The sequence below is a fragment of the Pan paniscus genome, chromosome 17, assembly GCF_029289425.2.
Source record: "Pan paniscus chromosome 17, NHGRI_mPanPan1-v2.0_pri, whole genome shotgun sequence".
In the NCBI taxonomy this organism is placed as follows: Eukaryota; Metazoa; Chordata; class Mammalia; order Primates; family Hominidae; genus Pan; species Pan paniscus.
Window position 1 is genome coordinate 93,692,266 of NC_073266.2, and position 67,676 is coordinate 93,759,941.

Consider the following 67,676-nt stretch of genomic DNA (forward strand, 5'->3'; position numbering starts at 1 on the left):
GTGAGTTCTTTACCTGGTAATTTAATGGCAATTTTCTATCCCCTAGAGAAGCCTGGCTGTGGATGGAGGCACAAGTCTGTACCTAGCCCATGGCCAACCTGACTTGAGAGAAAATAGGCACTTCTGGTCACCTGCTGTCATCACCTTCTAGTCCACTGACTGTGTTGACTTCCCCCGGCCCCTGTGCCAGCTCACCTGTGTCCCCTGGAATTCCTAATGCTGAAATTCACCACAGCCCTGTCCTTAGTGCTCTGGTGTCTACTCTACCCTCTTGGCCTTCTAATCCCATTTCAATGGGTTTAAATGCCATCTAAAGGCCAGTGACTTCCAAATCTCTCTCTCTAGCCCAGACATTTCTCCTGAATTCTAGGTTAATTTAGCCCATTGCCTACCCTCCATGGCCATTGGAATATCTAATTGATTTGCAAACTGAAGGTGTCCAACCTGAACCTGCTCCTCACACAGACTTTCCTAAGTTGAAAGAAATTCAATTATTTAAGTTGCACAGGGAAAAAAATAATAACCTGTGCATAATCTTTGGCTCCTGTCTTTCTCTTGCCCTTCCTTAAATCCACAAACAAATCAGGTTGACTCTGTTTCAATGTGTATCCAAGGATCCAATCCCATCTCACCATCTACCCTTCCAACACCCTGGGTGCATCTCCAGCCCTCTCTCTGGGCTTGCTGCTGTTGCCTTCTCACTGCCTTCCCTGCTTGCATGTTCATCCCCATCTCCAGTCTAGATTCAGCATAATAGGTGGTTAAAGGGACCCTTTTAATATCTATTTCACTCCACAGCTCTACTCCACTCAAAACCTTCCAATGGCTTCCCATTTCATTCAGGAAAAAAACAAAAACAAAAAATCCAAAATCTTCACAATGACAAAAAAAAAAAGAAAAGACAAAGAAAAACCCTGCTTGCTATGAACTCCCATCACTTTCTAGGCCATCTTCCGTACCTCTGCCCTCTCTCCCCAAGCTCCCTCCACACCAGGATCCTTGGGTCCTAGGACACATCAAGGACACTCCTGCTGGGGCGTCTGGGCTGGCTCTTCCTGCTGCCTGGAAGGCCCCTCCTTTCTCTATCCCCAGCTAGATACTCATGTGCTCACCTCTCTTTCCTCTGTCAAGTTTCTCTGCCTCAGTTAGCACCTCACAGAGACCTCTACGACCATCCTACTGTCAACGTGCTGTCACACTCCTCAGCCCCTTTCCTGACTCAATTTCCTATCTCCATTGACCCAACACCTTCTGACACTCTACAGCATATGTATTTATGGCCTTTATTATTCACCAACTGTCTCCCTCAGCGAGAATCCAAGTGCCCCATGTCCTTCTCATGTGGGATACATCCCAAGCACCCAGAAGATGTGATACCAAGTGGGTGGTTATCAGAGGTTTGTTAACTGAGTTAACATTTTTCATTCTTTTTTCACTTGTAAGTTCAGGTAAACTTGTGTTCTAGGGGTTTGTTGCACAGATTATTTGGTCACCCAGATGTTAAGCCTAGAACCCATTCATTACTTTCCTAATTTCTTAATTTCTTGCTTATGCCTACCACACTGCTAAAAATGAACTCGATGGTTTGTGTCCAAAGCCTCACTTCAATATTTTCAAAAGTATGACTTCTGTTGTTTATTTTGTAACAAGAGGATGGGAGGCAGTTTATTCGTGTCAGAGAGGATAGGCCCCAGTGTGTGTTGTTCCCCTCTTTGTGTCCATGTGTTTTCACCATTGAGTTCCCACTTATAGGTAAGAACATGCAGTATTTGGTTTTCTGTTCCTGCAGTAGTTTGCTAAGGATAATAGCTTCTAGCTCCATTCATGTCCCTGCAAAGGACATGATCTCGTTCTTTTTTATGGCTGCATAGTATTCCATGGTGTATATATACCACATTTTATTTATCATTCTTTACATGTTCACTTCTCCTTCCACCTTGGTCTGTGAGCCCTGTGAGGAAAGAAAGGGGTCTTAAACTGTGTCTCTGCCTTTAGTAAAGGGTGTAGTTCAGAGCAGGCAGTCAGAGTTTGATAAACAAGTGAACGAATAAACAAAGAAACTAACATGCACATGCTATCTCCAGCACTGACATCATCCTCTTCTTCTCTTACATACAGAAACTATTCTGCCCCTCATCCTCTCATTTCAAAAGAACAACAGAAGTCATACATTTTTCAAATATTGAACTGTTTTGGACACAAACATTGAATCCGTTTTTAGTACGGTGATAAGTACGAGCAGGGAATGAAAAATAGACCACTACACTGGAGTTCTACAATAGGGTCTTACTTTTTGGTGGTTTGCTATTTTGCAATGTGTTATGTGTTTTGGGCTGAACTGTGTCTCCCTCAAAATTCATATGTTGACGTCCTAATTCCTGCTACCTCAGAACACAATTGTATTCGGAGATAGGGCCTTCAAAGATATAAGTTAAAATGGGCCCACTTCAAGAGAAACCAACACTACTGACGCCTTGACCTCAGACTTCCAGCCTCTTAAACTGAGAGAGAATAAATTTCTGTTGTATAGGCCACCTAGTCTATGGTATTTGGTTATGACAGCCCTGGCAAATGATACACAGTGGTGATCCCAGCAGAGCATGAGATTTCAAAAATCACACCTTCAATTATTGATTGTTCAGAAATCAGAAGGGTTCCCTTTTGCCTTTCTGGTGATACTGTCACGAAGAAGACAGATTCATGCTAATAAAGGACATCCCATCATGCCAAACCCTGGTAAAAGTTCCAAACACGGAGGCTATTTCCATTCTAAAGCAGATCATTTGTTTCAGTCATCATTTCTACCATAAAATAGTTTTATCATAAATGGCCATTTCTCCTCATAATTAATCAATCATTAGATAATATTTTGTACTGTACTGAGTTCTAAATTTTATTTATTTATTCTTTCATTCATTACTTATTTACTTTTCATAGAGAAGCCTAGCACACTTTTTGAGTTAAATTCCTGACCTTTATATGACCCTTGCCAACTATTGAAACACAAGAGGCAATTTAAAAAAATTGTTATGAATCAATTTAACAGAAATCCAAAAATTCTCTTCTTTTTTCATCCTAGCCACTGAAGAAATACCAGAATGACATATATAAATTGAAAATCATTTCCCACTTGCAAGCATATCTTAAATTGATATGGCCAAGAATATGCCTTGTAATTGTTAAATTAGTTTAGATATTCTCGATGTATTGTTCTTTGCGCGAAAATCACTCATCGTTCTTCTTTGGCTATTTGCCTTTTGTGCAGGAAGAGAGAAAGTTCCACAGGACACTCCAAAGAACGTCTTCAGCAGATGGGGTCTAAAGCATCTCACCACTTTCTGGCTGGTCTCACAACTCAGGTTTCCTCTTACTGCAGCAAACACTTCACACCCAAAGCACAACATTAAGATTTGCTACTGGAGTCTTAAAGTACCGGAGAGAGAATGAATTTTCCTTAAAGGAAAATCAAGATCAATAATTATGCTTTTTGTGGGTAGACCTCCTACATAACCTCCTCAAAGGCCCAATATCTGCAGCTTCCCCCACGGGCAGGCATGCAGGTATAGGAAGCAGTGTTGACTAAATGTCAAGGCAACCCGCAAACGTTGTAAAAACCTAATAAATCATCTCCTGATTAATTTTAGCTGAGAGCACTGAATCATATTAGGCTCAGCTTAAATGTTAGAAGGCAACTAGAATGATTCGAAAGAAACCCAGCTCTACAGATTGTTTCCCATTTAAAAACTATGTTATCAAAGACTGTATTCTAAATACCTTTTTTCATGGCTGCATCAGTTCAATAAATGCTAACCAATCTCAAGTGGTCTGCTGCCGTACTCCGTGACATAAGGGTTAAAACAGAAAAGTCACATTTCCAAAATTCTCTGTTTGTTAAGCTTATCTAAAGAGTATCTATTATTTTTTGAAATAGGCCATGGGTTTATATTTTTTAAGCAATTTGATTCTGAGAGATTTTTATTTATTGAATTAAATGAAGTTTACATCAAATGTTTCATGCAAGTCATAATTAAATTTGTTTCCTCTTTTGTACTCCAAAGCACTTTTGCATGAGCTATTAGTATCTTAGTCATGTATCTTTATGGGGGATGTTTGGTTATCGAACCCCAGTGGGACCAGAGCAGTGGTTTACAAGCCAGCAATGCCTCTGATTGGCACCTCTACCACACCATTGTCAAATGTTTAGAATTTCATCCCTGTATATACACACACAATACATATAATATAATTACTTCTTTCTTACAAGGAATTTTATTTATTGAATTGCAATTTCATTGTCTACCTCAAAGAGCATATTTGTGTTTGTTGGATTCATTTACTCATAGAACTAGACTTCTCATGGATGGTCTGGCAGCCAGCAGTAGTTTTCTGGCTACAATGCTAGACATGTCACATCTCCAGATGAGGGGTATAAGAATTATGCCAAAGGGTACCATCTCCACACTCTGTACTGAGATAGATTATGCTCTAGGCCATTAGGTAATGGTATGGCAGAGTTCTTTTGTGAACTGGGAACCCTAGTGAAAGCAGAGTTATCAAGTATATCAAATTAAAAAGTAGTATTTTTACTTCAAACCAGGTGAGTTTGGGCAGAAAGGCCTTGATAGCAAGTGGACCAAGCTTCATTATGGAATTAAAGATGAGCAAAGAATCTACGATGTTTTCACATCCTCTTGGCCTTCTAACACTCAAGAGTAATTTAACCAAAGGAGTTTCCAAATCCTGAGGGATATTCTTGCAATTAAGGAGGTAGGGGAGGAATGGACACCTAATTTTGACATCTAATTACTTGGGGCATGAGGACATACTGTGAAACCCATACTGTATGCCTCTGGGGAAAGGGGGTTATTTCACTGTAAATAATAAGTTTATGGTTTCCTGCAAAGCAACCCTGAAAGTGCCAACTAACTAAATTTTCATGCTTACTTCAAAAACTAATGCTGCCCCATTTCTTTTCTTTTTCGTAGACTTTTTTCTATTACCCTGATTCTCCATAATATAATATAAATATGGATATATAGTTACATGTAGTTCAAGAAGAATTGTAAACATCCTTTGTATTAATTACATATTTAATGGTATTCTTAGAGTCTGTGAATCCCTGCCTAGATTCTTAAATAGTTTTTTTTAATTGGATTTCACTGGCAATCTACCCGTTCTTTAATTCAAATCCCATCTATTCTCCACACCCAACCACATAGGCTCTAGCATTATCGTGTAAATATTAGACATTTTTCTTAAGCACAGTTCTAAAGGGCTTCAGTAGAATCACACTGCCCAGATTGCATAGTTCTGGTAAGCAATGTTCACCTTCAAACAGGAAGAAGTCCCCGAAGTTTAAAGTTTATCAAGTCAGGGTAGAAGTTATTGCTTCATAAAAGCAGAATAGAACTGTCATTATCAATGGAGCATTTCACTCAGGTTTAATTATAGAGCAATAATTCAAATGTTTATTTGAAGAAAAAGATGGATAATAGTAAACCTTATAATCCACTAGCTGTTAAAATCTAATTGTCATTTGACTGTCTTGCCTTATAGTACCTATTGTGATGGAATTTTTATGAATATTGCTAAAATAGTTCAAAATAAAATGTAGAACTCCATTAGATTATCCAAGTGATCTTTTATTGGAAATTGTGAGCAGAGCAAAAGTGACTTGTTATTATAGTGTTTATGAAAGAGGAAAAATAGTTATTAACAATTGATGTTCATTCAGCCCTTATACTGTGCCTAGCACTGTTCTAAAACACTTGAAATTTATTATTTCGTTAAACCCTCTTAAGAATCATATAAGGTGGATGTTCTTTTTATTCCCTTTTCATAGTTAATGAGAAAAGGAACAGAACAGATATAACTTGCCCAAGCTCACATAGCAGGAAAGTGATGGGAAAATGACTTAGACTCAGGCTGTTTAATCCCATATCCTGCATTCCAACCACTGCATGACATTTCATCAGAAACCACCTGAGCACAGGAGGCACTGCCTGTGAGCCTGTGCTGAGATCTGGAAGCCAGCAATCCTCGTTTTCCTTTCTCTGACTCCAAATCAGGTACTTTAGGATAGGTTCTTCCAACCAGTAGTGGAAGGGAGAAAAAAACTTTCTCCTTGGTAAAACAATATATAATATGTTTTATCTCTCAAAAATATTGCTCTCTAACAGCAAAGTAGATTCAAAAATAAGAGTTTGCATAAGTAGTATATAAAACAATGAGGATTCTACATCATGTCATTTCTTTTTATTAATTTATTAATTATATGTTTTGTTTTTATGAGAATGTTTTAATGAGAACTCTGGACATGGTAGAAACAGAGGCTACTTTTTTGAGTAGCAGTGACTTGATCAATTAGTTTATGATATTGACAAAGAAATAAGATGATATTATTAAATATACGTTGGCCAATGAAAGTGTAGTCATAATATAGAAATTGGGGGAGCAAGGCTTTAACCATACAATTTATAGGAGCACCTTGATAGCATTGATCTTTTATACTTATACTGAATTAATATTATTCTAGTCTCAGACAATAATCCAGAGTGCTCAAAGTTTCTCAGAACAGTTTAGAAGCATGCTTTAGTTAACCTGCATTGGCCATTGGTTATGGTTATCAGCAAATGGACAGAGAATGACTAAGTCATAGATTGCCTTTCGAAGAGTCAAATCTGCGAGTTCCACCCTAAATCAGCACCAAGGGATGCCAGAACAAAAGCATTAATAACGATACTTTGTGCCCACAAACATCAAGTATTCATTGACGATACACACTGCATGCCAATAACCTCTACAAGTATTTACTGATTTAATGTTCACATCAGTCCTGCAAGGAAGATACCACTACCCCCGACTGTGCAGATTTATACATGCCTTTATTCAACAACTTTTCCTTCCTTCACAAGCGTCATGCAGTTATGTCACTTGTGCAGGGTCACACAGTTCTGTAGGCAGCATACTTCTTTAAACCCAGTCATTGTGACTCTCCAACTAGCACTATTTCTGGTACATGTGTGGTTTCTAGATTTTGCATAGCCCAGACCCCATGGTCTCAGTTACAGAAACAAAGAACTTCCTTCTATTGGATCCTTAACTCCAATAGAAGGAGGTGTATTTGTTCATTCCCATACTACTATAAAGAACTACCTGAGACTGGGTAATTTATTAAGAAAAGAGGTTTAATGGACTCACAGTTCAGCAGGCTGTACAGGAAACATGGCTGGGAGGCCTCAGGAAACTTACAATCATGGCAGAAGGATGAATAGGAATAAGTCACCTTCTTCACATGGTGGCAGGAGAGAGAAAGAGAGCAAAAGTAGAGGTGCCACACTCTTTTAAACAACCAGATCTCATGAGAACTCACCTGCTATAACCCGAACAGCAAGAAAGAAATCCATCCCCATGATCTGATCACCTCCCACTAGATCCCTCCTCAACATTGGGGATTACAATACAACATGAAATGTGGGGGGGACACAGAGCCAAACCATGTCAGTAGGCATAGATGAATAATTAGCAGACAGGAAGTGTGTACAATGTCCTTCAGCACACAAGCCATGACACAGTAGGATGGCTTGTCCATACTTCTCCATCCGTAACTTCTAGGTGTCCCTTGGTGACTTCCCTGCATTCACCTGCTCCTTGCTTGAAGGAAGTACCCCAGGCTCACGGACAGAAGTGCATCACACTCAGGGAGGGTCCAGCAGACCACTGAGAGCAAGGGTGCTGAGCAGCCACTCACTCTTTCATTGAACAGATTTCACTGAGTCCTGTATGGGTTGGGATGAGCAAGACTCTGCTGTCAAAACTAAGCCCTTACAAACCTTCAGGGGTTTAAATAAAGTGGAGGTTTGTTTTTTGCTTGTGTCACAGTCCAGCACGACTCAGGCAGCTCCCACTGCAATCTCCTTCCATCCTCTCCACTTGCGGTGCTGCCGCCTCACCTACCTGGCCTCCGTGATCACAGTGGAAAGGTGGACAGAGGAGGAGAGTGGAGCAGAGGTTTCTCTGGCCAAGCTAGAAGTAGTGTGTGTAACTTCTACCCACACTCCATTGACTAAAGCTGATAACCTAGTCCCAACCTAACTACAAATGCAGCGAGAAAATGTATTCCTCCTATGTTCTCTAAATGGGAAATCTATTTGATGAGCGTGTGGTCCGTCCCTGTGATACATGTCTACCACCTGACTGCAGTGTAACTGGGAATATTATAGCCCCTACATCCAGGCCCCTATAGCCTACAGGGAAGTCAAGCAGTGACAGGCAGTGACAGCTCAGTACAATAAATGCTCTTATGAGAAAGGTGTTTTAGGGGCAACTCCACCAGACCTTGAGGGTCCAGGAAGGCTTTCTGGAGGAAGAGCTATCTTCCTCCAGATATCTGGTATCTAGAGACCCAAAACATAAAGAGGAGTTAGCAAGGCCAGAGAGAAGGAAAGATTTTCCAAGGAGAAGAAAGTGCCTGTAGCCAAGGTCGGAAATGAGAACACCTGGGTGGTGCTCACAACCAAGAAAATGTCAGTGTGGCTTGAGCACAGCCCCGGGGAGAGTTTTACAAGACACTGGCAGAGCCGTGATTGATGTGAGATGCTAGTGGAAGCATTTAAAATTATTTACATGGGCCTGAAAAGTGTTAGTCTTCAGTACCAGAACTGTAGACACTGCATATGTACAATTGGATCAAGGGTCCTTTGTTTAATGAGATCTGAAGCTCCTCATATATTTTTCCTTTGAATAAAAGTCCATTTTTAGCTTCAAGTGCAATGGTTCCTTCCATGCAATTTCAAACTTCCTCATAAAATACTTTGGAAAAATGTGTTGACAATTTCCCCTTCTGATGATATGACCGTCTGGGACTCTGATCTCAAGTGTGACAAATCGGCCCATTCTGATGAGACTTGAGCATGGTTTCCTGATGGTTATGGATGAAGGAGCTGTAGCTCACACACAAAGCAGTTTCCAGCCACAGCTCTGCACTTTGTTCTCTGAAGGAACAAAGGATCGCCCCAACAGCTTTGGATCAACTCTGCAAAGCTACTGGTGAAGGCTTCAGCAATGTAATAATTTTACTTGTGAAATCAATATATATGAATATTTGATTTGCTTTGCTTCTGCAAATGTACCATCAAGAACTTCATGTTCTCCAGTTGGGTGGGCCACAGTGAAGCACGTCTTTGAGCCCCACAATCAGTCAGTGGCTCAATGTATTTGTCAATGCCCTCAATGTTGTTTCTCTCAAGATATGGCAAAGCCCCTGAGCACACATCCATCAGGAAACAGGTTGACCAACATCAAATTCTTCAATATAACCCCAATAGCCAAGTTAAACGTAGCATTTACTCCCACTCCTAAGTGAAGCTGCCTTTACATGGGTACCAGAAGCATCTGAAGGCGGGGCTTCACTGCTCACTGGCTGCTGTTTTCTGAGTGAAAGGACCCATCCTCACCAATAAAAGTGAGCTGGCAATGAGCACAATTTCAAACTGGCCTTAATTGTCCCTGTATTCACTTCTATGAGGGTCAGTGGAAACCCCAAGACAAGCTGGAAAGGGCCCGTCACAGAGGGTTACCTGCTTCCAGAGGCACACACCTCCTGGGATGTTTCTAAGCTGATCATTTCTTCCTAAGCCATGTCATCCTAGGGTCAAATATGGGCACTTAGTAGGACTAAGAGGAAAGAATTCCTCAAGGTTTCTCATAATTCATCTATGGGAGGATCCCAGGCTGTGCTCAAGAACAAATGTTTTCTACATTTTAAAATAAAGACTGTAATTGGATTGTCTGTAACTCAGAGGATAAATGCTGGAGGGGATAGATACCCCACTATCCATGATGCGCTTATTTCACTTTGCATGCCTGTATCAAAACATCTCATGTACTGGCCAGGCACAATGGCTCACACCTGTAATCCCAGCACTTTGGGAGGCTGAGGCAGGCAGATTACTTGAGGTCAGGAGTTCAAGACCAGCCTGGCCAACATGGTGAAACCCCAACTCTACTAAAAATACATAAATTAGCCAGGTGTGGTGGCCAGTGCCTGTAATCTCAGCTACTCGGGAGGCTGAGGCAGGAGAATCGCTTGAACCCCAGAGGTGGAGGTTGCAGTGAGCCGACATGGCATTCCAGCCTGGGTGACAGAGGGACACTTGGTTTAAAAAAAAAAAAAAAAAGACAAGAAAAAGAAAAACAAACACCAAAAAAATCTCGTGTACCCCATAAATATATACACATACTATGTATGCACAGAAATTTTAAAAATAATAATAATAAATAATAACTGTTTTCAAGATTCATCCATTTCCAAGAGTTCTGCAGCTTTGAAATCTGTGGAGGTGTCTTGCAGTGCTCTCAATAGCCACCGTGAACCTGTCTTCCTCTGGGCATCATAATTTCCCCCAGGACTCAGCCCTGCCCTCCTCAGCTCTGTGTCACGGAGGCCCACTGCTGGTGGCTGGGCTGTCACCACAGGAGCCGTGGGGAAGGCTCATCCCTTGTCCCTTGGATCTAAGTGGCTAAGAAACACTGGTTCCCTGACTCTCAATGGGTTGGAGCCATGCTGTGTTCCATGTGGGAGCTGGGAGAATACCTCTGCCTCATTTATAACATGGTGTGATATGATGAGGCTGTGTCCCCACCTAAATCTCATCTTGAATTGTAGCTCCCATCACGCCCACATGTCATGGGAGGGACTTGGTGGGAGGTAATTGAATCATGGGGGGCGGGTCTTTCCCATGTTGTTCTCGTGATAGTGAATAAGTCTTATGAGATCTGATGGTCTTATAAAGAGCAGTTCCCCTGCACGCGCTCTCTTGCCTGCCGCCCTGTAAGACACGCCTTTGCTTCTCCTTCACCTTCTGCCGTGATTGTAAGGCCTCCTCAGCCATGTGCAGCTGTGAGTCCATTAAACCTCTTTTTTCCTTATAAATTACCCAGTCTTGGGTATGTCTTTATTAGCAGTGTGAGAATAGACTAATACATGGTGTCAAAAAATTCTTCCCCTCAGGTAAATTATTACATCTTACACATTCTTGCACTTAAAAGCATTTTAATGTAAGTAACTTTCTTGAATTTTATTAGAAGGATCCTACCCTACTTCAAGCTCAGAAACAAGTGCATGGAAGATGGCAGATAAACCCGAGTCACAGACACACATCTGTGTTCAAATGCTATCTTGCGTCTGATGACACCAATCCAATGTATGTACCTGACTCCTCCTTCGGAAAGCGTTGGGATGGACCATAAGCCAGCCATCCTGCTGTGTAGTTATATTGAAATCCAACGTGGAAAACTGCGCAGATTCCCTCACATAAAAACATGTCAGTTTCCTGAATCTTAGGTCTACACTGGCACTCTATCTCCTTAGGCAATCGGAACCTTAGGACTGAAGCTGGATTTCTCAGATCCAGCTTTAAAGCATATTCCACCATCTAGAAAGGGTAATTACTTCACAGCAGTCGATGGTAACACCATAAAAGCAAAAGGAAAATGCAGAAAGCAAACTCAGTATCCAGCTTCACTGATAAGTCTTATGGGAAAGAGTCTCCCAGACTGAAGATGATAGCTCATATGCAAGTTATCGCAAGGTACAACTCTTCGCAGCAATTAGCAGGACAGTGGGTGACTCCAAGTGCAGCCTCTCTTGGCCAGAGCCCACAGAGGAAGTCTGTGTTTCAGCATCTGTTTCCTTTGCCTTTTTCCCCCTCTTCATCTGAGCCTCCTTCCTTCCCCACAGATGTCCACCCTCAGTAGGAATCAGCGAACAACCTGTAGTAGGTATTTGTCTCTAAGGGTGCTGACACTTTTTGCTGAATTCAATTTTACATTAATTTACTGCCTTAACTTAATGTGTATTTTAATTTTTTCTTTTTATTTCTGTGGAATGAAACAAATTTCTTTTTCTGCTATCGGTAAAAGAAATGCTAGGAATCTGTAAATAAGTAGATAAATATTTGTTGGGAAACGAATTCCTGCAGTAAGTTTGGATTTCTTTTGAGGGAAGCTAATGGTCTTGCATTTCAGGACCAGCAGACATGGGTTCAGGTCTCAGTTCTCATTAGCTGTGTGCCCTAAGCCTCTTGCGTCTGTCCCCCTACATAGAACACTATGGCTCACACTGAAATTAAGTGATTGTTGAGACAATGCAATGAGATAATGTGTTTGATGCTTACAAAGTACTTAAATGTTATTTGCCTCTCTGGAGGACTCAAAAGGACACCAGTCCTGAAGTGAATATTTGAAAGCGATTTTGGGGGAAGTTGTAAAATGAACCAGCTCTGCACAACCTCACCCCAGGTCAGATGAGCAGGAAGAAGGCTACGTCCAGGGCTCCAGGAAGGCGACGTCCAGGGCTTGCTGAGGGTGGCAGAATTGATGAGCTTCTCATTGGCTTTTCTCCAGTTTCAACAGTGTGCTCCTGTCTAAGCACAGCTCCAGGGCAGGACAGTTCCAGTGACGGCCTCTCTGTGACCCCTCTCCATACCTGAGCACAGGTTAGAGCTTCCAGCCACAGGCGCCTTCCCATGCACACATCTGGACCTGACAGCAGGCTGGCCCTCTGTTAGTGGTTTCCTCATGAGTTTTCAAGTCTCTGTCCTTGGCTCCAACCCTTAATTGATAGGTTTGACTGTGTCTCTCTGTTTTCTATGTTATTTTTACTTCTGTAATAACGACTTCAAAAAAGTCATGACTCATTAGAATGCGGTGGTTTCATTAAAAGAAGCATTGCTATATTTTCAATGTACATTTACACCAACTGATCTAAATGGAGTTTAGTGTTAGATGAAAGGGAGGAAGCCATGGCTGGAAAACAACCAAAGAGGAAAAATGACTGCCAGATTGGGTTTCTTTCACTAGCGAGGGAGGAGAGTTGCACATGACTGGAGTTGCCTTTTACATTTCTTTTCTTAGATTTATATGGTGCTTCTACTTCAAAGAGCTCCATTCAAGTGCCCACGTCCTAAACATCTTTTAAAACAGAACAGACATAAATGAGCTGAGGTGTAGCCCTGCGGAAAGGAAAGAAAATGGTCTAAATTGGCTGTGCAAGTTGGCCTGGGTCTGTGTGCCTGCTTCTAAGGGAAGCCATCAGCAGATGCAGGAGACGAACCTTCCAGAGTATTTGTTTAAGTTTCTTTACCTTATCTATTTGGGGAGTGGAAAAAGAAGCCATGTTTGAGGCCGGGGAGAACGGCAGTTTGACCAACGAGCTGATAAACAGTTGAGAGCTGTTTAAACACGGCCGACTGCCCCAAAGTGCTGTGGAGCCCAGGACCGTCGCAAGGACTGCCTGCTCTTCTCTGCTGTGACTTTTGCGACAAGCAAAGATATGAACTCACTAAGAAAAACTTGACTGAAGGCCAAGTATGACCCAGGAACTAGAATAAGAGACATGCAAGTGGCAAAGATTCTCTTTCAAGAAGTCAAATGGGAAAGTCCCTCTTTAAAAATCAAGCAGCTTAGTGCCTCCCCCACACCCTACTCCAAACCCCTCAGCGGAATGCAAGTAAAACCCCTAAGAATGGGGTGTGGTGTGAATGTGTAACATCACAGCATTAGACCCATCTCAGCGAATCTGAGTGTGACAAGGTAAACAGTAAATGTTTATTCATTTGACAAACACTTATTAGTTGTCACCTTCTATGTACCAGGAATTTAAAAAAGGTCCCTTCCCTGAAAACAAAACAAAACAAAAAACAGCCAACCAACAAACCAAAGCAGCCAAACAGCAATAACAACTCACAGTTTCTGGCCTTAGTCGCAGCAAATTAGAACCCATTATGATGGGTGCCACGCTGGTTTTCTGCACGAGCGGCAACAGGAAAAGTGGAGAGACGAACAGGCAGCGCATCTTTCCTGTGGACATCGTGCTGGGGAGGCGAGCAGGGGCCCGTCCATCAGAGTCAGATGCACTGGGACGTATGTACCATGACGGATTTATTCTAGGGCTGCGACCTTATGCGGTTGTGAGCACTGCTTATGCTGTGTATGAAGCTGTGGCTCCTCATGCGCCCGAGGTCACAGGAAAGACAGCCAGAGGTGGGAGAGCAAGGACAAGGTGGGGCCGCAGGGACGGGAGAACCTGCAACAGTGGACTGGGGCCTTCGCGGTCTTTCATGCCTCCTGGCCCCTGACCACATGGGATATGTGATCTGAAGGGGATCTTGGCCTCCTTTCCCCCACGCATGCACCTAGCTGAGCAGTGGGATCCGAAGGGGACGCTGGCCTCCTTTCCCCCAAGCATGCACCTAGCTAAGCAGCAGGAAAAGCTGCAGAGGAGAGTGTCAGGGAAGAGGGACTGGGACGCCTGCTGCCGACACAGGAGCATGGTGAGCAGCAGGTCTGCTGTACCGCAGACACAGCAACCGCGCCACTGCCACTCTCCAAACACCGCACACACGCCTCTTTGGGCCCTGCTTTCTTGGAAAGATGCAGCCAAGGGGATTCCAGGAAGAGTCCTCCCAGCTTATCTGAGGTGACCCAGTCCAAATGGACCACATCAAGCACAAGGGCCCAATATGCTGACCTGCTCACAGCACAGGGTGTGGGATCCCCAGGTGGGTGGGACCAGGTCCAGCCTCCTGCTGGCACAAAGCCTGCACTCCGGAGCTGTGCTGCATGTGCCCAGGTGGAGGGAGGCCTGTTTCCAGGGCACTCACAGGCCCTTCAGGGGCTAAATGCATGCTACGGGCAGAGATGACTACCCTGAAGAATTTGTGGGATCATTGCTTCAAAGCAGAGGGAGCACGTGCTGGAAGACACCCCTTCAGGGTAAGGCCAATGAAAAAGGAAGTCCTTCGGACACTGGCCAGTAGGCGTCGCTAGTTTGCGCACACCTGCATTATAGAAAAGTGACTTTAAAATGTTTCTGTAACTTGGTTTCGTTTATTTCCACAAGATTTTTAATACCTAACTGCCCTAAAATCAATTGCAGAAACACTCTTCCAGATATCCAGTGGGCAATTTATATGAGCAGAAATAATTTACATTAAAAAAAACCATTTCTGTTTTCAGAAAATGAGACTGGATACTTTTCAAAGACAGGGCACTGCAATTACAAGCTCCTTAAAGGCAGGACTCTGTTTTTGACACTAGGATTTCTCCTGCTTATTAGAATCACCTGAGGAGACCAATTAAAGCAGAATATCTGGGGGTGGAGGGAGGGGTGGAGCCTCTGGGGTGGAGCCTGGGCATCTGCATTTTCTAAGGTCTTCCTGCTGATTCCAAAGTGCAGCCACCAGACAGCACATTTTAGTTGAATCAAATCGAGGCGTCAGAATGTCTTAGACAAACTGAAAATGCCAACTCAAGATTTAGTTATTGCACAGTTTTGCCCTTTTGTTCCAGCACTACTAGCCTACAGTTCTGCCAGTCAAAGGTACAGATCATAAAGATTTACTTACAAAGGGTAATCATAACAGTAATAAAAACAACACGGTAAGGCCAGGTATGGTGGCTCACACCTGTAACGTCGGCACTTTAGGAAGTCAAGGTGGGAGGATCGCTTGAGGCCAGGAGTTCAAGACCAACCTGGGCAGCATAGCTAGATCCTAAAAAAAAAAATTAAAAATAAAAAAAAAGAAAAATTAAGGCAAGTCGGATTAAGCCCTGTTTAAACCCACATGACCTCAGTGTTTCAAAGTAATCAGAAGTATGTAATTTACTCCCTCTCATCTGTGCCCTTCAACCTTACCTGTTAAATTCCTGCCTCCTAAAGAGATAGTCAAGGACCACAAGGGACTGCAGGAAATCTCACTGTAGGTGAACGAAGTCTATTTCCTTCATCCTTCACTGCGCACCTCTCACTCTTAAAACCAACAAAATGCCTAGGCTCTGAGGAGACCAGCTTCAGTACAAGTGAAGAACAAAAGCTATGAATTTCAAATCCTAGCTTCTTCAATAACTTAACTCAGCCAATAAGCATCATGTAAAATTGATTCCTAATAAGGAAATGAATAAACACTACTTATTAGCTTTGGTACATATATAGATGTGGAGAAATTATGGCCTAATCATGACTTCTGTGCCTTCTCCTCCGTATTCTTCGCTGCAGAGAACGCTACCCACATGGCAGTTGAACAGCCTGCCTCTAACAGAGCCCACCAGTGACCCGCCTCTGCCTCCTCTCCCACAGCAGCAAAGGGACAGCTCCACTAGGCACCAGCTCTGTGATCTTTACAGATAGGTTTCCATGTCCTGTCTGTAAAATGGGACTAAAACTAGTGCTTCCATCACTGTATTGTGAAGATTAAATGAGATCATCCCTGTTGAGTCCTAACACACAGCATTAAAATGGCAGCTGACACTTTTATATGCAATGTTGTCTATGAATTTCATGTTGCTCCAGCACACCCTTGCAGGCAGACGCTATTTCACACTTCTTATTTTTTGCATCCTCCCTGCAGCTACCAAAGAGCTGTTCGGTAAATCTTCATTGCACTGAATTGGCACTGAATTTTTAACTAACTAGAGATTATTGTTTTAAATAATATATCATTTTATTTTCTAAGGGATTCAAACATTCTCCTTTCAAATAGTTTAATCAAGTGTCATAATTTTTTGTTATTTTTATAAGTTACTTTGTAAAATTATTAATAATACAGTACAGAAAGAATTAGTACATATCATCCCTGTTGCTTAACCTTCAGTTAAAACATTTTTGGTTTAATAAAGACTGGGAATAGTAAAGAAAGCCTGCAGTTTAATGGGGATTCTGGTCTAATGAGAGTCCTGAGCATGCATCTGTTGACCTCAGTGCTCAGACACAGCAGAAAATGGATGAATCCCCAAAATCAAGATGTTAAGGCAAAGTCGGGAAGAGTAAAGAGAAAAGAGAGAGAGGTTTCTACTGCTTATGGAAATAAACAATGCCTAAAAAGTGAATTAAAGCTTGTTGTCAATGGCTTCTTCTCCCCAGGGATGGATATGTGTATAGTAAAGATTTCCAGAAACATCAACCCATATGGCTTGGTAAGCATGTTCTGAATAGGCTACTTTAAATTCTAGTAGGAATAGACAAAAGTGATTTAAACTTTTACGCTCCTGTTGTAAATGGGTGTTTCATTTTCTGTGTAAGGTCATATGATTTTTCTAGATTTACAGGTGTATCAAAAGGCAACAGTAAAAATTTATTAGTAAGATGTCTGGGCTGAGGTTTAAAATGTTAAGAAAGTTAAAAATGTTGAAGTGTCAGCCTTCTGCCTTTGCCTGAATATAGTCATTTCTCTTACAACATACGCTTTCATCAGGCAAATTGGATATAATTGATCTAATAATTAGGGAACACAATTTGAATTATTGCAGCCCTTTATCGATTATGAAGAACCCGTACCTAGCGCCCAGATGAGGGAAAAGACATTCCAGGCTGACGGAAGCTTTGTTGGAATGGCCAGTGCTTTGTTTGAGGCAGGCAAAAAGCTGTGAAAAGCACTGGGTTCACGAGAGTTAGGAAAAGCCTCAGGTCTTGAGTTATGAACTAAAATGAGAGCTGGGAAAAAGATGTAAAAAGCATTGTTCCTAAGAGTTAGGGGGGAAAAAGTACATTCATTGTGTGCAATGATTTTATTTAAAATCTACTCTAAATATTCAGAGATACTTATGTTTTACAGAGTAACACTTATAGCTTTCGAAGGGACAAAAAAACCTTTTTTATTGAAATTCCTGTAGAATAAACCAATTCGTTGTATAGAGTTTGAAATTCATTGTGGCAAAACCTCTTTCCAATAGGAATACATTTCATGTAGGAATTGTACAGGGTTTTCCAAAGAAAGGCAACTAACCAGCTACAAAAGCAAAATTTTTTGAAATAACAGATTTTACTGTTCTTTACTGAGTTTGATTCAACAGGCCAAACATTTCCCACAGAAACAGGAGTTTGTGGTTTTTCAAAGCATTTGGCCTTAGCATCTATTTCCTTGACTTGGCCAATATCGGGCAAAAATCTTAAACTGCAGAATGTAATGCCCCAGACCCTCCAAAAACTAGCCATTTTGTCTCATAGACAACCGAGTTTAAACATCCTTCTGAGTTTAAACATCAAGACACGCGCATGAGTCGGAAGGAGACAAGGATCGCCCCTTCATGTGCCTGGTGTGCACCAGCTTCTCTGGGTGACCACAGTATCCAATCCACACACAGAAGAGAACGAGCAGTGATAGGAAAGGCCTCGTCGGAGGCTAGGAGGCAACTTCCTGAGAGAACAACCTCTTCCTCCTATGCTTCCCCCGCCTGGAGATGTCACGATTGCGTCTCCGATTTGTCATTCTGGAAATGTGCCCACCATTTTTCCTGCCACTGACAGTTCATCTGTCCTTCTGAGGGTCCCTTCCTCTGCACGAGCTCCAGCAGCCACTGCGTCTTCTTCCATGGACTTCAGACCTCCCCTCAACACAAGGACGTCCCCGCAGAATGGTGTGGTCATGTGAGCAGTTCAAAAGTGTGTCCTCTTTTTTTACTTCTAGGTAAGGAGTGAATTCTAGAGAGATTTTAGCCAAAAAAAAAAAAAAAAGTGTATCTCTAGTTGGCCAATGACCACTTAAGCTCCATGGCATAAATTAATACAGAATATCATATTTGATTATCTTCAAGAGGAATGATGCAATGAAACCACTTTGGTAAATAGGACAACTTAGTGCAATCCAGAGACATTATAAAATCTCAGTAACTTTTGTCTCCGTTGCCTGAATTTGGTTATTTTCTGTAATTGCAAGAGGTAGACGTAAACTATTTGAAATACGATGAGTTTGGAACTTACCATGCCTTTACCCAGATTTCTTTTGAGGAAACGTGTTGGCCGTCACTTCTTCAAAGTACTTGCAGCATATAAAAAATCAAAATGAATGATTAAGAGCTAAGGCTTAAAATCGTACAGACCTGGCCTTTCTGTTGCTTATTCTTCCTTCAGAAATAATGATTGAATTATTGAATAGCGATTGAACATGCCACCTATCCCAGTTCTGACACTCAGTAGATCTTTGATTTGGGGAAAGCCATTTAACATTTTTGAACTTCACCTTTATCGATTACAAAACTGAGAAAATAACACGATCTCCCTAGATTGTGGTAAGGATGCAGTGAGATAATGAATGTAAGCATTTGCCATAGAGCAGCACTCAATACGTAGTAACTATTGTTATAGCTGTGACTAATGAGCGTTTCATGAAGAAAATATATTCTGTGCTCACATTGGCCTAAGTGTGACTTCCTAGTAAATGTTCTAAGAACTTGATCAGCCACCCTCCTCTCTAAGCCCTGTGTCTTGCAGGCTTAAATAAATCACTCATACATCCAGACTGAGCTGACAGATAGACTTTAAATTCAAGCCAAAGAATTGAGTGCATAATTTTACAAAACTGTTCCTCTGTGGTCTGGGTTTGGTGTTAGAAACATTTGCAAATGCATGTTTGGCCTTTTTGTAGTATCCTTGGAGAAGGAATGGACAAATGAAGGGGTGTTGGCAGTGGCTTAAGTCATTAGCTCTGTAGTGTACTCTGGTGCAAACGCATGGGGTGACGATGGGAAATCCAGGCAGAGAGAGCATGATTTTATCCCACACATCAGCTTATCAGATTACAGGGGATGGGGGCAGCAAAAAAAAGGCAGTGGGAAATAATTTAACATTTTTCCTCTTATCCTGTCTTGTATACAGAAAGATACAATATTATAAGCTAAACTGGTTGGCTAAAGTGTTTCTGAAACTGCTGACATAAAATTGGAAGTTTTTGAAGGCCAAGGATTGCATTTCCTTCAGTCTATGTTAATCCATGCCGCATTACACACACAATAATAAACTCACTGATGAGGAGAATGGCATGAATTTCACACACCGTTTCACAGACCCACAGATGTGGAGTTGCAAGGGTGTTACATGCCATCAGCCCAGCACACCCTCCTTCCCTCTACCCTCCATCCCTCTACCCTCCACTATTCTACTGGACCTCCTCACAATAGAAGAACAATTATTGCTCCTGAGAACGTGCATTGAATCCCACTGGATGCCAGGCACTGTCTGATCTGTCTTCAGGGATGAACTTATCTATTCCTCCCAAACTCTTATAAGGTGGCTACTCTGACCCCCTTTTTAGATATGAGTAAACCAAAGCAATAGGAAGTAATTTATCTCAGGTCATTCAGCCTCTACAGAGCAGACAGGTACTCTGCACCCTGGCAGCCAGGCTCTGGAGCCTGTGCTACAGTTGCTATTTGAGGCTGTGATACCGCCATGAAGGACCCGGTCAATCAATTATTAGAGCATTTCCTTCAAAACTTAGTGAAGATCGTTCTATGAGTCAGAGGCTCTTCAGTGTCCAACAAATGGGTGCAAACTGGCCCTTTTCCTCTGAGTCACTACTTTTCCAGGCAAAGTTTCTGTAGTTGCTTCCATTGGTCTATATTCACGCCCACACCCAGACTCCCCTAAGCTCATTTGTAAGCTGATAAAGTCAGTTTCAGGATCCTCATCTAAACAGCCACTTTTCCCTGTGAGTGTTTAATGATGAAAAAGAGAATGGGTAGTGGTGTTTCACTGTGACCAGTCATCTGGGAAAGATATCTGGAGGTTCCATTAAAAAGGATGAAGGTATTAAAACTGAGGAAGAAACTGAAGTGAAAACAGATTTTGAGAAAGAATCTGAAGTGAAAACAGATGGAACATATAAATTTTCTGCAGATGATGTGTTAATAGTGCTGAGGAAAAAAAGGGGGCTCTGATCTAAGGGGAGTAGTCACATATGCACTGCCCAGGACCAAGCACATAGCTCAGCATGTGCTGGAAATCACAACTGGTGTGGGAGGTACAACAAGAAAATTAGGGCTTAGCAATTAATGCACCTCCACCTTCGCTCAGATTGAAAAGTAGTTTTGCATAATGAGAAGACTGGGGACTTGAGGCAAACAGACCTCAGTTTGAATCCCTGGTGTAGCACCTCATAGCTGTGTGGTCACCAGCAAAGGCCTTTCTTCCCGAGTTTCAGGTCCTCCTCTGCACATTACAGAGCTGGTGTGATGTCTTCCGGGCAACATCTCCTAGTTACCATGAGCTCCATTAAGAAGAGACCAAGTCAGTCTTGTTCCCTCATTAACCATCCATTGGCACGGTCCCACATCCTGCGCTCAAATATGTGCAGCTGAAGGATGTTAAGGCTCCTAGAATAGAGCCCAGGGTTAGGGCTCCGTGAATAGTAGCTGTTACCATCATAAGAATAGTGGGTTTTATTCAAACTCCTTTCGTGTGTGCATGGCATAGTTTTCTGCATCTATTATAAGAAGTAGTACGGATCGGGATTGAAAATTAAAGTCAAATCCTTCTTATAACACAGGCTGCTTCTTTTTTCAAAAGATCTTGTCATCTGAATTAATGTGCTTGTGCATGCATACATGCACATATGTGTGCATGGGACACCGTGCATGTGTGTTTCCATGATGTGTGTCTGTGTGTGTGCATGTGTGCATTCATGTGTGTGTATGCATGTGTATGTCTCTGTGCGTGCATGTATGTAATACTGTCAATCTAAATAACAATAGACAAAGGATCTCTAAAAATCCACATTTACTTGAAATTAGGGCATTGTAATGGAAATACAAGTGCCATAGTAAGCTGTGTGTATATTCAGGGAGGTAAAGGAAGACAAAGGTTTCTAAAGGAAAAATGAGGAGGATTATATGTGTTGAGATAATTATCCTCAGCTATGAGGATCAATAGCAAGGACAGAACCTTTCTGGGATTGGACAGGAAGCTGCTGGGCCAATGTCCTCACAGAAGTATTTTTTGTATGATTTTGGGGACGGCCTTTGAGCAAGGATGTGGTTTTTGCAGAGTCTTTGGTGATAGTTTTGTTATCAGGCATTTATGCATGAGAATTCTCCCTTCATGGCCTTCCCCAGCTCCACTGGTCAGGGATTTTTTCAACACAAGTGATCTCTTTCAATTCTGGCAACTTTCACATTTCCTCCTTTCGATCATGATCTCTCTCCAGAAGCACCGATGATCAATCAGTGATACGCTTTGAATGTCCCTTGTCCTGGTTGCTGGTCTGGTCTTGTGTTGGGAGTAAGTGGTGGCTAAGAGTCAGTGTCAAAGCTGTTTGAGCTGCATGCAAGCAACAAAGGATCTTTAAAGGGAAGGGCACTCGGGACAAGTCTACCTGGAATCCATTATTAGTTCACTTTTGTCTATTCTGTAGTCTTTTGCTATCATCTCAAAGTACCAGGTCAGCATTATTCTGTTAGGAGTTGTACTTCTACAAAAAATAAAAATGTAACAAGTAACAGATACAAAGTTTAAAAGGGGAAAACACAAAATACAATTAACAGTAATATGATAATTCCAGTTTGCCTAATGGTTTTGAGCCATTGAACCTAGTCTTAAAGGCAAACAATTGAACAAATCAGAAAACCATTATTCTTTCCAGTGAAAAGAGTAGAAATTAAGAGGGGTGAGTACCTTATTATGATTTGGAACCTTGTTCTGACATCTTGGAAAGTGTATGAAAGCATCAACTTCTTGTGCTGGCTTGCAGTTCGGATGCCTATGGCAATGGCTTTGGGTGGTTTGGTGAACTTTCTGTGCAGCTCATACATCAGGCACTTGCTCATAAAAACTTCATCTAGTTTCAGCTTATAGTGCTTTAGGAACACAGAAGTTCCTTTTTTTAGTAATTCCATGGAAGGAAGTTGGAGGAATCTAGAACTCAGAGATCTAAGTTAGTCTGTAAGTAGATAACCAGAACTCAAAAACAGTGCACAGAGCTACAATCTGATAATGGGTGTACTAGAGCATTTTTTTAGAAATGTAACTTTTTCTTTCCACATTAATCACATAGGAGTCTCAGATTTTAAGACCTGGTGAAGCCAAATCGAGGCAGACTTTAGATTTCATCTACAGTTTTAAGATTTCTGGTGCTGCCGAGAATTGACAATTTTACTCACCACTCTAAGACTGGGAGAACTTGAAACCAGGCATTCTATGCACATTCTCAAATATGTCATTCCAGTCAAAGCATTGATAATATAATCAATGTTTTTAATTGTATCCTGCTATAAATAGAGGACTTTTTATAGAACTTATGCAAATAACTATAGTGTTATAAAAAATACAAATAGTTTTTGAATTTTGAGAAATGATGTAGGGAGAAATAGCAAATGCTTTCACCTTTGTTAACAAAAGTATTTTTTACCAAATTATTGTTAGCTATAGATTAGCTTAAGAGAAAACATTTTCTTACATCTGAAAAATAAAACATTTAAGTAAAGAACCAATAATGCATCAAATAAAATTCATAAAAACAATAATCTTCATCAGTTATTTAATCTCATATGATACATTTTTGTTCCACTTGATTTTCATTAGCAGTTTTATGAATTTATTAGTTTATTCATTAGCATATTTAAAATGTTTAATTTAGCCCATTGATCTTTAAATTATTAGAGACTTGTATTTAAAAGTGCTTGTTGGTGTCTTTTCCATGAAACCGATCGCAGATGCCTTTAGAGAAAATCAAAACTGTGGAAGACACAGTCTTACAGTAACCATGGTTAGGAATCTGATGGAAGTTCATTATCATCACCAATTAACAATAAAATATGGTTATTTTGTGGCATATAAGATAATCAGAATTATGACTGATGATATATGAGATTTATATGAATTATATACAATTTCATTCATATCAATAACATATGATAAATGTAACTGAAAGAAGACATAGTATCACTTATCATTTGACAATATTTTTCTATACAATTTACCAGATAAGCCTTATCATTTCATATCTCTATAAGATGAGAGCTACATTCTTTGAGACCACCCAGGGATCCAGTAGGAAAACCTCAAAGTTAATTTTAGGTCACAAAGACTTAATTTAGAATTTTGATATTGGAGAAGCCTGTCAAAGATGAAAAAAGGTTAAAACACTTGATCAAAATAGGATCACAAATCACTGTGAAATCACAGTCATTCATTTAGCCAGAGTGATAAGAGACTTCAAAAAGTAATACAGAAGGTTACATGGATGTAAAAACCTTAGCCTTTTAAAGCTCAATGTTCCTAAGTAATCGAATACCTAATAAAAACAACACAGAAAATTATCTTACTAAAACATAAAATATTTGTTTCTTAGGCCAGTTTCCAAAAAGGGAGAGAGAAGCCTTCATAATGTGATTGCTTTTCCGTATGGGAAGCCTGTTTCAATAAGCTGAAAGTTGAACCTGATGAAAACACTACTTGGATTTAATCAGACACAGGAAGAGTGCATCCAAGGTTATGAGTGTGCCCCATTCTAGAGGAAAACTAGTACTCTGAGCAGGAGAATGCATGGCTTTTAGTAACAGCATGGGACGTTTCCCGGTTACATGGAACAATTCAGACACAATGAGAAAAGCCAAGTACACACCCAAGTTATACTGGATAAAAAGGTTGCTTTTCTAGGCCTTCAGTGTAAACATTTTAGCATCAGGCCATCACAGCAGATTTAGAAGAGAAAAAAGTTAAAGGAGAGAGTTATCATTCCAGTCCTTCTCAAGAGGAAATACAGGAAGAGCAGAAGGCAATGATGTTCTATTAGTCAGAGTTCTCTAAAGGAACAGAACTAATAGGATGTATGTACATAGGACAGAGAGTTTATTAGGAGAATTGACTCACATGATCACTAGGTGAAGTCCCACAATAGGCCATCTGCAAGCTGAGGAGCAAGGATCCCAGTCTGAGTCCCCAAACCTCAAAAGTAGAAAAGCCAATAGTGCAGCCTTCAGTCTGTGGCCCAAGGTCTGAGAGCCCCTGGCAAATCACCGGTGTAAGTCCAAGTGTCCAAAAGCTGAAGAACTTGGAGTCTCATGTTTGAGGGCAGGAAGCATCCAGCACAGGAGAAAGATGAAGGCCAGAACACTCAGCAAGTCTCCTCATTCCACACTGCCAGCTGATTAGATGGGGCCCACCCAGATTGAGAGTGGGTCCACCTCTCTCAGCCCACTTACTCAAATGCTAATCTTTGGCAACGCCATCAACACCATACAGACACACCCAGGAACAATACCTTGCATCCTTCAATCCAATCAAGTAGACACTCATTATTAACCATTACAGTTGTATAACCTGCAAATTACAAGTGATGAGATACAGCAAACATTGAACTTCTGAAATACGAATCTGAGAAGTTTTAAGAGGAAAACTCTACCTTGAGAAACAAAATTACAAGTTTAAATGAAAAAGACAGCATTTCTAATCTGAAACTAAGGAAATTAGTGATTATAAAACGGAAACACAGCTGCAGAGAATTAAAAATCAAAACCTCTTTAGACTAAAGAACTTTTGACTTTTAATTGTACTGAAACCAATATTTTAAGAAAATCTTGTTGTTCTTATAGAGGGAGCCAAATTTTTAGTTTTGTGTTACTATATTTTCAATATCAAAGATCAATGTTTAGAAAGATTTATAAATAATTCCCTTCTAAATATAGCAACTTGAGGACATAACATTTTTTTATCAATTCATCCTTCACAAACCTTTTGTGACCTGCACAAAGCCTTGACATGATGCTTAGGCTTTCTGCTTTGTTCTGTCTTCCTCTTTCTCAAAAAATAACCAGTCGTTTTACTTTAGGACAAACATTTACTACACAAGATTATTTTCCAGACAAAATTTTCTTTTCTCTTTAAACTTTCTTAACAAATATATATCTTTATAATAACTATGACTTTCTTATAACCCCCTCCTTCACTCATTCCTTTTTATATTGTTTCTATTTTCTAATTTTAATTTTTGAAACAACCTTTAAACAACCTCCAAATTAGAAAAAAAAATTCTCAATAAGGAACACATTTTTGGCTGGGCACGGTGGCACGCCTGTAATCTCAGCACTTTGGGAGGCTGAGGTAGGCAGATCATGAGGTCAGGAGTTTGAGACCAGCCTGGCCAATATGGTGAAACCTCGTCTCTACTAAGAATACAAAAATTAGTTGGGCATGGTGGTGCACACTTGTAGTCCCAGCTACTTGGGAGGCTGAGGCAGAAGAATCGCTGGAACCTGGGAGGCAGAGGTTGCAGTGAGCCAAGATCGCAACATTGCACTGCAGCCTGGGTGACAGAGGGACATTCCAACTCAAAAAAAAAAAAAAGAACACATTTTTATGTCTTTTTAAAATTTTTCTCATCAAAACACATCTTACTTTTTTGGCACACTTTGTATACATAATTACATATATTAACAAGAATTTTAACTCTTAGTAATCTTGATTTTTAGTGAAAATCTAGGAAGCAAGAAATTTTGAACTGTCTGTCACATACTAGTGTTTTATAGATGAGAATCTGTTAATAATTTTGAGAAACATCATCTTCCATAACATAATTTTTACATGTATTAATAGACCCAAATATTATATCTATAAATTTTTAGAAGCAAAGAACATTTATGTTCAGTAATTTCAGTTTTTATCTTATTTCAAAATGACCCAGACATTTAATAAGTTATCATTTTAACACAGCATAACCTTAGTATTTAAAATTACATAAAAATTTTATCTGTATTTATTCCATTTATATTTACCTAATTTATTTTTAACAATTTACCCAGATTACTTATAAAAACTGAGCTATTAGATAAAGCTAACCATTATTTCAAATTATTTCCCTGTTAAGCATTTTTATAGCCTGTGAATATTAGGTGTTCATGTAAGCAGAAGACTTAAATATAAGAATATGTTGTTAATAACTCAGCAGATACAGCTGTTTTTATTAAACTACAATATTAAATTAAGCTTACATATCAAAGAGTTACACAAACAAAGATTATTCTGCTTTTAGGCTGGGTTTATCATTTTCTGACCTTGAAACATCTTGAAGATACAAATATAAAACTGTCTAACCAGTAAACGAAGGCAAAAATGTATGCTGACAACTTTATTTTACTAATTTAAAAAACAGCTTCTTTATTATTATATATTTTATATGAGTGCTCATTTATCTTCGCTAATTTGAATAAAATTATTTAAGGGATTTCTGGCTAACTACATCAGATTTTATAATATAGACACAATATATAACAAAATTCAATGTACATATGTGTAAATAGACCTAAACATATATCCACACACAAATGCAATCTTATAAATTACATTTTAGAATTTTGGTCATGAGATAGTAATACAAACTCACCAGTTTATAAAAGACTGCTGGATCAAAATTATATTTTGGAAAAAATAAGCCTTGTTCAAATAGCTCCCTTGTTCAAATGGTTATTTGCCCCAGTACGTATCCTAATGAAGGCTGTGGACCAATGTTTTGGGGAAAGTAAGTTGGTTTACAAAAACTTCTTTTGCCCCTTTTTGTTTGTTTTCTTTCTTTTTTTAGCTTTAAATGGGTTTGACGTTAAATTTTAAGTTTACATTTTAGCCAGGATTGGCTGAATTGTATAAGAAAAAACAAAATCTCTAAGTAGCCTTGAATTAGTAATGAATCCACAATTTGTTTGCTGGTCTGATTACCAATTGAGAGTAATCAACGTAGGTGGAGAGGCATGTTGGCAGGGGTTTTTTGTTTGTTTGTTTTGTTTTGTTTTGTTTTGTTTTTTGAAGTGGAGTCTCGCTCTGTCACCCAGGCCGGAATGCAGTGGCACGAACTCGGCCCACTGCAACCTCAGCCTCTCCAGTTCAAGCAATTCTCCTGTCTCAGCCTCCCAAGTAGCTGGGACTACAGGCACACACCACCACGCCCAGCTAATTTTTGTATTTTTAGTACAGACGGGGTTTCACCATATTGGTCATTTTTTCTGGCCCCCACATGGCAAACAAAGCAATTTTTATGCATGAGAGAGCTACCTTTTATTATTGTGCTTAGCTCAAAATTTTGACCTGTTTGATCTGAGAGCCCCACTTCTATAAACATTTACCTAGTTTAAGACTAGTAATACTTGAATTAACTATTCCATAAGCTTAAGCAATTGTTAGTCAGGCAAACCTAAATTTGCATTTCCAAAAGATGTTTAGATTGTTGGTTGCCATGAGGCTGTTGTAATTTGTAAAAGCATTAATTTTAAAGTCTTTAAGACTTTTTTTTTAATCTTACCTGGAATGCCATAACAGAGAGTTTTATGGCGACATCAGCAGAAAAGTCAACAGGTTCAAAGTAGGTAGGAAAAGAAGCAGAGTGCTAGAGGATTTAGAAGCCTCTATGTGTTGACTCTACCATTGTATTCTCTTAATTTGGTGCAAAGAAGAAAACAAGCTTGGGAAGTTCAAATGATCCCAATGATTGCCATTGATCAAAAAACATGCATGAGGAAAAGCCATGTAGCTGGCTGGAGACTCAGAAAATCTGATATGTCTAAATGTTTGAAATTCCCATTTTATTTCTTTTTAATCTCTTCAAAGCAAAGAAAATTCTATCAATCCTATGAAAGAACGTCGGGAGTTTGGATGAGTGTTTTAGATGCTGGGGACTGCTCAAATGGATTTTAATTAACCATCTTGCAGCCATCATTTAGAATGTTTATTTTTTTCTCTAAGAAGATTTTCAGAAATCAGCATGGGAAGAGACCCAAATCACTTGCAGACACGCAGAACCAAACCAAAATGAAACCAAGATAAGAGTGATCACAAAAATGTTAACCCAGGCATGCAAATCAAACAAAATACTAAATTAGGCACACAGAAACAAAAGTGAATTCACCAGAAAAGACATTCTTCACAAACAGAACATAAATTCTGTAAAAAGCAGGGTACTCAGATGAACAGACACTTGTCCTTATACAGTAAGGGCTTTACAGAAAAAAAAAAAAAAAAAAGGGTTTCATCATCCCAAGAGGAATGCAAGGTCCTTGACTCAGTTGGCCTTATAACAAAACAAAAAGTGAAGCTAATCAGCCTCTACCAAAAATAGGGAGGCCTAACCTGAGAAAAGACTCACCAGGACAGAGAAGGTGAGGCCATGGAAGCAGAGAGCTCTAAGGACCTAAGTGAGTACTGTACACCAGGTCCCAGAACTGCCAATTTCTTTCACAAGTGATCTTTCTTCAGGTCTGACTTCTGGACACAATTTTTATCAATGTAAATAATAAACAGAGAGGGGGGTCTCTAAAAGACAATGACAGTTATTTGGGAATGAGGCATTTCAGTGGAAATATGTGTGCCATAGTAAACTAGGTGCACATTCAGGGAAGTAAAGGAAAATGACAGTTTTTAAGGGAAACAGGAAAGAGGCTATATAACTGCTTCTGAGTGATATGGTTTGGCTGTGTCCCCACCCAAGTCTCATCTTGAATTTGAACTCCCACAATCCCCACATCTCGTGAGAGGAACCTGGTGGGAGGTGATTGAATTACGCGGGGAGGTCTTTCTTGCAATGTTCTCATGATAGTGAATGGGTGTCATGAGATGTGATGGTTTTAAAAACAGAAGTTTCTCTGCACAAGCTCTCTTTGCCTGTCACCATCCATGTAAGATGTGACTTGCTCCTCCTTGCCTTCAGCTATGATTGTGAGGCCTCCCCAGCCACGTGGAACTGTGAGTCCAATTAAACTTCTTCCTTTTGTAAATTACCCAGTCTTGGGTATATGTTTATCAGCAGTATGAAAATGGACAAATACACTGAGATTATTATCATTAGCTACAAGGATGAATAACAAGGGTGACACCAGTCTAGGGTTGGAGAGGAAATTGCTGGGAAGATGCCCAAACAGAACTATTTTTTGTGTAAAGTTGAGATGGCCTTTGTGCAAGGTTGTCGTTTCTGCAGAGTCTTTTGTGATAGTTTTTATCAGGCATTAATGCATGAGAACCCCTCTTTATGGCCTTTCTCACCTCTGTTCATCAGGGTTTTTTTTTTTTTTTAACACAAGTGACTTCATTCTGATTCTAACAACTTCTGCAACACCAAGACCATTTTTAGAAAGGGAAGAGGAACATTTGTCTGTGCTGGCCAAGGCTTCAATACATGCAAAGCTTTCAAACCCCAGGCAAGGACTGGATCTGGAGGCAGAACAAAAAAGCGAAGGAACAAATTTCTAATTTAAATGAGAATAATGGCTGCTTTTTCTCAGAGCTTCTCAACATTTCTGTGTCTCAAAATAGGTTTCTTCCTGGTATTTAATGTAGTTATGATATGAGAGCTTAACTTCATATTTTGAGGATCATTAGAAATCTTCCAAATGAATTGACATTTTCATTGGCTTTACATTTTTATTAATTATTTTCCAAAATTGGTATGACCAATGAGCCTATTCCCAAAAGATCTATGTGTGCGCATACAATTCCATATTTATATTTCTAAAAATGTATTTCACATATATTTATCATGTGGAGTATCATAAGGAGTACTCACAATTTAGAGAACCTAAAATTTCGTGGTGGGAATAAGACATAATGTGAAGAAGGTCTTTTGATTCTGTAACGCATAATTGCTTATAAATGTGAAGAAAATGTTAAACAACCATAGCAGAGAGAATATGATTAGCAGTGGGGAGACAATGTGGCAGGTACTGCAAAGCTTAGGAAGAGCAGCTTCATGGGCAGGTGCCCCTCAGACAGGGCTGTGTTTTCATGAAGTCAGTGCCCAACGGAGGTCAGAGTCTGAGGGACAGCCCCGATGGACCAGCCAGGAGCCAAACAGCCCCGCAGGAAGAGTTCATCTCAAATGGGGGGAGTGGGGAAGGCAGGACTAGATGAGAAAAATTCCAGCAGGCAGGCAACACAAGTCCCAGAAGAAAAGGTGTTGACAAAGTAGACTGCTTGTTGGTCAGAAGTGACCATTCAGAGGTGCCCAGATTCAAAATCAGTGCCCTGAGGCCTCCAAAAATAGAGCTGAGAAGAGCAAGTTATTGCAGAACGAAGGCATGGGGCATGTTTCCAAGAGGGATCTGCACAGGTGCATTCAACTGGAGCACAGCTGCTGAAAGAGATGGTACATTTTGAGAATATGTGGCCCAAATACTACAATAAGGGCTCAAGATAAGAGCAGAAACTGCCTTCGGTGTAGACCTGACATTAGATCCCTAACCCAAGGCCCCTAATCTCCTCTTAAATCCTTCTGGAAGGACAAAGAAGAGATGTCAGACCCAGAGATGGGTCAGGGAGCTGAGGAGGTAGCCAAGTCCATGGTGCTGATAGATGGTCAGGACCCAGGTACATCAAGAACATGGTAGATGACACCCCAAACACTCAGCCCATGGGCTGAGCACTTTAAACTCTCATTTTAAATTTTTTTTCTTTATTTTTTAGGTTTAAAAATTATGTGGAAATATTGCTTACCCTAATTTCCTAAAGCGTTAATAAGGAAAATTATTAATCACATTTATTGTTCGTTCTGATAGGGTTTCAAACTTTGTATGATACACATATGCAGACTATGAAAGGGTTAGTGAGAAAGTCCTGCAGGCACTTTTGTGTTTCATGTCATGCAGTTATTCTAAATCTCTCTTCATCCACTACACCTGGCAATCCTGCAGAGCACAGTTTTAAAGTGAGCAGTATTCTAATCTACCTCACTTCACTAGCTTCGTTAACATGGTCACCTGATCCACAGCAGGCGCTAGGATTGTTGTTGGATATGCTCACTCACATCAGCTTTAAACAATTCATGTCAAGTATGCAAAGCAGTTATCATAAGTAAAAGGACAACAAATTAGAAAATTAGAATTTGTACCACATGTAATCAGGGTGTTGTTCAATTACTCTCTTATTGCATGATGCAATGCTAAGTTTGTCCTCTCACAGGAATACCATGTGTCAGGTTCTCTTTCTGTCATATGTATGTGTGTGTATATGTGTGTGCATGAGTGTATGTGTATATGTGTATGTATATGTGTATGTGCACATGTGTATGTGCCTTGAATGTGCACATGTGAATATGTGTATATGCACATGTGTCTTTGTGTTTATACATAACTCCCAAATTGGTCCTGTGAGGTTGGCATTTTTTATCCATGCTATTGTGATTTTGAAATGTTAGGTGAATATCCTGCCATTGGTAACTGACAGAGACAATTTGAACCCACACCTGCTTGATCTCAAATCCCATGTTCTAATTCCAGAAAGTGGCTGGGACTAACATGTTTCTGAGTATGGTGAAGAAGACAGTGTAGGTCAGACACACACTCAGGATAAAACAGAGAAACCTTCAGGAAGAGTTAGCAGTCACCCTGCATCAAGAATCCCTGACATCCTGGAAAGACACAAAAAGGCAGTTAGCCCAAGATCCAGAATGTGCTCACACCTCTTCAGCACTTCTAAGTCTGTGTGTATGTGTGTGTGTGTGTGTGTGGTGTGTGTGTCTGTGTGTATATACTTGTTATGGTTAATGAATCACACACAATTTATTCCTGTTTGTAGATTTAGCTCTTTCAAACCCATGCTTTCATTCTTTTAATAAGTCTAAAAGTAAAATAACCCTTTTAGGGAAAAAAAGAAGTCTCTACGTTTGTGTGTGTGCACACATATGCAACATGCATGGTGAAGCAACAGAATTTTTTTTCTGGCTTTATCAAGGTATAATTGATAAAAATTGTACATATTTATGGAATAAGATGTGATGATTTGATATACATGTACATTGTGAAATAATTAGTACAATCAAGTTCATTACCATGATCACCTCACATAGCTGCCTTTTGTTTTTGCAGTAAGAATCCTTAAGAGCTCGTCTGTAAGCAAATTTCAAGTATACAGTTGAGCATTATTACTCATAGTTGCCACATAATTGTACCTGATATCTCCAGAATTTACTCATTTTGTAACTGACCATTTGTACCTTTGACCAGCATTTCTCCATTTCCCTCCCCCACCACCTCAGCTCCTGGTGACCATTGTTCCACTCTGCTTCTGTGAGTTCAACTTTTCTAGGTTCCACATATAAGTGAGATCATAGGGTATTTGTCTTTCTGTGTCTGGGTTATTTCACTTAGTATAATGTCCTCCAGGTTCATCCATGCTGTTGAAAAAGGCAGAATTCCCTTCTTTTAATGGCCAAGTAATATTCAATTGTGTATATGTCTATACCACATTTTGATTACCCATTCAGCTATCAATAGAAATTTAGGTTGCTTTCATATATTGGATATTGTGAATAATGCTGCCTTGAACAGGTGGATGCAGATATCTCTTCAAAGTGCTGATGTCATTGCCTTATTGGGTATATGCCCAGAAGTGAGATTGCTGGGTCACCTGACAGTTCTATTTTCAGTTTTTTTGAGGAACCACCATGCTATCTATTCTCTAAGAGCTGTACCAATTTACATTCCCATCAACAGTGCACAAGAGTTCCTTTTTCTCCACACCCTTTCTAACACTTGTTATGTCTTCAATTTTTGATAATAGCTTTCTTAACAGGGGTGAAGTGATATATGATTGTGGGTTTTTTTACTTGCATCTCACTGACGATTAGTGACGTTGAGCCCCTTTTCATATACCCATTGTTCATTTGTATGTCTCTTGAAAAATGTCTATTCAGGTCCTTTATCTATTCCTTTTACTATTGAGTTGCATAGTTGCTTATGTATTTTGGATATTAACCTCTTATCAGATATATGGATTACAAATAGTTTCTCTCATTCTATAAATTGCCTTTTCATTTTATTGAATGTTTCCTTTGCTGTGCAGAAGTTTTTAGTTTGATGTAATCCCATTTGTTTATTTTTGCTTTTGTTACCTATGCTTTTGAGGTCTTATACAAAAAAATTCTTGCCCAGGCCAATGTCATGAAGCATATCCTCATATTCTCTGTATTTTCTTTTAGTAGTTTTGTAGTTTCAGGTCTTACATTTATCTTTAATTCATTTTTAGTTGATTTTTGCATATAGTGAAATAGGAATCCAGTTTCATTCTTCTGCATATGGATATCTAAATTTCCCAGCACCACCATGTACTGAAGACATTCTCCTTTCTCCAACTGTGTTCTTGTAGCCTTTGTCAAAAATCAATTGGCTATAGATGCATGGATTTATTTCTGGGCTCTCTATTTTCATTGGTCTATGTGTCTGTTTTTATGACAAAACCATGCAGTTTTGGTTACCATAACTTTGTATTATGTTTTGAAATCAGGTAGTGTGAAACCTCTAGTTTTTTTGGGGGGTTTGCTTTTTGTTTTGTATTTTTCCTCAAGGTTGCTTTTGATACAGAGAAGAGGCAGGGAAATACTAGGTAGAAAAGGGTGGGGTCCCTGGCAAAGGTTCCACCCTCAGGCCTGGACCCGTGGCCCTAAATGAGAACTTCACCTCCCTGTTTTCCTGCCTGAATGTTGCCTTTTGGCCCACCACGCCCCCTATCCTGTGCCCATAAGAACCCCAGACTCCAGACTCAGGACACACACACACAGAAGACAGAAGTGTCAGAACGTTGAGAGAAGAAGCAGCTGGACATCAGAAACTGCTCAAAGAGGAGCTTGCCCAGGGATGGTCCGAGAGGAGATCGGCCCAGGACAGCCGAACTCCAGGGGAAGACTGCCTTCCCACCCCATCCACTTTCCATCTCCCCATCCTGCTGAAAGCCACTTCCACCATTCAATAAAATCTCCACATTAATTGTCCTTCAAGTCCATGTGACCTCATTCCTCTTGGGCACTGAACAAGAATTAGGGATGCACTGGGTGCAGGAACCCAAAAAGGCTGTCACACTGGCCTTTTGCCCTCGCTGGTGGAGGGCAGCCACTCCACACCACAAGGCAAAAGGCCCACTGAGCTGGTAGCACGTCCTCTGGGGCTCCAGGTGTTTCCAGCACCCACTCCCAGACAGCAGAGCTAAAAAAGCATTGTAACGTGCTTGGATGCTGCCATGGGTCCACACAGGGCCTGCTCCTACCAGAGAGGAGCAACTGACTGGTTCTAGCATTCATTCACTTTGGTTCCCACACTTGCCCACTCATGTGCTCCCTCCTGTAAGGGATTGAGCACGGCAGCTTAGTAAATGAATCACTCCCTTTGTGAGTCCCAGGAAGGGGTCAAGGGAACTCTCCCATCTCACTTTGGCTATTTAGGTCTTTTGTGGATTCATATAAATTTTATGTTTTTATTTTCTATTTCTCTGACTCTGTAGATTACCTTGGATAGTATGGACATTTTAACAATATTAATTCTTCTAGTTGATAAACTTGGAATACCTTTCCATTTTTTATGTCCTCTTCCATTTCTTGAATCAGAATTGTACGGTTTTCAGTGAATAAATCATTCACTTCCTTTGTTAAATTTATTCCTAGGTATATTATTTTTGTAGCTATTAAAAGTATGATTGTTTCCTTGATCTTCTTGAGAATTTCACTATTAACATATATAAATATATATGCTACTAATTTTTATAAGTAATTTTGTGTTCCACAACTATACTAAATTTGTATATTAGCTCTAATAGTATTTTGTTGGATTCATAAGGTTTTCTATATACAAGATCATGTCATCTAGATAGACAACTTAACTTGGTCCTTTCTGATTTGGATGCCTGTTATTTCCGTGCATCACACCTAATTTCCCTGTGGGATAAAAGTGTTGAGAGTGAACACCCTTTTGTTGTTCCTGATCATAGAGGAAAAGATTTCAGCATTTAATCAATCATTCAGTATGATGCTAAATGTGTACAGTCTCTCTACACCTAATTTGTTGAGAGTTTTTATCATAAAAGGTGTTGAATTCTGTCAAATGCTTTTTCTGCACCTATCAAGATGATTATGTGATTTCTTCTTCACACTCTTATTGATTTGTGTATGTTGAACCATCCTTGCAACCCAGCAATAAATCTCATTTGATCATGACATATAATCTTTTTAATGTTCTGTTACATTTGGTTTCCTAATATTTTATCAAAGACTTTTTCATCTGTGTTTATCAGAGTTATTGGCCTATCATTTTCTATTCTTGTAGTGTAATGTCTCTATCTGTTTTTGGTATGAGGCTAATGTTGGCCTCATAAAGTGAGTTTGAGAGCTTTCCTTCCTCTTCAATTTTTTGAACAGTTTGAGAAGGATTGGAATTAATGCCTGAGAGTTCACCCATGAATCCATCTTGTCCTGTACTTCTCTTTGTTGGGAGGTCATTTCTTTAATTCAATCCCCTTATTCATTATTGGCCTGTTCAGGTTTTCTATTTCTTCATGATTCGGTCTTGATAGGTTGTGTATTTCTGGGAATTTATTCATTTCTTCTACGTTATCCCCTCTGTTGGCATATAATTGTTCATAGTAATCTGTTTTGGTCCTTTGTATTTCTGTGGTATCAGTGGCAGTGCCTCTTATTTCATTTATAATTTTATTTATTTGAGTTTTCTCTGTTTTTTCATAGTTAATCTAGCTAAAGCCTTGTCAATTTTTATTTATCTTTTCAAAAAACCAAGTTTGAGTTTCATTCGTGCTTTCTATTGTCTTTCTAGTCTCTATTTCATTTCTTTCTACTTTCATCTTTATAATTGCCGTCACTCTGCTGACATTGGGCTTAGTTTATTCTTTTTCTAGTTTCTTGAGGTGTAAAATTGTTTATATGAGATCTTCATTTGTTATTAATGTTGGCATTTATCACTTTAAACTTCCTTCTTAGAAAAGCTTTGGTTGAATCTTGTAAGTTTTGGTATGTTGTCTTTCCACTTTTGTTTATCTCAAGATACTTTTTACTTACCTTTTCATTTCTTCTGATTATTCAGCAGCATATTGCTTAATTTCCATATAGCTGTGAATTTTTAGTCTCCTTCTGTTATTGATTTCTAGTTTCATAACATTGTTGTCTGAAAAGATACTTGATATGATTTCAATATTTTAAATTTGTTAAGACATTTTTGTCACCCAACACATGATCTATTCTGAGGATATTATGTGTGTACCTGAAAATAATGCATATTCTGCTGCTGTTGGATGGAATGTTCTATGTATTCTGTTATGTCCTTTTGGACTATAATATTATTCAATTCTTCAATTTCCTTATTGATTTTCTGTCTTGATAATCTCTCCATTGCTGAAAGTGGGTAGGTATTGAAGTCCCTTATTATTATTGCATTACTATCTATTTTCTCATCAATTTTCCTAATTTTGCTTTTTCTTTAGATGCTTCCACGTTGAGTGTATATATATTTACAATTGTTACATTCTTTTGAAAAATTGACCCCTTTATCATTATACAGTGACCTTCTTTTTATCTTGTAACAGATTTTTGACTTAAAGTCTACTTTGTCTGATAAAGTATAATCATCTATGCTCTCTTTTGTTTCCCATTTGTATGAAATATATTTTTTCATCTCTTCATTTTCAGCCATTATGTGTTTTTAAAATCAGAGTCAGCGCCCTGTAGGCAAGCTGTTGTTGGATTCTTTTTCCATTCAGCTACTCTGTGTTTTTTGATTGGATAGTTTAACCAATTTACATTTACAGTAATTATTGAGAAGTGAGGACTTACTATTGCCATTTTATTGCTTGTTTTTTCACTGTTTTGTAGTTCCTGTGTTTCTTTCTTTCTCTCTGGCTATCTTATTTTATGACAGGTTGATTTCTTTTGTAGCGGAATAAGTTGATTCCTTTCTCTTTATCTTTTGTGTATCTACTAAATATTTTGCTTTGTGGTTACCATTAGGCTTACATAAAACATCTTAGAGTTGTAACAGTATATTTTAAGCTAATAACAACTTAATTTAAATCACATACAAAAACTGTAGTTTTTCTCTCTCTCCCACCACATTTGTGCTATTTATGTTACTCTTTATATCTTTTTATATTGTATATTCATTAACAAGTTATTGTGGCTATAGCTTCTTAAATATTTGTGTCTTTAACTGTTATACTAAAGTTAAAATTTACATACTACTATGACAGTATTAGAGTATTCTAAATTTGGCTATATATTTACCTTTACCAGTGAGTTTTATACTGTCCTATGTTTTCATATTTTCATTAGTGTCCTTTTGTTTCTACTTGAAGCACTTTCTTTGGCATTTCTTGTAAGACACATCTAGAAGTGATGAACTTCAGCTTTTGTTTGTCTGAATATCTCCTTAGCCCTTATTCATTTCTAAAGGACAGCTTTATGAGTGTAGTATTCTTGGCTGCCAGTTGTTCTATTAATTTTGTAACTTTGAATGTATTATCTTACACCTTCCTGGCCTGCAGAGAAATCCACTGACAGACTTATGGCCACTGTCTCGTATGTAACAACTAGCTCTTTTCTTGCTGCTTTCAAAATTCTCTTTGTCTTTCACTTTCGACAATTTGATTATAGTGTGTTCCAGGGCCATCTTCTCTGCATTGATCTTGTTTGGGGTCCTGGGAGCTTCATAAATCTGGGTATTCATATACCTCCCAATATTTGGGAAGTTTTCAGCCATTATTTGTTTAAATAAGTTTTCTGCTCCTTTCTTTCTCCTTTCCCATTCAGCAACTCCTATAACGGATATTTTTTGCTTATTTGATGGTGTTCCATAGATCTCATATGTTTTATTTATTCTCTTTCATTCTTTTTTCTTTTTGTCCCTCTAGCTGGCCAATTTCAGATGATCTGTCTTTAAGTTCACTGATTCTTTCTTCTGCATGATCAAACCTGCAGTTAAAACTCTCTATTGCACTTTTCAGTTTTTTCATTGTATATTTCAGCTCCAGAATTTCTCTTTAGGTCTTTCTTATTGTTTATATTTCTTTATTAAACTTCTCAGTTTATTCATGCATTGTTTTTCTGATTTCATTTATTTGTCTGCCTGTATTCTGTTACATATCATTGAACTTCATTAGATGATTGTTTTGAATTTTTTGTCAGGCAATTTATAGATTTCTATTTCTTTAGGGTTGATTACTGGAGCTTTATTAGTTTACTTTATGGTGTCATGTTGGCCTGACTGTTTATGATCCATGTATTCTTGCACCTATGTCTTTGCATTTGAAGAAACAAACACTGTTCTTGTCTTCACAGACTATTTTTGCCAGGTAAAGACCCTCTCCTGTTAGATCCCCAGGCTGATCGAATTGCCTCTGAAATTGCAGTCAAGTGGGGTTGGAGCTAGGTCTTGTGGCTGTTCCTGGGTCTACATTTTATTTTGTAGTTGGCACGCCTGTTACTGGATTCTCTCTGGTCCCTGAATGGACTGGACTGCTTCCAGGACTTTGATCAGTAGATCTGGCACTGGGACAAGGATCTATTTTCAGACCTACAGTTGGGTCCACAGACAGCAGGCCTGCTACTAAGTGTGTGGATGAGTGTGGATCCTGCTTATCCGTGGGATGATTCAAACCAGGTCACTAGGTGGGCCACTGGATGAGTAGCACTGGCCCCAGGCTGTGGCTAAGAGGGACTGGAACTGAGTCACAAGGCCATTTTAGGATCTAAACTCAGTCCAAAGTTGCTGGGCCTGCCTCCATGGGCATGGACATGCAAGTCTTCTGGTTGGTCCCTCTGTTAGCAGGACTGCTCCAAGACTGTGGCAAATGGGGAATGGAGCCAAACTAAAGGGCTGTTTCAGAATCCACAGTCAGACAGCCTGTCTCTAGGGGCACAGACAAGTGTGTCTTCTGCCAGGTTATTTGTGGACAGGACTCCTCCAAGACCATGGCTGAAAGGCCTAGAGCTGATTCATGAACCACTTCAGAGTTTATAACTGGAAATGAGATCAGTGGGCTTATTACCAGAGGCACAGGTAAGTGTGACTCCTCCTGGGTCCCTTGGTGAATGATCCTGGTGGAAGACCAAGGTCAAATGGGGCTCTAGCTGAGTCCACAGGGAAATACGATGTTTCAAAGTCTGCATATTGGACCATGGACAGTGAATTTGCCACATGGGTGCAGAACTGCCTTCTCAAAACAGCCCTCCTTGGTTGTGGACTCCATAGAGATTTCAAAACCTCCAGTCTGGATCTCAAAGCTCACACAAAGACATTTTTGTCCATTTGGGTAGCTGCCAAATCACTGTTTCTGTTGGGGGATATTAACAGAGAACTTTCTGTTCTGCTGTCTTACTGATGTCTCTCTCCACAAAAGAATATTCCTAATATTTAAAGAGTCATTACAAAACAATGAGAAAACTTTGAATACAAAATACAACAGAAAAATGTAAGTTAACAGACAATTATTTCACATATATGCAAATAAACATATAGTAAACTCATGAAAAAATAAGCCTTACTAAACACCAAAGAGGGAAAATATGCTGAAATCTCACTTTTTATTTAACAACCTGGAGTTATGAGTGACTTTTGTTTATCATTTTTATTTATCTAACCTATTTCTGTATGTTTCAAAGTTTTCATAATGACTATATTATTATTGTTGTCATCAGGGGATGACATCAGTGGCATCACTTTAGGGAAGTGTTTCAAAAGAGGTAACACTTTAGGTACTACAAGATAAACTTATAAAACACTGTAGATCAACATGATGTTTCCTGAATCCCCAGGTTCAAGTGAAAAAAGAAGAAAGAAGTAAGCCACATCTCTATTAGTGCTGTCTGAACACAAAGTGCTTCTTGGTGGGTCAATTCCAACATTTCTTTAAAATTGCCAGAATTAAAGTCACAAGAGATTCTGTAACTGTAGACAGAGATTTTTTTTTTTTTACCTGTACTTTCAGTGTTGTAAGGACAATAATTTCCCACTGTCTTTCCTCAAAGAGTTTAACTTAAAATTTCCTATGGCCACCAAGATCACAGTCAAGGTTATAAAATCCAAGTATTCTGGGCTGAACACTCTTACAAGCATCCTATTTCTTCCTGGAACTTTGCCATAAGCAGAGGCCAAGGCTCAAGCAGGATTTCCTGCCTTCACCCAAAATTTCCAAGCTCTTTTGAGTTGAATTCCTATGCTGCAGCTTTTTACTTAAAAATAGTTTGAGACAACTGAATGAATTCTAAAACCTACTTGTAGGGGGAAAATGAGAGTGGGAGAGAAAAGGAAGACGAAATGGAGAGAAAGAGGAGAAAAAAAGAAGAGAGAGAGATCCTTTAGCCAATGGATTCAACCCAACTTCTTTATCCACACACCCACTCCAGAGTAAACACGTTGCTATCTTTTTCAGAGGGAAATTTCCATGTGCCAATGTCAAAGCTTTGAGAACTCAACCTCTGGACAATAATTGTGTCTTAAAGCAGATAACTTGGCAAATCTATGAGACTCTTCTAATCCCACAAAAGTTACAATAGCTAGTGCATTTTTTCAGGTCTGTGACTGAGTAGACACATATTTATTTCCCAAAACATTCAGCCTAGTGAGCTTAAGGAAGTTTTCATGTTTAAGACAGTGCTCTACCAAGAATCAAATACTCCTTAATTCAAATCCCTGGAAGTGTAGAAATGTGTACAGTGTTCTGTTTACAGTCCTTAAATATCACCTAATTAATTTGTGACCAGTAGTTCCTATCTGCATCCTTATCAAAATCAAAAAGTATTATAAATTTTTTATTCTCCCTAGGTTTTGAAATCATTTAGAAAGAAGGAAAAAAGATGAAAGAAATGAGTAAAGGAATATAGAAAGAAAAAAAAGGAAAAGGAGATAATGAGAGATAGACAGAAATACTCCCCAAATTGAGGGAGGAGAGCTTCCCTACACAATCCCTTCTATATCAAGTGCTTGCTTATCCTACCGTGTAATTTGATGATATGCTCTTCTGTCCTTTGATATTCCATAAGATCTTGAGACTCAAATATAAAAATAAGGGATGGAACTTCTCTGTTGAATTCAAGACCTTTTCTACAAACATTTATGAACAAAATCTCCAGTTTAGCAAATAAATTACCAGTAATATTTTCCAAGACAATCTCCAAATCTTGCCTTAAGATAAACTCTTATAAGTAATATTATGGGAACAATATATATATAAAGGTTTTTAAAGCTGTTATTATATACTGGTACATTTTCCCCCTTTGTCAATATTAATATTAACAGTATCTTTGAGATATTAGGTCATCTTATTTAGAGGCAATATTTATTAGTATATTTTTGAGAATGTCATTATTCTTCTTCAAGAGCTGAATTTTATGTGATTTAACTTAATCTGAAGTAACTCCAAAAGAATTAATTCCCAGTGTTATAATGGGTAGCAGTCACTAAAATGAAATGTTTCTGGAAATTTTGGCTGCAAGCTGAGTCCTAGGAAGTCATACCTAAAAGAGACCTGAATAGCTCCATCGATTTCATGTTAATGATTTGCATATGGGGTTGTTTTAATAAAGCTTATGTAAAAGACAAAACATAATTCTGGCATTGTTAAAAATAATCTACCACATATTTAATTCTATGAAAATTACATTTAACTTTCAGTGCATCTGAATGCTTTGAATTTTTCTGTATTCCAATATGATTCACTTCCTTAATTTAGTAAGTCTGCCACAATGAATCAAATTATTTGTTCCTGATGATTTGTGGTGTTGTATAGTTGATGCTTCTTCTGCTTTGGTTCACCAATCGCAGCCTTGAATCCAGAGCCTTTGTCTTCCTGGTGCTATTTCTGCACTCCCTCATTACTGACATGGCTTATGTCCACCTAAATGTGAGGTAACCATTTAGAATTCTTAACTACAAGAAATTCAGGAAAAAAAAAATATTCTAAAGATCCTTCAGCTTAATATGTTAATACTGAATTGATCTTTTAATACCTGACTACCCACTGTCTACTATTCCATCAGTGTTGACAATCCCTGTTAATAAAGCACTGACAGTTCACCCAATTCCCTCTTTCCTTGCCTCTCCAATCACATTCATTTTCCTCATTTCTGACCCACTGTCTACATCATGACCAAATTGCTTTTATTTATTTCCTTCTCTCACTATTTTAGGAAGGACATTCTTATTTACTGTTACATCTGAAACTCCCTTTCCCCACCCAGAGACAAGAGAAAGCATAAGTGAAGGGGATTTCCCCATGACAATCAGCCAGAGACTCTCTTTACCTACTTAGAGGCACCAGGTGGGCCAGCCTGAGGACGCCCCTTCTTCCCCCTCAGGAAGCACTAGCGGGAACTAATCTGAGCCCCAGAAATACAAGATAAACCACACAGACCAAAATGGCACCACAGAGGCTATGAAAATTAAGTTCTCACTGGAACCAGAGCTTAAAAAGTAGGCTAGGCCATACATGCCAAGCCTAAATAAAGTGACTGCATTAAAAAATAAAATATTTTAAAGGGACTCAGAGTCTCCTAACATAATAGTCAAAATGTCCAGGATATAATAAAAAATCACCTGCTTATCACACCAAGAAAAAAAAACTATATGTTGAATGTGAAAAGTCAATCTGTTGATGCTAACACCAAGATGAATCAAGATGAAACATCCATCATAAAAAAATTTCAATAAGCAATTACAATATCTCTTAAGAACAACCTCAGCAAAGAAGAAGTCATAAAAAAGAACCAGAAGGAAAATAGAACTGAAAAGCACAACAATAAAATTTTTTACATAGTAGAGTGAAGACAGAAGATAGAATCAGTGAACAAGATTGATCAATAATTTTTAATAAACTTACCCAGGCTGACCAACAGAGAGAAGATAGAGTAAAAAAAAAAAATGAACAGAAATTCAGGGACTTAGGGCCAATAACAAAATACCCAACATTTTTATCACATCCTCTCAGAAGAGGAAGAGAAAACCTGTGGATCTGAAAGAACATCCAAGGAAATAATTGATAAAAACTTCCTGGATTTGGTGAATACTCTAAACCTACAGATTCAAGAAACTGAATAAAACCCCCATAAGATGACCCCAAATAAATCCATGCCCAGTCACATTATAATTAAATTGCTGAATACTAAGGACAAAGCAAAACACATAAAATTAATCAGAAAGAAATGTCACGTGGCCTATAGGTGAGCATTGTGGATGTGAATGCTAGTTCTTCCAAACTGATGTTTAAACTTCATCTCCAATGCAGCAGTATTGAAAGGTGGGGCTTTTAAGAGGTGATTGGGTAATGAAGACTCTGCCCTCATGAATGGATTAATCCAATGATGGATTAATAAATTAGCATTTTAGTGGATTAATGTGTTGTTATGAGAGTGGGGATGGAGGCTTTATAAGAAGGAGAACTGAGCACACTCAGCCCCCTCGCCATGTGATGCCTCCTGCTGCCTTGGGAATCTGAAGAGACTCCCCGGCAGCAAGAAGGCCCTCACCAAATTTGGCCCCTCAGCCTTGGACTTCTCAGCCTCCGCAACTATAAGAAATACTTTTTTCCTTTATAACTTACCCAGTTTCAGGAATTCTGTTATAAGAAACAAAAAGAAGGACTAAGGAAGAGAACAGGAGTTCAAATTACAACAGATTTCCCAGTGAAATCATGGAGGCCGAAGGGAAGTGGCATAACACTTTTCAAGGCTAAAAGAGAAATGTCAACATGTAACACTATCCTTCAAGGGGAAGTATAAGCATTCTCAGAGCTACCTGGGAGGCAGATACAGGAAGATCACTTGAGCCTAGGAGTTCACAACCAGCCTGGGGAACACAGTGAAATCCCATCTCAATAATAATAATAATAATAATAATAATAATAATAATAATAAAGAAAAAGGGGGAAAGGAAATTCTGACTATCAGATACAGTCTTCAGACACGAATAAAGTTAATCTTTCAAACAGAAAGAAAATGTTAAAAAGAAGGAATTTTGAGGTATCAGACAGAAAGAACAATGTAAAAAGCAAAAGTATGGGAGCATGTAACAGACTATCCTTTTTCTCATGAGTTTTCTAAATAATATGTGATGGGTTAAACAAAGATTATAACACAATCTGACACTCAAAAAATGATCTTTAAATGTGGAGAAGGTAAAGAGACATAAATAAAAATAAAGTTTCTTCATCTCATACAAAGTAGTAAAATGTTAATACCAGTAGACTGTGATGTCACACATATATATTCTAACATTCAGAGCAATATCAAGAAAACTATACAAAGAGATACACTCAAATATACTATAAATAAATCAAGATTGAATTCTATAAGGTATTTAAGTAATGCACAGGAAGGCAAGAAAATAGGACTGATGGACAAAAAAAGGAAACAAACAGAATGTAAATGTAAATGTTCTAAATGTAACAAGCAAAAGGCAGAGATTGACACAGTGGATAAAAAACATAGGACCCAAATATATGTTACTTAAAAGAAATTCATTTACAATTCAAATGCATAGATTAAAAGGATAGAAAAAGATAAATCATGCAAACATTTATCCAGGAAAAGTAGGAATCGTTATATTAATATCAGATAAAGTAAACTTCAGAGAAGAGAAAATTACTAGAAACAAAGAGGGAATTTACAAAATGATAAAAGTATAAATCTACCAAAAAGATATAATAATCCTAAATGTGTATGCACCAAACAACAGAGCCTCAAAATACATGAAGCAGAACCTGATATAACTGAAAGGAAAAATAGACAAATCCACAATTTAGTTGCGGACTTCAACACTACATTCTATGCAAATGATAGAACTACTAGACAGAAAATCAGCCTGGATATAAATCTAAGTGATACAATCAACCAGCAGGACACATATAGAAGACACCAGCCAACAACAGCAGAATAATACATGGTCTCTGTATGCTTTGTTTTGTTTTCTTTTGTTTTGTTTTCAAGCATCCATGGAATAGTTACCAAGAAAATGAAAGAAAATATATATATCCTAATATGCTAGACCATAAAATAAAATGTAACAAATTGAAATCATGGAGTGCATTTTCTTTGCTTTGCTTTGCTTTTTTTTTTTTTTTTTCTTTTGAGACAGAGTCTCGCTGTGTTGCCCAGGCTGGAGTGCAGTGGCATGATCTCAGCTCACTGCAAGCTCCGCCTCCCAGGTTCACACCATTCTCCTGCTTCAGCCTCCCAAGTAGCTGGGACTACAGGTGCCCACCACCACGCCCAGCTAATATTTTGTATTTTTAGTAGAGATGGGGTTTCACCATGTTAGCCAGGATGGTCTCGATCTCCTGACATTGTGATCTGCCTGCCTCAGCATTTTCTGATCATATAAAATTCCATTCATAATTCTTTTAATACTCTCAGACTTACATCTAACATCATATTTAATGATAAAAAGCTCAATAACATTCTCCTAAGATCAAGAACAAGGCAAGGATGTCCACTCTCACCACTCTAATTCAACATAGAATTGGCAATTCTGATAACTGCAATAAGGCATGAAAAAAATACATAAAAAGCACATCAATTGAAAAGAATGAAGAAAACTAGCCCTATTTACAGATTACATTATTTTCTACATAGGTAATTTCGAAGAATATACAAGAAAACACCTAGAACTGAAAGCTGAGTTCATCAAGCCTACAAGGTACAATTTCAATACCAAAAACAAAATCAATCGTATTTTGAAATATTAACCATAAGCATATGAAAATCAGAATTAAAAACCTAGTATCACTTGCAATTAAGCCAAAGAAAATGATATATTTAAGTATAACCTTAAGAAAACACATATAGGCTCCACATACTAAAAATTTTTAAATACACATTAAAGAAATAGAGGAAGACCTAAGCAAATGGAGCCCTCGTCTTCTACAAGAATCAACATAATAAGATGTCAGTTCTCCTCAGTTTGATCTATAGCTTTAATGCAATTTCTATCAAAATCCCAGCAAGGTTTTGTGTAGACATAGACAAGTCTATTCTAAAATTTACATGAAAAAGTACAGGCTGTAGAATAGCTAAAATAATCTTGGGAAAAAAATAATGTAGGAGTAATTGCTCTTCCCAGTTTTTTTGGTAAGTTTTCCCAATATTAACCTTCCTCTACAGCTACAGTAATCAAGGCAGCACAGATTTGGCAGAGGGATAAACAGATCAATGAAAAAGCAAAGAACTCAAATGCACACAAACATACCCAATGATTTTTGACAAAGGTGCAAAAGTAATTCATTGAAAAAAGTATGGCCTTTTTAACAAATTGTGTTAAAACAACTGGACCACCATAGGCAAAAAAATAAATAAGCCTCAATGTAAACTTCATACAATAACTAAACCACCTCCAACAGATCATAGACTCAAAAGTAAAACAGAAAACTATAACTCTTTTAGAAAAAAATAGGCAGAAATTTTCAGGATCTAAGGCTAGGCAAAAAGTTATTTGACTTAACACCAAAAGTACAATTCATAAGAGGAAATATTGACAATTCATAAAAGGAAATATTGACAAATCAAAATTTTAAAATTTTTGCTCTGTGAAAGATCTTGTTAAGTGAATAAAGAAAATAACGTACAGGCTTAGAGTAAATATTTGCAAACCACATATCTTTTAAATGTCTAGTATATATAGCATCTCAAAACTCAAAAGTAAGGAAAAACAATGTAAACTGAAAATGGGCAAAAGTCATGAACAGACATTTCACCCCAGAGGATATGCAGATGGCAGATAAGCACATGAAAAGATTTTCAGCCTCAGGAGCCATTAGGGAAATGCAAATTGAAACCACAATGAGCAATCTCTGCACCCTATCAGAATGGCTAAAAGATAAAAGAGTGAAAACACCAAGGACACAAAAAAAAACCCTGATCATTTATACATTGCTGGTGGAAATGTACAATGTACAGACCCTCTGAAAAACAGTTTGGCAGTTTCCGACAACACTAAACATACAATTACTATGTTGCCCAGCAATTATACTCTTTGACATTTGTCCCTGAGAAATAAAAATTTATTCACGCACAAACCTCTACAGGAATATTCCTAACTCAGATGTCCTTCAGTGAGTGAATGGTTCTGCAAACTGCAGTGCATCCATACCATGAAATACTACTCAGTCATGAGAAAGGAATGAATTATTGATACATGCAACAACTTAGATGAATCTTCAGGAAATTTTGTTGAGAGTGAAAAGCCCATCCAAGAGGTTATAAACAGCGTGATTTCATTTATATAGCATTCTTGAAATGACAAAATTATAGAAATAGAGGGAAGATTAGTAATTGGCAGGAGTTAGGAATGCCAGGGGAGAGGGGCTGCAGTGAAGAAGGTTTGTTTAGAAAAGGGTGACATGAGGGAGTCTTGTGCTGATGGAACTGTTCTGTAGTCAGTCTGTGGTGATAGATATACGAACCTACACATGTGGCAAAATTGCATAGAACTAAACACGCACACACATCACCCAAAAATGAGTACAAGTGAAACTGAGAAATCAGATTAAGGTCTGTGGATTGTGTGAATATCAATATCCTTGCTGTGATATTGTCCTATGGTTTTGCAAGATTTTACCATTGGAAAAATTGCATGATGAGTAAAAAGGATCGCTATGTTATTTCGCAGAGCTGCATGTGCATCTACTGCTTTTGTAAAATAAATAGTTTAATTTGTTAAGAAGATATTGCAAAAGGGAAGAAATAAAGAGAAAATTAAGAAATTGCCAGTAGGATTAGAGAATTAGAGATGGTTCAAGTAATAGAAAGAAGATAATATCGTTAGGTCTTAATTGATTTGGACATGGGGAATAAAAAGGAGAGAGAATTGAGGATGGAGCCCAAGTTTCACGGCCCCAGAAATGGGTGTCTTCAGGTGCCACTAACCAAGAAAGAACAGCCTGAACACGTTGGATGGGGACTGTGCATTCAGCTGGCAACTGTAGGACAGTGTTTTGAACCCACATTTCTCTATCACTGATGTGTCCCACAGACTCCATGAGTCAGCATAGCCACAATGGAAGGGGTGGTGCACCACAAGTATTTCATCCCACTCCCTCACCTCCCATAACCCCTTCTGATCAATCACCGAGTCCTTAATTCTCCTCCCCAACGCTTCTTTAATCTGCCCATGCCCATGTCTGTTCAATCACATGCACTCCCTCAGTTCACACCATCACCCGTCATGTAGGGTACTTCAAAGATTCCTGGCTATTCTCCTGATCTTCAGATTCAGCCACTTTCAATCCATTATCCCAATAACAACTAGAGTGATCTTTCTAAAACGTAAATTGAACTGTTATCTCCATTGGCTTTAGGAAAAAATGGAAAACTCTTAGGTCAGCCTATAAAGAAAGTACTAATAGGAACCATTTTTGAAATATGTGAGCCCCCCTGTATCTATTCCCCTTTCTTGAACACCCTAATTTCCTTTTAGGGAATCCCTCCCTGCATTGTGTGCATTTGGGGTAGGACGTTAATCCAGGCACCTGCTCTTTTGCTGTGGAAGCTCAGGCGTCTCCTCCAGGCTCCAGTGGCCAGATTCCGACCCTCACTGCGTGGATACATCAAAGGGGCAGGCACTTGGCTGAGGCAAACTTTGCCAGCCAGACTCTCTCTCTCCTAAAATGTAGAATCTATGGAACAAATGCAAGAAATGAAAACCTAATGGGCATCAACTCATTCACTCCACCCAGAAGCCCCGGGGGCCATTGGGCAATTCCTGCTACAAGACCCTCTGGAGCTTCCTGGTTTTTATCTTTCCTTTTCTTTAGTCTCCCTTTAATCCTGTGAGCTTCCCCATATACTTCCAGCAAATACGATTTTAGCTAAGTTAGTAAGAAGCAGTTGCTGGTGCTGGTGACCAGAGAGCCCTAACTAATATCATAACCCCTGCCCTGGCCCTTGTAAAGCTCCACTGCCATATTTCATGTCCACTCCCAGCACCACCTTCCCTCAAGTCTGTCTTGCCACTGTGCCAGACAGTTTGCAGCAGTTCTTGAATTTCCTGGATTTTGCAAACACTATGGCTTAACCTTCCAGTCTCAGCTCAGATATCACCCTCTTTGGATAGTCTCACCTGACTAGCCCTCCCACTCCAATCTAACCTGGATTGTATATACTTCTCTTCCTATAACATCCTGTCACCATCGCCATCATGGCCATAGGAGACTGTGTAATTTCTCGCTTCCTTGCCCAAACCCAGCTGCCAAATAGGAAATCCTTGGGGTCAGGGACTGTGTATTTTGCAACATTGTTTTCCAGGGCCTATCCCAGTGTGGACACAGTGCACATTCGGCACATATTTGTTAAATCCATGTGTCAAGCAAGGAAGAAGGTGGGACTGTCCTATGGACAACTGGGCTATAGAAATCTGAGTTTCAGAAAAGCGCTCAGAGCCAGAGATGAATATTTAGGTGTCATCAGAGTCGGAAACTTAATAACACTCAAAAAATAGAAACAAAAGAAAGAGGGGGCAGGGAGGGAGCAGGAAGAAGGAGAAGTCTTCCGAGAAGGGCGGAAGGGAGGGAGGGAGGGAGGAAAAGAAGGGGTAATACCATCTACAACAGCAACATATCAAGGACAGGGATGAGGGGAATGGTCTAAATGCATGAGAAGAAACATGAGAAGACAAGGCAGGAAGGGAGCAGAGTGCAGAGCTCAGGGAAAGCTGGAGGAAGTCAAGCATGTGTGGCCCTTCAGATGCGCCCTGTAGGTACAGAAGACTGGGTGTTTGCTTGTGAGGAAAGCATTGCCTTGGCACGTTTGGTTGGTGGAGGTAGAAGGCGAGTTGAGGAGTGACAGTTCACTGTCAAGGACAGGAGAGAAAGAGGGCAAAGATCATGGGGCTAACAGGGTTGTGGGGGTTTTCATAGGATGAGAAAACATTGAGGAAACTGAAATGCTGGGAGGAAGGAGCCAATAGAGGATGAGAAACTGAAAACAGAAAGAAAAGTAAAAGGGGATGGTATTATGAATGGAAAAAGATCTGCAAAAAGATGGGAAGAAAATGGATTCATGCACAAATGAAAGGGAGACACTTCGCTGAAAAGAGAGAGTAAGAGGTGAGAGTGGACGTGAACTTGAGGATTGTTAAGGGGCATACGCTTCCAGGCGTCAACGTTTCCTCTGTGTGATCAGTCATTTGTAGAAAGACTGATCTGGGCAACGTGGCAATGCTTCAATAGATTGGCAAGGTGTTAAAGTTTCAGGGTGAGTAATGAAGATATTGTAATCCAAGGAGATTTTTTAAAAGTTGCCAGGTATCCCTGAAAGTTTAGCAAAAATGCTGTGCCACTCAGCAGGGCTGGGTCGTTCTCTCCAGCAGACTCCAGAAGCCTGGCGTGCAGGCAGACTCCAGGGCCAGGCGTGCAGGCAGCAGAATGGACTCCCGAGCCCTCAGGATGAGCCAGCACAGGGACGGGCGGCAGACTTTCTGACCCCCCTTCTGTGTTTGTAAGGACTTCTGAGCTCTTGGATGTCAGCCAACATCTAGCCAAACCCCCATTTTGTTGTATTTTTGATTCTACACAATCAGTTTCCTACAGTGTTTCTAGTCTACTAACAAAGCTTATTCATTGTCCTAGCAGCAGAAAAGATTCCAAAATTCATGTTCTCCATAATTCAGACCAAAGTCAGCACCATGGCAGGTGCAGGTAATTTGGCCAACTCGCTGGCCATGATTCCGCACGTTGTAATCCATCATCATTATGAGCTGCATTCACGTTTCTTTCTTTGGCATAACGTTTGAAATGCAAAGGGATTGTTAGGACAGAGAGAGATGAACCAATGAGATATCAAGACTCAAATATGTGCTTTGTTAGAAATGAAAATGGAAATATGATTCCAGGGGAAAAAGGACTTTGTTGCAACGTGGTCACACACTCCTTTCAAAACATGAAAAATAAATTCACCCTCAAGAAAAAGAAGAAAAATGAATCTGACAGATTCATTCTCTCCTATCTTGAGGTTTCTCCTCTGAGCCTATGCATCAAGGATCAGTCTGAACAAGCAAGGCCATGCCGTCAGGAAAGATAGCCTGCGCTTGCATTGTTCCGAATGTGTCCTCTCTTGGACAGTCAGTGCTTTTAACTCAAATGTGATTAACTGGCTTGTCCCAGAAATGAAAAAAAGTCAGCTTCCAGCCTAAACACAAATAGATTATAGACTCTGTATCACTCTCATTCCCTACGTTCACTACAAATTTGAATTTTCATACCTTTGATTATATTTCTAATGCAGAAGGGAAACAAATATCCCACGGTTGCCCATTAATTACAAATTCTTTCTTGTAGTCTTTTGACGTGTGGCAGAATTATGCATTCTGGACTGCAGTAGAATTATAGAATATGGGCAGAGATTTTCCAGATTATCAGGCCAACGCCCTGAGATTGTAGATGAAGGAAGGGATGTGCACAAGGCCCACAGCTAGGTTTTTCCTACCGGAACAGTTTCCACCACATCACACTGCCCATTAGCTGGAACACAAAGAAATTTAAGCACCTCGATTTAGCTGACATCTGTCTTTGATTGCTTTTATCAGGTAGATTTTTCACGTACCAAAATGTACATATGGATAAACCATGACTAGGACACAGGAGCCACTCAATAAATACTTGTTAAATGCTTCCTGAAATCGGTGCACATGAGAACCCCTTTGATCTCATTGGGAGTCTCAATCACAAATGACTTTCAGACATAAAAGAAATCTTGACAGCGTCGCTAAGGATCATAATACAGTTTGTCAATTTGTTACAGAATTATCCTGACCATTTCTGAACCAAATTTTGGAATACTAAGTCTAACAATGGACTTTTCTGATTTATGAACTAATTGATATAAATATTCATCATTCATTATACTGTTAGTGAATCGTTTTACTGGAAAATTTTTAAATTACTTGGAGTCAGAACTATCTCAGAATGTACAAAATATCTATAAGGCAAGATCACAAGATCCAATCACAAGTCAGAGTTAAACAACTTGAACTTCACGATGCTCATTTTTGAGTCATACTCATCTCCAAAGGGATATGATTTGAAAAATTGCACAGCACTCAAATTTACCATGTAATGTATAACTCTGCACGCATAGACCAGTTCAAAGAGAGAGATCGATGATATAATATCATTATCTTAAGCCTACTATAATTTGCCATTAATTTCATCTTTCTCTTACATATGGAGAGAAGTAAGGTCCATTCATAATGTCATAGCATGGTTTAATCCCTTCTCATTAAATAGTTTTTAGCCCATGGATCCATTTTTGAGTATTTATCTTGTAATCTGCCAGGCTACACAAAGACTGTGAGGTTTTCCTGATGGATATCCAGGCCACCTTCTTACCTATGAAAATCAAGTGTCACATTCACTGTTACTCCCCAGATGGAAAGCTACAATACACCTTAACAATTTTAGATAGATTTCCAAGTCAAGACCGTATCAAGATGATATAAAAAGTTTGAAGATGTCTGAAGAAATAATGAAATCACAACATTCTTCTTTCTTCCAAGGTACACAAATCGGCTAATTATTACTGTGCTGAACTCACTGCCCGGAAATGTTGTATGTCTAGAAATAGAAGCCAGTCACTTATAACACAGAAGCTACAGAAAGGATGACTGATTGGGACTGGGAAAGGGGGTACTTCAAGCTTATTTTCCAAAAGAAACTCAGGAGGAAGCATTTAGAAGAAGCCGGCTCCACCTAGCTTTCCTACTAACCTGTTACTAGCCAGCTGCTTAAGTCAGATAACCTCCCGTGTCCTCCCATGCAGGAGAGTGACAAACTCAGAAGGGAAGTAAAATTATGGCGAACTTCCACCGCCAATATTCTATGGTTTGCTATGTTTCAAATTTAGTGCACAATGTGAAAATGTTATTTAAAACCGATGTTGGTGAAGACACAGTAATGGCTGACAGAAAACAGGTGTCCCACACGCCTGTGTTGGACGAGTAGCCAGTGTGGACAAGACAGGGCCCACAGACCAGGGTGTCAGCTGCTGAGGAGCCCCTGAGTGGTCTCCCTTGAGTACCCAGAGAAAACCCCGGGTGTCTCTGGAGATGGGCCGGCCCGACACGACGTGACATAAGCGAGCATCAGCACATGCTTTCGTTTTTATGAGAAATGCCTTCCCCTAAAACACTGTGGGGACTTCCTACAGGGCTTGTATTTTTGCTACCAAGCTATATTCGTTCTGTTTCAAATGTTTCCTTCCTCCTCTCTTCTGCCCCCTCCCCCTTTTTTAATTTAACTAGAGAAAATGACATGTTAATTTCAGCTCCACCTCTGCTGGGTCATCGTCAGGTCAGCAGATTAGAGACAAACGGGAGAAAGGAGGCAGCGGCTCCAACAGCAGGGCAGCCTGGCCCGCATCCATCATGCTGTGAGCGCACAGCAATGACAGGCATCTGTCAGAAAGCAGGGGGGCGCCTCATTAACAGCCGCTCACCTGCCCTGAGCTACACCTCGCTTATAATAATATCGATCATTCACTCTAAGGTGTTGCTTTTTTCCGTTCGGTGGAGGAAATAGCAAGCATTCTCTTTCCCTCCCTCCCCGCTGGAGTTCACAGGCTAAGTCTCTTGGAGAAGGGAAGAAGGGGGGCTGGGATGGGGAGAGGACAAGAAGAAGGCAGTCCTGGAAAGGGAAGGATGACATCACAAATGAAAAGAAGGCGTCTCAATCTACTGTCAGAGATCAACCGATCGATCGGATCACCTGGATGTTGAGCCATCCACATGCAAACCAAGGAAGGAGAGTGTGAGCTCCTGGCTGGAGAATTCGGTCAGGAACCAAGACACCTCCCCATTGTCCTTCACGAGGGATTTCCCTGGACAGAAAGATTCTAAGATCAACGCTTAGCTTTTCACGTTGTTTCTTGTAAACACAAATAATTTAAAAACAACAAAATTTTGATTTTGATGAGCTTCTGAATCTACCACTACTTGTCTGTACTAAACACAAGCACTTTTTCTTTCATCATGTCTGTCTCTAGCTCACAAGGGTGACATGATCATCTTACGTGTAAAAGAAAACCAAATTTCACTTCTGGTGGAGACTATTGTCTGATTCATCATTACAGTAACCACCCAAGGAAACCCTGCCCACAAAAAGCATTCTTCTGGAGAAGGTTGGTTATTCATACAAAACTAAAGTTAATTATGTTCCCCCAAAGAAGCACTGTCAGGAGAGGTGTGTCTGTGTGTGTGTGTGTGTGTGCACAAGCACACGCCTGGGCAGTCTCTGGTTCTGGGAATGTATGCATTTCTCTTTTTTTAAATTAAATTTTTTGAATAGGTTTAGGGGGAACAGGTGATGTTCGGTTACATGAGTAAGTTCTTTAGTGGTGATTTCTGAGATTTTGGTGCACCCATCACCCAAGCAGTGTACACTGCACCCAATGTGTAGTCTTTTATCCCTCACCCCACTCTCACCCTTTCCCCCAAGTCCCCAAAATCCCTTGCATCATCCTTATGCCTTTGCATCCTCATAGCTTAGCTCCCCCTTATCAGTGAGAACATACAATGTTTGGTTTTCCTTTCATGAGTTACTTCACTTAGCATAATGGTCTCCAATTCCATCCAGGTTTCTGCAAATACCATTATTTTCTTCCTTTTTATGGCTGAGTAGTATTCCATGGTATATAGATATACATATATATACCTGTATACATGTATTATATATGTATTATATGCATGTATTATATATATATGTGTTATATATATACATGTATTATATATACATATTATATATGTGTTTATATATACACATATATGTATTTTATATATAGATATAGATATATATCACATTTTCTTTATCCACTCATTGATGGGCATTTGGGCTGTTCCATATTTTTGCAATTGTGAATTGTGCTACTATAAACATGTGTGTGCAAGTGTCTTTTTCATATAATGACTTCTTTTCCTCTGGGTAGACACCCAGGAGTGGCATGTCTCTGATGGGCAATGAATAAACCCTTGACAAAGCTTTAATGATAGGCTCAGAGCTTAAACCTGGGCCACCATCCAGAGTTGACCATAAAAGACGAAAAATTCTTACTCTTCTACTGTAGGGGAATTAAAAACATGGACATGCATGCACATGCACACGCACACGCACACAATCAGCCCTTTTTAACTCTTGAAAAAGGAAGCTAACAACATACCTTTTTTCAAGTTGAAAAAGCAACTAAAGACCACTGTAGTTCAAGAGGGTATAGATGATAACACTGGGGCTGAAAGCAGCGAGGTGACCTTTCTGCATTTGTACAAACCAGAGGATGACAGAGCTGAAGTTTTAGCAGGTCCATGGCTCCTCGGTGTCCCACTTATAAATGAAGGAAAGATACACGTCTGTGGCAGTAAAGACTAATAACAAAACAAGTCGGTGGCAAACACATATGAGAAGGGGATGAGTTCAAGTTTCTCTCCTGGTGACGTGGCAAGGCCAGGACCAAACACAGCCGTGCTAGAGACAAGCTTCCCACTTCCGGAGCCTGCAGAAAAAATTCCCAGCATCTCCTCACACCTTACCTTCCTGTGGAGCTGGAGGGGTGACTCAAGTGTCCTGGGGGATCAGGTCACATAAAGAAGGGTGCTCCTCTGCTGAAGGGGTTCAGCCCCCGAAGGGAGACTCCTCCACCGAGGGCAGGAGTTCTTCCGTGGGAGGCCACTGCCCACAGAAACTGCAGAGCAGGGTTTCTCTACTGAAAAAAGAGCCATTCAGAAGTGCAATCCCTTATCTGCAATTACAAAACCCCAAAAGATTCGAAAACTGAAAATCTTTTCCTAGCCCTTTTTGCAGCAAAATCTGACCTAACTTTAACTGACGTGAGATTCTTTATTTGTAGTTTTTATTTATCCTAATTAGAGTGACCATTCCTACATTTGACTGCAACTATATGCGTGTGTGCGACCAGAACGCTGCCTCTGACTCAACTGGAAGCATGATTTAGGATGCAGTACATGCACCGCATCATTTTTCTAAAATCAAAAAGATTCTGAATTCCAACACCCGTATGGCCTTGATGGTTTTAGCTCAGGCATTGGAAACTCACTCTCTCTGTCACCTCGGATCTGAAGGGATTCTGCACATTTCTGTCTAGACATCTGCTGACATCCCATCATTCCTACAGAAGACAAAACAACTACAAAAAAATACATGGTTTGCATCATCGTGTCTATTTTGTGGTTTCTGGTACCCCCACGTTAGAATTGCCCATCAATTACTGTTGTCCCTTCTTTTCCAGATAACAAATGAAGGTCTTGGTTAATAACAGTTCTGCCAGGAACACTGTGTTAATATAAACTCAGATGGAACAAAATCTTCCTCTGCAAATGAGCTAGCTCCTAATGACGCCACCATCGGTTACTTCTGTGGAAATTGCTAAGCTTATTTTGTGGATAAGCTTGTGGGATCCAATGGGAATAGTATCCCCAGAGGAAAGGCAAGAAATTGCATGGATATTAGCTTGGCCAAATCTTCATGCTTCCTTCTCTGATTTGCAAAAAGTCACTATCACAGTTGCTCTAAGGGGAAAAAATAAAATATAGGCCTTCCCCAATTCTACTTCCTGAGAATTTAATCTATATCACACAGGATTAAAATATTGATTTTCCAGGAGGCTACTGGAAGATAAGAGGTGAATTTTGATGCAATAGTCTTATGTGTAAAAGAAAGCCAAATTCCACTTCTGGCGACTATGGTCTTATTTACCATCTCTGTATTTTTCCCTGCCACTTGCCTCATCCCTTTATGCTTCACAGAAATTATTTTCAAAACTTCCTATTTTAAATCAACCACCTGGATGTCTGAAAAAGATTCTTTCCAATCGCAGGGGGGAATGATCCTAAAACACAATCCAGATTCATTATGCAGCTCTTTATGTCTTCTTTATGTACAAAAAAAATCAAAAATGCACACACTACACACGTTTTATTTTTTTAATAAGTGTCTCTCTCTCTCTCCCTACATCTTGTCACTCTTCCTCTCTCCTCTCTCTCCCCCCAGCTCCCTCTCTCCCGCTCCTTCCCTCTCTCTCTCCCCAACTATTTTCCCATCTCCCTCCTTCCTTTCTCTTCCTCTCTCTCCCCTTCTCCCTCACTTTCTCTCCCTCTCTCTCCCCTTCTCCCTCTCTTTCTCTCCCTCTCTCCTCTCTCTTTCACTCTCCCTCTCCCTCTCTCTCTCCCTCTCTCTTCCTCTGTCTCTCTTCCTTCTCTCCCTCTCTTCTCTGTCCCTCCCTCCCTCTCTCCCTCTCTCCCTCTCTCCCTCTCCTTAATTGCCAGGCCTTTACAAACCCATGCCTGCGAAAGAAACACCCGTCTATTGCCTGTCAAACAATGCCTGGCTGGGAAAGCTATTGGGTTTATAGAAGAGACAAACATTTCAGGCATGCCATTCTGGGGTAATGAAGCATGGCAACAAAATATACCTGTGCAACATTTGATAAAGATGAGCTGACACGCCAGTCCAAATAGGCTCTTTTGTGTGTCTGCACGTGTCTACCATCATTGCTTTCATCTTAAAACAGGAAGGTAGCAATAACCGCAGCAGCTGGCAGGGACCATAAGGGGGAGAGCAGCTCACACAATTAAACGTCGTTTACCTCTGGCCTTTATTTCACTCCCACTACCTTTAATTTATTATATGTTTTCTCCCTTTCTATGCACAAAAAAAAAAAAGTGGCTCAATTTTTCTTTCTTTCTCTTGCTATCTCATTCCTTTTACAGGGCATTGGAGAAGACAATAGGCAAAATCCCTGGGTGTTTAGCATTGGATTTTAAGTTAAAATGCTTCTTAGAGGGGATTTTATGGCTTTTATTGTTGTTTGATTAATGCAAACCAAAATTAAATCCTATAGTTACACATGGTACATCAGCCAGAGAGAAGGCCAACTGTACTTGCTGCTTGAGTATACAGAAAACATCTTTGGTTGCTTAATCTTCAGACAAACAAAGGGTTGGGGGAGAGAAGGAGAAAGAAAGGGAGAGGGAGGGACAGAGAAACAGAGATGGAAAGATTGGAGGTTGATCTGCAGACCAGCCAGAAAGTGAGACAGGAAGATGCAGAAAATTCAGTGGCCCACATATGAGCTGGAGAATCATTTCCGGTCACTCATCTTATCTGAAGCCAAAACACTGTTCATTCTGGGTTGGATTCTTTTGTTTCTCCGCTCCTCCTTGGGGACTGTCATGGCCACCACCCGTGGTATCCCACACACAGGTGCCTAGCATTGAGTGACCACCGGCCTTAGCAGGCAGGACTGAGAGACCACAGAAGGGGTCTTTCCTGCCTCCCTGGCTACTTTCTATAAAGCTGACTTCACAAAGGCCTATACAGGATATTGCCTTTCTCCTATTTTACAGAGAAGCACATCCTATTTATAAAAGCAATGCAGTGAAACTGAAAGGGCATAATAGCCACTCTGTATTATAAAGCTCTTCTGTTGAAAGAGCTGGACAAAGTGCCTTGGGTTATTTGATTTTTTTCTCCTTCTTCTAATGGCAGTAACAGTTTTTGGTGACACACATGATGGCAACAATGAACGCTTTGTGGCACGATGACCTCTATGAAAAAGAGAGATATACAGGTTTTGCTTTTGTTCACTCAACTAATTACCAACCTTTCATTATACCTCTACTCGGACATCTAAACTTCAGTTAAGCTCTATGTTTAAGTGGGATGGATCTTCAATTTGCCTACCTAAGGGTAAGATGTCTCTAAACGGCATGCAAAATAATTTGGGGTAAGGAACATTTTTTATTCCCCTCAGACCTTGTACAATGATACTCTGTACTCAAGACAAAACCTTGGCTAGAGAAATTAAAGAGCAGGTGCTTGGAGTCTGGGCACAGTGGCTCACGCCTGTAATCCCAGCACTTTGGGCGGCTGAGAGGGCAGATCACGAGGGCAGGAGATCAAGACCATCCTGGCCAACATGGTGAAACCCCATCTCTACTAAAAATACAACAATTAGCTGGGTGTGGTGACAGGCACCTGTAGTCCCAGCTACTCGGGAGGCTGAGGCAAAAGAATCACTTGAATCAGGGAGTTGGAGGTTGCAGTGAGCCGAGATTGCGCCACTGCACTCCAGCCTGGTGACAGAGAGAGACTCTGTCAAAAAAAAAAAAGAGCAGGTGCTTGGGATTTGCTATTGAAGAATCTGGGTTTGAATATTTGCCCTGCTACTTGTTAATTGGGAAAAGTGTTAATATGGTTGCACTCCTGCTTCCTGTTTTATAAAATTAGAGGAAGACTAGACCCATGATAGGAGATGTTGGAGAAAATCAAATGAATAATGAATGTAAAAACACTTTGTAGCCTGCAAAATGCTATACATAGGTTCATCTGTTTTTTACAGTTTTTAAAAGTAGTTTTATAAATAAAGGTAAATTCCAGAAATGATTACATAATTAAATTGTGTTAAAACTTGGAAACTTAATGATTAAAAAAAAGAAAAAAGGCAATACACCTACAAAGTGCAGTGCTTTAGGCCTTCTGGAGTCTTCAGTTTTATAAAATTCCCAGTTATTTAAGGCTTCTATATTTTCAAAGTCATTACATCCACTTCATTCTTTTAATTTGCAAAGTAATGGTGAAGATATCCCTGGAGATTTACAGGAATGGAAACCTTCTAATGGAAGTCATTTAGTGAGTTGACTATTGTTTTATTGGTAATAGGAAACACACTCCTGACAGGAGGAGATGTAGTTTGGGGGAAACTGCATAAACTTATCAAAAAATTAGCCCATTTCTTAACCACAGCAAAATAGTGGAGTTAACAGAAATTCCTAAGGTAAATTAAGAGGCTTCATTATTTCCTTTTGTTTCAGATTTGAAGTCAGGTTTACAGAGGCATCATTTTACAATTATCAACTTTGATAAATGCAGATTGTCATGGAACTACCACCAGAATCCAGATAGAGAACATGCTATCATCCCTGTTATATCCCTTTGTGGCTAATCTACCACCCTGTTCCATCCACCAAAGTCCCTAGAAGCCACTGATCTGTTTTATGTCCCTCTGGTTTTGTCTTTTTCAAAGTCTGAAATAAATGGAATTGTGGAGTGTGTAGCTTTTCTCTTCTCTCACTTAGAGTAGCCCATTTGAGAGTCATCCACGTATTGCACTATCAGTCGTTTATTCGTTTTTTTGAATAGTATTCCATAGTATAAATATTCTGCAGTTATTGATTTGATGGATATCTGGTTTGCTTTTAAATTTTAGCAATTATGAATAAAGCAATCTCCACATTTATGTAAACCCTGTACATTCATTGCTCAAAGTGCAACTCCTGGTGGGTATTCTGCCCCTGAAACTCAACATGGACAGGAGTTTGTATTAATAGATACTTTCATTTCTCTTAAATACCAAGGGCTGGGATTGTGAGTTATATAATAAGTGCATGTTTCATTTTAGAAGAATCTGTTAAATTGTTTTCCAAAGTCGCTATGCCATTTTGCATTCCCTGCAGCCATGTATGAGAGTTCCAGTGGCTCCACATATTCACCAGCACATGGTATTGTTGTTTTGGTTCTGTTTTGTTTTGTCAGCAATTTTAATAGGTGTGCACTGGTATCTCATTGTGATCTTCATTTGTGCTTTCCTAGTGACTAGCAACCTTTTATGTGCTAATTTATCACCAATATAGCTTGTCTGGTGAAAGTGCTTTCAAATCATTTGGCTGTGTATTTTATTGAAGTGTTTCTTTTATTATTGAGTTGTGAGTGTTTTCTGTGTAGTCCATATACAAATCTTTTATCAGACATGTGTTTGGAAGATATTTTCTTACAGTGTGACTTGTCTTTTCATTCACTTAACATGGTCTTCTGAAAACCACAAGTTTTAATTTTTATAAAATCTAATTTTTCCACTTTTAAATTCTAACTTATGCTTGTGGGTATGTTTAGTGCTTAAAATTTATTAGAAAGACCCACTTACCAATTAGAGCATCCTTCTTAAACAAACAAAAGTGATCATGAGAATTCCTTAACACAACATTCTTCTCTTCTTCTAGTGAATGTGAAATTCACTAAGGGCACATTGGGATCACGCCCTGTTTTAGCTTCAGTTGGATACCTGGTGGCTTAGGGCTCAGGATTAATAAAGCTAATGACACTAATCCTCACCTAATTATTAATTCAAATGTTCAGAATTTGGTAAATTTAAGAGTAACACGACTGCATAAGATTTATATTGTTCTACCTTTTCAGTTCCTGACTGAGGTTTCTTAATGAAATTTGAAAACAAAGAAATTGATTATAAACGATCTACCAGTGATCCATAAACTTATTTAATGAACAATTCTTATGTACATATATATCTCATTGACATATATTATAAGGATTTATTTTTATTTTTATTGCTCTTTTTTTTTTTAAGGGTTCAGCTTACAAGATCCTCCTCAATTAAAGTGTTGATGTCTTGTTTGAAACACAGGTGGGTAGATGCCCAATTTTCTTGTTATGACTATCTGGGTTTCCTCTTTGTACTTACCAACCCTGGCCTCGCCTTCCCTCACTGGAATTCCCTGGAACCGTGCTGGTGCTGGCTCAGAGTTCTCTGGCCTTTCTCCTGTAAGTCTCCCATCTCTGCTGCTGCTGATCTTTCCTGTGTTGTTACTCTTTTTTTTTTTTTCTCTGTTTTAAATTTTTTATTGTGAAATATGCATACAAGAGGGTGTTTAAAATGCATAGGAATACTTAATATAAAACAAACAAAAACTAAAATAGTCATGAACCTACTTCCCAGGTTAGGAAATAGAATGTTGATCCTTTTTCAAAAAAAAAAAAAAAAGAGTTTGCCTTGTATTTCCTTTTTTTTTTTTTTTTTTCTTTTTTTTTTGGTTTTTTTTTTTTTTATTATACTTTAAGTTTTAGGGTACATGTGCACATTGTGCAGGTTAGTTACATATGTATACATGTGCCATGCTGGTGCGCTGCACCCACTAACTCGTCATCTAGCATTAGGTATATCTCCCAATGCTATCCCTCCCCCCTCCCCCCTCCCCACCACAGTCCCCAGAGTGTGATATTCCCCTTCCTGTGTCCATGTGATCTCATTGTTCAATTCCCACCTATGAGTGAGAATATGCGGTGTTTGGTTTTTTGTTCTTGCGATAGCTTACTGAGAATGATGGTTTCCAGTTTCATCCATGTCCCTACAAAGGACATGAACTCATCATTTTTTATGGCTGCATAGTATTCCATGGTGTATATGTGCCACATTTTCTTAATCCAGTCTATCATTCTTGGACATTTGGGTTGGTTCCAAGTCTTTGCTATTGTGAATAATGCCGCAATAAACATACGTGTGCATGAGTCTTTATAGCAGCATGATTTATAGTCATTTGGGTATATACCCAGTAATGGGATGGCTGGGTCAAATGGTATTTCTAGTTCTAGATCCCTGAGGAATCGCCACACTGACTTCCACAATGGTTGAACTAGTTTACAGTCCCACCAACAGTGTAAAAGTGTTCCTATTTCTCCACATCCTCTCCAGCACCTGTTGTTTCCTGACTTTTTAATGATTGCCATTCTAACTGGTGTGAGATGATATCTCATAGTGGTTTTGATTTGCATTTCTCTGATGGCCAGTGATGATGAGCATTTTTTCATGTGTTTTTTGGCTGCATAAATGTCTTCTTTTGAGAAGTGTCTGTTCATGTCCCTCGCCCACTTTTTGATGGGGTTGTTTGTTTTTTTCTTGTAAATTTGTTTGAGTTCATTGTAGATTCTGGATATTAGCCCTTTGTCAGATGAGTAGGTTGCGAAAATTTTCTCCCATGTTGTAGGTTGCCTGTTCACTCTGATGGTAGTTTCTTTTGCTGTGCAGAAGCTCTTTAGTTTAATTAGATCCCATTTGTCAATTTTGGCTTTTGTTGCCATTGCTTTTGGTGTTTTGGACATGAAGTCCTTGCCCACGCCTATGTCCTGAATGGTAATGCCTAGGTTTTCTTCTAGGGTTTTTATGGTTTTAGGTCTAACGTTTAAATCTTTAATCCATCTTGAATTGATTTTTGTATAAGGTGTAAGGAAGGGATCCAGTTTCAGCTTTCTACATATGGCTAGCCAGTTTTCCCAGCACCATTTATTAAATAGGGAATCCTTTCCCCATTGCTTGTTTTTCTCAGGTTTGTCAAAGATCAGATAGTTGTAGGTAAGTGGCGTTATTTCTGAGGGCTCTGTTCTGTTCCATTGATCTATATCTCTGTTTTGGTACCAGTACCATGCTGTTTTGGTTACTGTAGCCTTGTAGTATAGTTTGAAGTCAGGTAGTGTGATGCCTCCAGCTTTGTTCTTTTGGCTTAGGATTGACTTGGCAATGCGGGCTCTTTTTTGGTTCCATATGAACTTTAAAGTAGTTTTTTCCAATTCTGTGAAGAAAGTCATTGGTAGCTTGATGGGGATGGCATTGAATCTGTAAATTACCTTGGGCAGTATGGCCATTTTCACGATATTGATTCTTCCTACCCATGAGCATGGAATGTTCTTCCATTTGTTTGTATCCTCTTTTATTTCCTTGAGCAGTGGTTTGTAGTTCTCCTTGAAGAGGTCCTTCACATCCCTTCTAAGTTGGATTCCTAGGTATTTTATTCTCTTTGAAGCAATTGTGAATGGGAGTTCACTCATGATTTGGCTCTCTGTTTGTCTGTTGTTGGTGTATAGGAATGCTTGTGATTTTTGTACATTGATTTTGTATCCTGAGACTTTGCTGAAGTTGCTTATCAGCTTAAGGAGATTTTGGGCTGAGACGATGGGGTTTTCTAGATAAACAATCATGTCGTCTGCAAACAGGGACAATTTGACTTCCTCTTTTCCTAATTGAATACCCTTTATTTCCTTCTCCTGCCTGATTGCCCTGGCCAGAACTTCCAACACTATGTTGAATAGGAGCGGTGAGAGAGGGCATCCCTGTCTTGTGCCAGTTTTCAAAGGGAATGCTTCCAGTTTTTGCCCATTCAGTATGATATTGGCTGTGGGTTTGTCATAGATAGCTCTTATTATTTTGAAATACGTCCCATCAATACCTAATTTATTGAGAGTTTTTAGCATGAAGGGTTGTTGAATTTTGTCAAAGGCTTTTTCTGCATCTATTGAGATAATCATGTGGTTTTTGTCTTTGGCTCTGTTTATATGCTGGATTACATTTATTGATTTGCATATATTGAACCAGCCTTGCATCCCAGGGATGAAGCCCACTTGATCATGGTGGATAAGCTTTTTGATGTGCTGCTGGATTCGGTTTGCCAGTATTTTAATGAGGATTTTTGCATCAATGTTCATCAAGGATATTGGTCTAAAATTCTCTTTTTTGGTTGTGTCTCTGCCTGGCTTTGGTATCAGAATGATGCTGGCCTCATAAAATGAGTTAGGGAGGATTCCCTCTTTTTCTATTGATTGGAATAGTTTCAGAAGGAATGGTACCAGTTCCTCCTTGTACCTCTGGTAGAATTCGGCTGTGAATCCATCTGGTCCTGGACTCTTTTTGGTGGGTAAACTATTGATTACTGCCACAATTTCAGCTCCTGTTATTGGTCTATTCAGAGATTCAACTTCTTCCTGGTTTAGTCTTGGGAGAGTGTATGTGTCGAGGAATGTATCCATTTCTTCTAGATTTTCTAGTTTATTTGCGTAGAGGTGTTTGTAGTATTCTCTGATGGTAGTTTGTATTTCTGTGGGATTGGTGGTGATATCCCCTTTATCATTTTTTATTGTGTCTATTTGATTCTTCTCTCTTTTTTTCTTTATTAGTCTTGCTAGCAGTCTATCAATTTTGTTGATCCTTTCAAAAAACCAGCTCCTGGATTCATTGATTTTTTGAAGGGTTTTTTGTGTCTCTATTTCCTTCAGTTCTGCTCTGATTTTAGTTATTTCTTGCCTTCTGCTAGCTTTTGAATGTGTTTGCTCTTGCTTTTCTAGTTCTTTTAATTGTGATGTTAGGGTGTCAATTTTGGATCTTTCCTGCTTTCTCTTGTGGGCATTTAGTGCTATAAATTTCCCTCTACACACTGCTTTGAATGCGTCCCAGAGATTCTGGTATGTTGTGTCTTTGTTCTCGTTGGTTTCAAAGAACATCTTTATTTCTGCCTTCATTTCGTTATGTACCCAGTAGTCATTCAGGAGCAGGTTGTTCAGTTTCCATGTAGTTGAGCGGCTTTGAGTGAGATTCTTAATCCTGAGTTCTAGTTTGATTGCACTGTGGTCTGAGAGATAGTTTGTTATAATTTCTGTTCTTTTACATTTGCTGAGGAGAGCTTTACTTCCAAGTATGTGGTCAATTTTGGAATAGGTGTGGTGTGGTGCTGAAAAAAATGTATATTCTGTTGATTTGGGGTGGAGAGTTCTGTAGATGTCTATTAGGTCTGCTTGGTGCAGAGCTGAGTTCAATTCCTGGGTATCCTTGTTGACTTTCTGTCTCGTTGATCTGTCTAATGTTGACAGTGGGGTATTAAAGTCTCCCATTATTAATGTGTGGGAGTCTAAGTCTCTTTGTAGGTCACTCAGGACTTGCTTTATGAATCTGGGTGCTCCTGTATTGGGTGCATATATATTTAGGATAGTTAGCTCCTCTTGTTGAATTGATCCCTTTACCATTATGTAATGGCCTTCTTTGTCTCTTTTGATCTTTGTTGGTTTAAAGTCTGTTTTATCAGAGACTAGGATTGCAACCCCTGCCTTTTTTTGTTTTCCATTTGCTTGGTAGATCTTCCTCCATCCTTTTATTTTGAGCCTATGTGTGTCTCTGCACGTGAGATGGGTTTCCTGAATACAGCACACTGATGGGTCTTGACTCTTTATCCAACTTGCCAGTCTGTGTCTTTTAATTGGAGAATTTAGTCCATTTACATTTAAAGTTAATATTGTTATGTGTGAATTTGATCCTGTCATTATGATGTTAGGTGGTGATTTTGCTCGTTAGTTGATGCAGTTTCTTCCTAGTCTCGATGGTCTTTACATTTTGTCATGATTTTGCAGCGGCTGGTACCGGTTGTTCCTTTCCATGTTTAGCGCTTCCTTCAGGAGCTCTTTTAGGGCAGGCCTGGTGGTGACAAAATCGGTCAGCATTTGCTTGTCTGTAGAGTATTTTATTTCTCCTTCACTTATGAAGCTTAGTTTGGCTGGATATGAAATTCTGGGTTGAAAATTCTTTTCTTTAAGAATGTTGAATATCGGCCCCCACTCTCTTCTGGCTTGTAGGGTTTCTGCCGAGAGATCCGCTGTTAGTCTGATGGGCTTCCCTTTGAGGGTAACCCGACCTTTCTCTCTGGCTGCCCTTAACATTTTTTCCTTCATTTCAACTTTGGTGAATCTGACAATTATGTGTCTTGGAGTTGCTCTTCTCGAGGAGTATCTTTGTGGCGTTCTCTGTATTTCCTGAATCTGAACGTTGGCCTGCCTTGCTAGATTGGGGAAGTTCTCCTGGATAATATCCTGCAGAGTGTTTTCCAACTTGGTTCCATTCTCCCCATCACTTTCAGGTACACCAATCAGACGTAGATTTGGTCTTTTCACATAGTCCCATATTTCTTGGAGGCTTTGCTCATTTCTTTTTATTCTTTTTTCTCTAAACTTCCCTTCTCGCTTCATTTCATTCATTTCATCTTCCATTGCTGATACCCTTTCTTCCAGTTGATCGCATCAGCTCCTGAGGCTTCTGCATTCTTCACGTAGTTCTCGAGCCTTGGTTTTCAGCTCCATCAGCTCCTTTAAGCACTTCTCTGTATTGGTTATTCTAGTTATACATTCGTCTACATTTTTTTCAAAGTTTTCAACTTCTTTGCCTTTGGTTTGAATATCCTCCCGTAGCTCAGAGTAATTTGATCGTCTGAAGCCTTCTTCTCTCAGCTCATCAAAATCATTCTCCATCCAGCTTTGTTCCGTTGCTGGTGAGGAACTGTGTTCCTTTGGAGGAGGAGAGGCGCTCTGCGTTTTAGAGTTTCCAGTTTTTCTGTTCTGTTTTTTCCCCATCTTTGTGGTTTTATCTACTTTTGGTCTTTGATGATGGTGATGTACAGATGGGTTTTCGGTGTGGATGTCCTTTCTGTTTGTTAGTTTTCCTTCTAACAGACAGGACCCTCAGCTGCAGGTCTGTTGGAATACCCTGCTGTGTGAGGTGTCAGTGTGCCCCTGCTGG

General features: G+C 39.4%; 1 long non-coding RNA gene across 1 annotated transcript; it reads left to right on the plus strand.

Moving 5' to 3' along the window:
• The first annotated feature begins 54,299 nt into the window (after positions 1-54,299).
• LOC130540992 (uncharacterized) lies at positions 54,300-60,611 on the plus strand. The gene is made up of 4 exons (XR_008955027.1): positions 54,300-54,322; positions 54,534-54,668; positions 59,045-59,245; positions 60,370-60,611. It is a non-coding gene; the product is annotated as an uncharacterized LOC130540992 (long non-coding RNA).
• The last annotated feature ends 7,065 nt before the right edge of the window (positions 60,612-67,676 follow it).